Below are 71,641 nucleotides of genomic sequence, written 5' to 3' on the forward strand. Positions count from 1 at the left end.
AGACAACCCTGGGAAGCTCAGAAAGAATGTTTGAAGTAGGTAGATTAGGATAACTTCTATCTCTCTTTTCTAAAAAACTGAAGCTGTCTAGAGGTAGCCACTTAGATAAAATTTGCTTAGCATGAGTAGCTAAATTTGCTGAAGCCTTAGGCCGCACACTTGCTTAGCATGAGTAGCTAAATTTGCTGAAGCCTTAGGCCGTACTCCTAGTTCAGTAAGAAAGGGCCCCACAGCTGGCGCAGGCTGGAAAGATAAGGGAGTTACAAGCAGTCTGCATTCCTGTGCCCTACTCTCCGAAAGGGAGGATGTCAAGGCTTTGAAATAAGGCCTGCTTGGGCGCCAGGACCTTGGGAAGCAAAGCCTCCTCTCACTGTTGAAACAATGTTAATTAAGGGGTCTGGATTATATCCTCTTCGTCAGGACCTTGGGAGATAACACCTACTGACCCTGCTGGGGCAGTGTCAGTTGCTGAAATTACTATCTCCCCTCATCAGGACCTTGAGAGGCAGGGGTGGGAGCCAGGGAATGAAGAAATCACTAACCAATCAGTGCAAAAGGGAAAGCTGCAAACCTGCCAATGTGTTTGTCTTGATGCTACTTGAAAAGTTGGAGGGGGGTGCTTGATTTGTGGGAAACCACCGAGCACCCAGGCTTGCGCAACTCTGAACTAAATAAGCCAATGTCTCTGCTGAGTGTGTAATTATTGGCTTATTGCACACCAGGCAACGAATCCGCTTTTCGGACAACAAAAGTGGACCTATATTTGTTGATTAGCAAAGAGAGAATGACCTTACAAAGCTGGAGCTTTGGAAGCAAAGGGCACTGTGTCAACACAGGCTGCTTGCCCTGAGCAGCATTAAGAACAGCAAGAGAGCATAAAGTAATACTTAAACTCCAGTTAACTGAATGTGTAGTTTGCTTCCAGCAGCATCTTGAACTGTCTTTGTTGTCCCGTTCCTTAACCATCTGTGCTGTGCTATTTTTGTTCCAATCACATAGTATCAGTCTTCAAGGATTATGGAGGGTCCTGTATGGTTCCTGTAAGGTGAGAAATAAGCATTTAAAAAATGAAATCAGTTTCAGAGGTCATGGATAAACTGTAAACCAAATGTGATTGTTAAAGCCCCCATTCTTATAACAGTTTGTTAAAAAAAAAACCCAAACACCACCAGCTTCAGGCTACTGTTCACTGGAAAACTACTATTACAGTAAGCACTGACACTATTGATTTGAGTTAGAATGAAATAGAAAAGAAATAGGGCATGTTGCACCTTGCCTAGAATAAGGGCCCAGGAGGGCCCTCATCTTCTGAGGGACAGAAGATTTTACAAAATTAATCAAAATGAAAAATATTCATTTTGCTTAATACATTATTTGAAGTTTCCCAGGTACTTTGTGATGAAAATCTCAACGACCTTTGCACTTCTTTTGTTATTTACTCTTTTTAAAGAGGTATTACAGGAAAGAATTGTCATACTTCTGTAGTGTGTTCATCCTAGAAGTGGCAAACCTGACCTTAAAGCTAACTTTAGTGGGACGGGGTTCAAACTCACCTCTCCCACCTCTCACTCTAATGCAGTTGTCATCAGACTATAAAGTTAGTTCTACTGGTTGGACTTGCTATCATCCTGGCTGCTAGAAAAAGCATGACTCTATAGGCTGATGGTTAGGGTTATTAGCAGTGAGACAGACAGTCGACAGGCAGACGGAGTCCTATTTTTTTCTCTTGGGTTTGTTTGTGTACTCTACATATAGCAGTCATCACTCCCTCTACTGGCCTGAATTAAAAAGAAGAGACTGGCTGCGTTTTATAAAGATCCTGATCTTCTCTGAGTATATAGGGAGTATTTTGAAAATACAATAAATATGACATGGGTTTATCATGGTAGATTGTGCCCAACTAATATCTTTTTTGATAGGGTGAATGATTCCATTGAAAAGAAAGATCAACTATCTCTAATCGCACTGGAATTCAGTAAAAGAGTTGGTGCACTGCAATGGAAAAAAATCTTCTGGTTAAAGTGGAGCTTTCTAAAAAACTGTAAGCGATGGGTATGGGGAGGGCACGAGGAGCTAAAAAAATGAAAGCAACAAATATCCATGCTGAAAAAAGTGCTGTATAGTTGAATACAGGTGACTAGTGGACTCCCTTGAGGATCAAGTGTCAGACTGATTTTAGTTAACATTTTCATTTCTGGTCTTGACACAAAAAGAGTACGTGACTGTTTGTTGATGACAAAAAGCTGAGAGGCACTACTAAGTCAGGTGACACCGGCCAACATAGTGGAAGGAAATGGAATGATTGGTACAAAACACAGTGCTAACAAGTGACAATTTGGTTATGTGGGGGCAAAGAAGAACTCTTACAGCTGGAGATATCAGAGATCACCTCCAAGGAAAAGGTGTTAGCTAACCATTGGATGCTTAGGAGCCACAAGACAGCTTCAGGAATAAAACATAAGCAGAAACCATCCTACGGTGTAGCAGATGAAAAAATAGGGAAATGTAAACATAGAGGGGAGGTTGGCTCATGACTGCCTGCAAACTCTTGCGCGAGCGTATTCCAGCCGTCCGGATTTGAGAGATATTCCATTGCAGAATCCAGATTGGGAATTATTTACTGATGGGAGCAGTTTTATAATAAAGGGAGAAAGAAGGGCTGGAGATGCTGTTGTCACTTTGGAAGAAGAAATCGAAGCAAGATCGCTGCCAGCAAATACATCTGCCCAGAAAGCAGAACTGATTGCTTTAAGCCAGGCTCTGGAAGTATCGGAAGGAAAACGGACCAATGTGTTTACAGAGTCAGAATACGCCTTTGGGGTTATACATGCCCATGGCGCAATTTGGAAGGAAAGAGGATTGCTATCTTCTCAAGGGAATCCTATAAAATAGAGTAAGGAGATTATGGAGCTACTGGAAGCAGCTAATAACCCCAAAGAAATAGCAGTAATGCATTGCAAAGCGCACCAGTCCAGACAGACTGTCATAGTTAAAGGGAACAAAAGGGCCGATGAGGCTGCAAAAAGGGCAGCACTATTCGTGTCGGTGGCAGCCTTAGTTCCAGAGAGAACGCTAAGAATGGAAATTCCGGTAGACACTGAAAAAGAAAATAAATTAGCAGAAATACTGAAATGCATCAAGACTTCCGAAGGATGGTGGGTAGCATCTCCTGGACAATGTGTGGTAACTTTGCTGATAATGAAGAAGCTGATGGAGCAAATACATGATAGTAGCCACATGGGAGCCGAGGCATCGGTTGAAACAGGTAAAAGAGTTGCTGTGGGAGTTAGTATGTTAATAATTGCAAAGGGTATTACACAAAAATGTGAAATCTGTCTTAGAAATAATCCCAAGATTCAGAAGAAGCCCCCCCCCTCCCCAGGGGAAGTAAAAAGGGGCATCATGCCTGAGGATTACTGGCAAATTGATTTTTCTGAATTACCAAGCTGTAATGGATATAAATACTTGTTGGTAATTGTTGACAGCTTTTCAGGATGGCCTGAGGCTTTCCTGTGTCGCACCAATAAAGCAAGGGAGGTAGTGAAAATGTTATTAAAAGAAATCAAAGCAAGATTTGGGGTACCAGAAGGATTTTCTTTGGATAGGGCACCTCATTTTATAGCAGAAATAGTACAGGAAATCTCAAAAATAGCACAAATTAAATGGGATTTACATACCCCCTGGAGGCCACAGTGCAGTGGAAAAGTGGAAAGAATGACTCAAACAATGAAGAGAGAGAGAGGAAAATTGTGTCAGGAGACTCAGATGAAATGGACTGATGTTTTACCTCTGGCATTATTAAGAATCAGAATAACCCCCAGGGTTAGGGAGAAAGTTGGTCCATTTGAGATTCTGTATGGTAAACCTTACACTGTCAATTTAACTGGAAATGACATTCAGATGCACGTTAAGGGCGATCAAATTTTAAGGGATTCTCTCTTGTCTATGGCAGAGGTTCTTACTTCTCTCCGTAGGTACATCCAGTTAAGATCTCCCGTACTTTTAGATTCACCTGTACATTCATTCCAGCCGGGAGATCAAGTACATCTTTGGACCTGGAAGGATGAGCCGTTGACAGAAAAATGGAGAGGACCATATCTTGTACTACTAACAACAAATACTGCTGTGAAACTGCAGGGAATTGGTTCCTGGATCCACTACACCCGAGTGAAAGCAGTGCCTCGAGAGATGTGGAAAGCTGAACAAGTTCAGCCTTTAATGTTACGAGTTGTATTAGAAGCGAATCGGTTTCAAATTTAGATTGTCTTCAGGGAAGAATTGCTTTAATCTGTTTGTTAGGAATAGGGTTAATATCGTTGTTATGGTATCTGTGTAAAAATGATGTTCTCCTTAACAACCAGGGGAGAAATGTGGTGGTTAGTTTTTCTAGGTTCCCTGAGCCAAGCAATTAAAGGGAATCAGGAAGGATTTTGGAGTCACAATCTCCATTTGGAAGTAATTACGAAATCTATGAAGCTAGTTAACCGGAGGGATTGCTGGGTGCGTACCCACTTCCCTGGCCATTCCAACAAGGGCTTCCTGCTAATTGGAGTGCCTCTTAATTTTTCCTTTATGGAATTTATACAACAGATAAGAAATGACAGTGATCAAAGGAAATATGATGAAACAACCGAACAGGAATGGGAATTTCAGAGTGTGACAGGAGATTATTATCAATGTATCCGAAGATGTAATAATAGTAATAAATGGTGGGAGAAAACTGTACTTTATGGAAAACAACCGATCAACTGTACTGGAGCCATTAAGGTAGGAGGTTATAAAAATTGCTATGTTATTGGCATCTCAGGGAGGAGTATGTACAGTAATAAACACTGGTTGCTGTGTATATGTGGATCAAAGCAGGAGAATTTCTGCCGATCTAAATGAAATCTGGAAGCAGACTGAAATCTTACGTGGGGTTCAGAAAGATGATACTTCTTTCGGATTTGAAGAAACATGGAAATGGTTGACTTCCTGGTTCCCTGATGTAAGCTCATGGGTTAAAAACTGTTTAACAATTTTGGGAATGGTGTTAGTAGTTTTTGTATGCATTTATGTAGTGATTCAATGCATTTACAAAAGTAATATGGGAAAGATTTTAAAAGAGTGAGACTAATATGATCATCTAAGTCTCAAAAGGGGGAATTGTTACAAGACAACCCTGGGAAGCTCAGAAAGAATGTTTGAAGTAGGTAGATTAGGATAACTTCTATCTCTCTTTTCTAAAAAACTGAAGCTGTCTAGAGGTAGCCACTTAGATAAAATTTGCTTAGCATGAGTAGCTAAATTTGCTGAAGCCTTAGGCCGCACACTTGCTTAGCATGAGTAGCTAAATTTGCTGAAGCCTTAGGCCGTACTCCTAGTTCAGTAAGAAAGGGCCCCACAGCTGGCGCAGGCTGGAAAGATAAGGGAGTTACAAGCAGTCTGCATTCCTGTGCCCTACTCTCCGAAAGGGAGGATGTCAAGGCTTTGAAATAAGGCCTGCTTGGGCGCCAGGACCTTGGGAAGCAAAGCCTCCTCTCACTGTTGAAACAATGTTAATTAAGGGGTCTGGATTATATCCTCTTCGTCAGGACCTTGGGAGATAACACCTACTGACCCTGCTGGGGCAGTGTCAGTTGCTGAAATTACTATCTCCCCTCATCAGGACCTTGAGAGGCAGGGGTGGGAGCCAGGGAATGAAGAAATCACTAACCAATCAGTGCAAAAGGGAAAGCTGCAAACCTGCCAATGTGTTTGTCTTGATGCTACTTGAAAAGTTGGAGGGGGGTGCTTGATTTGTGGGAAACCACCGAGCACCCAGGCTTGCGCAACTCTGAACTAAATAAGCCAATGTCTCTGCTGAGTGTGTAATTATTGGCTTATTGCACACCAGGCAACGAATCCGCTTTTCGGACAACAAAAGTGGACCTATATTTGTTGATTAGCAAAGAGAGAATGACCTTACAAAGCTGGAGCTTTGGAAGCAAAGGGCACTGTGTCAACACAGGCTGCTTGCCCTGAGCAGCATTAAGAACAGCAAGAGAGCATAAAGTAATACTTAAACTCCAGTTAACTGAATGTGTAGTTTGCTTCCAGCAGCATCTTGAACTGTCTTTGTTGTCCCGTTCCTTAACCATCTGTGCTGTGCTATTTTTGTTCCAATCACATAGTATCAGTCTTCAAGGATTATGGAGGGTCCTGTATGGTTCCTGTAAGGTGAGAAATAAGCATTTAAAAAATGAAATCAGTTTCAGAGGTCATGGATAAACTGTAAACCAAATGTGATTGTTAAAGCCCCCATTCTTATAACAGTTTGTTAAAAAAAAAACCCAAACACCACCAGCTTCAGGCTACTGTTCACTGGAAAACTACTATTACAGTAAGCACTGACACTATTGATTTGAGTTAGAATGAAATAGAAAAGAAATAGGGCATGTTGCACCTTGCCTAGAATAAGGGCCCAGGAGGGCCCTCATCTTCTGAGGGACAGAAGATTTTACAAAATTAATCAAAATGAAAAATATTCATTTTGCTTAATACATTATTTGAAGTTTCCCAGGTACTTTGTGATGAAAATCTCAACGACCTTTGCACTTCTTTTGTTATTTACTCTTTTTAAAGAGGTATTACAGGAAAGAATTGTCATACTTCTGTAGTGTGTTCATCCTAGAAGTGGCAAACCTGACCTTAAAGCTAACTTTAGTGGGACGGGGTTCAAACTCACCTCTCCCACCTCTCACTCTAATGCAGTTGTCATCAGACTATAAAGTTAGTTCTACTGGTTGGACTTGCTATCATCCTGGCTGCTAGAAAAAGCATGACTCTATAGGCTGATGGTTAGGGTTATTAGCAGTGAGACAGACAGTCGACAGGCAGACGGAGTCCTATTTTTTTCTCTTGGGTTTGTTTGTGTACTCTACATATAGCAGTCATCACTCCCTCTACTGGCCTGAATTAAAAAGAAGAGACTGGCTGCGTTTTATAAAGATCCTGATCTTCTCTGAGTATATAGGGAGTATTTTGAAAATACAATAAATATGACATGGGTTTATCATGGTAGATTGTGCCCAACTAATATCTTTTTTGATAGGGTGAATGATTCCATTGAAAAGAAAGATCAACTATCTCTAATCGCACTGGAATTCAGTAAAAGAGTTGGTGCACTGCAATGGAAAAAAATCTTCTGGTTAAAGTGGAGCTTTCTAAAAAACTGTAAGCGATGGGTATGGGGAGGGCACGAGGAGCTAAAAAAATGAAAGCAACAAATATCCATGCTGAAAAAAGTGCTGTATAGTTGAATACAGGTGACTAGTGGACTCCCTTGAGGATCAAGTGTCAGACTGATTTTAGTTAACATTTTCATTTCTGGTCTTGACACAAAAAGAGTACGTGACTGTTTGTTGATGACAAAAAGCTGAGAGGCACTACTAAGTCAGGTGACACCGGCCAACATAGTGGAAGGAAATGGAATGATTGGTACAAAACACAGTGCTAACAAGTGACAATTTGGTTATGTGGGGGCAAAGAAGAACTCTTACAGCTGGAGATATCAGAGATCACCTCCAAGGAAAAGGTGTTAGCTAACCATTGGATGCTTAGGAGCCACAAGACAGCTTCAGGAATAAAACATAAGCAGAAACCATCCTACGGTGTAGCAGATGAAAAAATAGGGAAATGTAAACATAGAGGGGAGGTTGGCTCATGACTGCCTGCAAACTCTTGCGCGAGCGTATTCCAGCCGTCCGGATTTGAGAGATATTCCATTGCAGAATCCAGATTGGGAATTATTTACTGATGGGAGCAGTTTTATAATAAAGGGAGAAAGAAGGGCTGGAGATGCTGTTGTCACTTTGGAAGAAGAAATCGAAGCAAGATCGCTGCCAGCAAATACATCTGCCCAGAAAGCAGAACTGATTGCTTTAAGCCAGGCTCTGGAAGTATCGGAAGGAAAACGGACCAATGTGTTTACAGAGTCAGAATACGCCTTTGGGGTTATACATGCCCATGGCGCAATTTGGAAGGAAAGAGGATTGCTATCTTCTCAAGGGAATCCTATAAAATAGAGTAAGGAGATTATGGAGCTACTGGAAGCAGCTAATAACCCCAAAGAAATAGCAGTAATGCATTGCAAAGCGCACCAGTCCAGACAGACTGTCATAGTTAAAGGGAACAAAAGGGCCGATGAGGCTGCAAAAAGGGCAGCACTATTCGTGTCGGTGGCAGCCTTAGTTCCAGAGAGAACGCTAAGAATGGAAATTCCGGTAGACACTGAAAAAGAAAATAAATTAGCAGAAATACTGAAATGCATCAAGACTTCCGAAGGATGGTGGGTAGCATCTCCTGGACAATGTGTGGTAACTTTGCTGATAATGAAGAAGCTGATGGAGCAAATACATGATAGTAGCCACATGGGAGCCGAGGCATCGGTTGAAACAGGTAAAAGAGTTGCTGTGGGAGTTAGTATGTTAATAATTGCAAAGGGTATTACACAAAAATGTGAAATCTGTCTTAGAAATAATCCCAAGATTCAGAAGAAGCCCCCCCCCTCCCCAGGGGAAGTAAAAAGGGGCATCATGCCTGAGGATTACTGGCAAATTGATTTTTCTGAATTACCAAGCTGTAATGGATATAAATACTTGTTGGTAATTGTTGACAGCTTTTCAGGATGGCCTGAGGCTTTCCTGTGTCGCACCAATAAAGCAAGGGAGGTAGTGAAAATGTTATTAAAAGAAATCAAAGCAAGATTTGGGGTACCAGAAGGATTTTCTTTGGATAGGGCACCTCATTTTATAGCAGAAATAGTACAGGAAATCTCAAAAATAGCACAAATTAAATGGGATTTACATACCCCCTGGAGGCCACAGTGCAGTGGAAAAGTGGAAAGAATGACTCAAACAATGAAGAGAGAGAGAGGAAAATTGTGTCAGGAGACTCAGATGAAATGGACTGATGTTTTACCTCTGGCATTATTAAGAATCAGAATAACCCCCAGGGTTAGGGAGAAAGTTGGTCCATTTGAGATTCTGTATGGTAAACCTTACACTGTCAATTTAACTGGAAATGACATTCAGATGCACGTTAAGGGCGATCAAATTTTAAGGGATTCTCTCTTGTCTATGGCAGAGGTTCTTACTTCTCTCCGTAGGTACATCCAGTTAAGATCTCCCGTACTTTTAGATTCACCTGTACATTCATTCCAGCCGGGAGATCAAGTACATCTTTGGACCTGGAAGGATGAGCCGTTGACAGAAAAATGGAGAGGACCATATCTTGTACTACTAACAACAAATACTGCTGTGAAACTGCAGGGAATTGGTTCCTGGATCCACTACACCCGAGTGAAAGCAGTGCCTCGAGAGATGTGGAAAGCTGAACAAGTTCAGCCTTTAATGTTACGAGTTGTATTAGAAGCGAATCGGTTTCAAATTTAGATTGTCTTCAGGGAAGAATTGCTTTAATCTGTTTGTTAGGAATAGGGTTAATATCGTTGTTATGGTATCTGTGTAAAAATGATGTTCTCCTTAACAACCAGGGGAGAAATGTGGTGGTTAGTTTTTCTAGGTTCCCTGAGCCAAGCAATTAAAGGGAATCAGGAAGGATTTTGGAGTCACAATCTCCATTTGGAAGTAATTACGAAATCTATGAAGCTAGTTAACCGGAGGGATTGCTGGGTGCGTACCCACTTCCCTGGCCATTCCAACAAGGGCTTCCTGCTAATTGGAGTGCCTCTTAATTTTTCCTTTATGGAATTTATACAACAGATAAGAAATGACAGTGATCAAAGGAAATATGATGAAACAACCGAACAGGAATGGGAATTTCAGAGTGTGACAGGAGATTATTATCAATGTATCCGAAGATGTAATAATAGTAATAAATGGTGGGAGAAAACTGTACTTTATGGAAAACAACCGATCAACTGTACTGGAGCCATTAAGGTAGGAGGTTATAAAAATTGCTATGTTATTGGCATCTCAGGGAGGAGTATGTACAGTAATAAACACTGGTTGCTGTGTATATGTGGATCAAAGCAGGAGAATTTCTGCCGATCTAAATGAAATCTGGAAGCAGACTGAAATCTTACGTGGGGTTCAGAAAGATGATACTTCTTTCGGATTTGAAGAAACATGGAAATGGTTGACTTCCTGGTTCCCTGATGTAAGCTCATGGGTTAAAAACTGTTTAACAATTTTGGGAATGGTGTTAGTAGTTTTTGTATGCATTTATGTAGTGATTCAATGCATTTACAAAAGTAATATGGGAAAGATTTTAAAAGAGTGAGACTAATATGATCATCTAAGTCTCAAAAGGGGGAATTGTTACAAGACAACCCTGGGAAGCTCAGAAAGAATGTTTGAAGTAGGTAGATTAGGATAACTTCTATCTCTCTTTTCTAAAAAACTGAAGCTGTCTAGAGGTAGCCACTTAGATAAAATTTGCTTAGCATGAGTAGCTAAATTTGCTGAAGCCTTAGGCCGCACACTTGCTTAGCATGAGTAGCTAAATTTGCTGAAGCCTTAGGCCGTACTCCTAGTTCAGTAAGAAAGGGCCCCACAGCTGGCGCAGGCTGGAAAGATAAGGGAGTTACAAGCAGTCTGCATTCCTGTGCCCTACTCTCCGAAAGGGAGGATGTCAAGGCTTTGAAATAAGGCCTGCTTGGGCGCCAGGACCTTGGGAAGCAAAGCCTCCTCTCACTGTTGAAACAATGTTAATTAAGGGGTCTGGATTATATCCTCTTCGTCAGGACCTTGGGAGATAACACCTACTGACCCTGCTGGGGCAGTGTCAGTTGCTGAAATTACTATCTCCCCTCATCAGGACCTTGAGAGGCAGGGGTGGGAGCCAGGGAATGAAGAAATCACTAACCAATCAGTGCAAAAGGGAAAGCTGCAAACCTGCCAATGTGTTTGTCTTGATGCTACTTGAAAAGTTGGAGGGGGGTGCTTGATTTGTGGGAAACCACCGAGCACCCAGGCTTGCGCAACTCTGAACTAAATAAGCCAATGTCTCTGCTGAGTGTGTAATTATTGGCTTATTGCACACCAGGCAACGAATCCGCTTTTCGGACAACAAAAGTGGACCTATATTTGTTGATTAGCAAAGAGAGAATGACCTTACAAAGCTGGAGCTTTGGAAGCAAAGGGCACTGTGTCAACACAGGCTGCTTGCCCTGAGCAGCATTAAGAACAGCAAGAGAGCATAAAGTAATACTTAAACTCCAGTTAACTGAATGTGTAGTTTGCTTCCAGCAGCATCTTGAACTGTCTTTGTTGTCCCGTTCCTTAACCATCTGTGCTGTGCTATTTTTGTTCCAATCACATAGTATCAGTCTTCAAGGATTATGGAGGGTCCTGTATGGTTCCTGTAAGGTGAGAAATAAGCATTTAAAAAATGAAATCAGTTTCAGAGGTCATGGATAAACTGTAAACCAAATGTGATTGTTAAAGCCCCCATTCTTATAACAGTTTGTTAAAAAAAAAACCCAAACACCACCAGCTTCAGGCTACTGTTCACTGGAAAACTACTATTACAGTAAGCACTGACACTATTGATTTGAGTTAGAATGAAATAGAAAAGAAATAGGGCATGTTGCACCTTGCCTAGAATAAGGGCCCAGGAGGGCCCTCATCTTCTGAGGGACAGAAGATTTTACAAAATTAATCAAAATGAAAAATATTCATTTTGCTTAATACATTATTTGAAGTTTCCCAGGTACTTTGTGATGAAAATCTCAACGACCTTTGCACTTCTTTTGTTATTTACTCTTTTTAAAGAGGTATTACAGGAAAGAATTGTCATACTTCTGTAGTGTGTTCATCCTAGAAGTGGCAAACCTGACCTTAAAGCTAACTTTAGTGGGACGGGGTTCAAACTCACCTCTCCCACCTCTCACTCTAATGCAGTTGTCATCAGACTATAAAGTTAGTTCTACTGGTTGGACTTGCTATCATCCTGGCTGCTAGAAAAAGCATGACTCTATAGGCTGATGGTTAGGGTTATTAGCAGTGAGACAGACAGTCGACAGGCAGACGGAGTCCTATTTTTTTCTCTTGGGTTTGTTTGTGTACTCTACATATAGCAGTCATCACTCCCTCTACTGGCCTGAATTAAAAAGAAGAGACTGGCTGCGTTTTATAAAGATCCTGATCTTCTCTGAGTATATAGGGAGTATTTTGAAAATACAATAAATATGACATGGGTTTATCATGGTAGATTGTGCCCAACTAATATCTTTTTTGATAGGGTGAATGATTCCATTGAAAAGAAAGATCAACTATCTCTAATCGCACTGGAATTCAGTAAAAGAGTTGGTGCACTGCAATGGAAAAAAAGTCTTCTGGTTAAAGTGGAGCTTTCTAAAAAACTGTAAGCGATGGGTATGGGGAGGGCACGAGGAGCTAAAAAAATGAAAGCAACAAATATCCATGCTGAAAAAAGTGCTGTATAGTTGAATACAGGTGACTAGTGGACTCCCTTGAGGATCAAGTGTCAGACTGATTTTAGTTAACATTTTCATTTCTGGTCTTGACACAAAAAGAGTACGTGACTGTTTGTTGATGACAAAAAGCTGAGAGGCACTACTAAGTCAGGTGACACCGGCCAACATAGTGGAAGGAAATGGAATGATTGGTACAAAACACAGTGCTAACAAGTGACAATTTGGTTATGTGGGGGCAAAGAAGAACTCTTACAGCTGGAGATATCAGAGATCACCTCCAAGGAAAAGGTGTTAGCTAACCATTGGATGCTTAGGAGCCACAAGACAGCTCCAGGAATAAAACATAAGCAGGAACCATCCTACGGTGTAGCAGATGAAAAAATAGGGAAATGTAAACATAGAAGGCACTTCACCCAGAACTGTGTGTGGTATTTTGGCCAGGCAAGAGGAATTCAAAGTGGAAGAGATGTTAGCAGAAGGAAAAAGGATATACAAACCATTTATAATTCAGGCTGGGCTGTGACATTACTACTTTTTAAACAGGAATAATGGGGCAAAGGACCTAGTTTTATGATGCAGCATGAACAGCATAGTTAAAAGAAAAAATGATAGGATGCAATTCCAAAAGGTCTCTTCCAGTCCTGTATTTTTTCTGCAAATAGTATCTTATCCATAATTTACTCCTAATAAACGATAACCTCCCATCACAACTTACAATAGAAACTACTCCACATTTCTCACAGGGATATATGAGAGCTGTGTGACCTAAGATTCACACCTGACGGCCTGCTCAGCAGAATTTACCAGCTATTTAGAGAGTACATTTCCACTTAAAAACATCTGAAGTACACTTACTGTACGGGATGTTTCATACCCTGGTATTACATGTCCAGTCTATTGTTTTCAGATTACAATGCACTGGTTTCTATTCCTTATTGATTCAACATTCTGTATTTCTGTCACGGAGATTATGGCTTCAGTAATTCTGGCAGGTACAGCCTAAGAGGAATCCTGGAAATTAAACCAGAGACTGGTAAGTTTTTCACAAACAATAAATAAAAATGCAGATCAAAAGTTTTTAAAGCTCAAATGATTTTTAAATAACAGTTCTTTCATGGGCTGTAGTGCTTAGCCGAGACTTAAGGAAAAGTTCCCCATTTGTCTTACTATAAATTGACTTACTAGCTTCAGACTGACAGTGCTTTCTTCATAAAGAAAGGGAGGTTTAAACTGATTAGCTGGCTCTTTTTATAATGCTGGAAAATCTGGCATTTGTGAGGATTTTTTTAAACACTAAACCAACCCATGATAAGCTCTCCTGGTACGGAGCCCTGCAACCAAGTTATCTGGAGATGTTACTGTCAATATTTTCTAGCATGCCAGGGCATCTAATTATACCACCTATTGGTTCAAGAAAAAAGCCTCTTTAAGAGTAGGCAGAGGGTTTTCTTTCTCTGCTTGTTCTTTGTCAAGAGGAAAAGATATTCCACCTCCCATTTTTTTTATGTCTCTTGCCCACAGATCTCAGCTTAGAATCACCATGGCTTTACCTGAAATGCCACCCCTCTTTAGGGGATAAGAAAGGATGTGACCACCCTCCTGGCTTCTGGGTGTAGACAAAGCATTATGAATTTAAACTGTACGACATGGGCATTAGAATAACCCCAAAGAAGACAAGGAAGTGTAAACTACCCAAATTTGCTACGCTAGGCTGCTTTCAACTGCTTCAAAGCGTCTGGGTAGCAACGATGGAAAAAAGAGCACTGGTGCCACCAAAACCTGCCCAGCAGCGGCTGAATTCTGGCGGGTTAGAAGAGTAATGCAACAGGCTGTGCTGAGTAGGTGCAGGGTGGGAGTCGCTGCTGTGCTCGTGGCGAACAAGTCTTTTAGGAGGCCGAGAGGTCTCAGAGCCGTGGCTCTGAAGCGGTCACTGCTCTGGCCATGTGGTAACTTAGACCGATGTAGACTTGGTGCATTTCGGCGACAGCTGGTCGTGCTAAAGTAACGATGAAGCTCTGCTCTTGCTGTTATTCACCGTGCAAGCGTGGAGCTCACCAACCACTTGCGAAGCGGTGCTGGCGGTGTAACGCTGGTGTGCATGAGGTCGAGCGAGCTCGCCAGGAGTGTTTGAGGGTCGGCCTGGGAGATGGGCCTGGCTCCAGCCGCGGCGGGCAGGCGGGGGCTGGCTGTCGAGGGACGGGCTGCTCCAGGAAGAGTTTGCCATACGCCAACTGTAGGGACTCCTTCCACCTCACCCGTGACGCTCCGTGCTTCTTCTCTGCTGGGCTGCGTTGCGCCAATTCCCCTCTCATCTCTCCCCTGCAGAACGTAAGGGGTTGTGCGATGCAGTATATTTGAACGATGCCTTTCCCAGAAATTGCTCCTCAGGAGCTAGCCACGGCAGGGTGACGGCGAGCGCGCGCAGGCCTCAGCGGGGAGAGCCGCTGGCCCTGCAGGAGCCGTGCGGGAGGTGGGGGCAGCCCCAGCAAACGCCGCGCCCCGGCTCCTGCGGAGCAGCTTCGGCCCCCTGCAGACTGTAAGCGAGGAGAAGGCACCCCAGGCTGCACGAAGCGAGGACTCTCCGGGCCTTTCCTCCTCAGGCCTTCGCTGCAGACGCTCCGGGGCCTCCGGGCCGCTGCGGAGGCGCTGCCGGGGCCCGGCGGCGGCCCCGCCTCCCTCGCCCCGCTACCGTCTCCACGGCAACGCGGGCGCCGCCGAGGCGGAGCGCGGCCGCTGCGGAGCCGTCGGCGGGGGCCGCCGCCATGGAGGCCGGTGCCGAGCGAGTTTCCAGTCAGGCGGCGGCCGAGGGCGGCGCAGAGGAGGCGGCAGCGCCCGGCGACGGCAGCGGGCCTGGGGGCGGCGAGGTGCGCGGGCCGCGGGGAGCCGCCGTCGGGGAGCGCCCTGCCTGGCGCAACCGGCTGCAAGCGGGGCCCCCCGCCGCCGCCCCCCGGCCTGGGCCGGGCCGGGGAGCCGGGCCAGGCGGTGGGAGCGCGCCGTGCAGGGCTTTCTGCCTTCGTGTTCCCCACCGGTCCATTTGGCAAGGAGATGGGTCTCTGAAATGCAGGTTTTTCCTAGGCTTGCATCTCTCCTCTCGCCTCTGGTTTTGGGGCAAACTAGGCGGTTTCGCCTTATTTCTTAGTAAAGCGAGCGCTTTCCCAGCTCCCCTGCAACATCCGAGCACCTGCTCGGCCAGCGCGCTGGCCCTTGCTGCCCTTTGGGGGCATTCTGTTGCTCTGTGTTCAGGTTAATAATATATTTGCTGCTAAAATGCAAATCGGGACACAAGTTCCCAGATAACGTGCTTTTGCCCCCTGCTTCGAAGGACTTGGTCTGCCCTCACGCTCAGGGTAAGCAGATGGCTGCCGTGATGCCGTTGCCGAGTCCTGGGTCGCTGTCGATGGCTGAACGTGGCCTCAGACCCCAGTGGGGAGAGCGGGAGGCCGGCAGGGGAGGAGGGGATGCTGCCGTGAGCTTTTGGTACAAAGTTTAACCTCTGAAGTGTGAGTGCATCTTCCTGTATGGTGAAAATACCATGAGGAGTGACTAATGTTTCCGGTTCCCTTGTGAGGTTCTTCTCTTCTGCGCCACCTGTGAGTACTGAGCTGCCGTTTTGATTGTCAGGGAAAGCTGCCACGGCAACGTAACTCGAAATCATCCGTTAGGGATCGGTTGTCTGCACGGTGGGACATCTCTTTTTCCGCTTATGAGTTATACCATTGCGCAGATAGAAAATTTAAAATTAGCTCTTTTTCTCTTCCTCTGGAACTCCATTTGCCTATCAATGCTCCCAAGAATCAGTCTAGCAGAGAAACACAGCCTTAATTCTGGCAATATAAAGACCTCGGCATTGCTCCTCACTGTTGTCTTTTGGGGGCAAACTCCGCGTTCTAAGCAAAAGTCCTAACACGCATCAGGCAGAAGCAGTAGCAGCAGCTGCCTGTCTTCGGTGATGATTATTGTGGCAACTCACTTGATAGAGGGTAGTAGTTTTCAGGTTTTGTTGATTGGGCTGAATTTGCATTGGTGACCTAGAAATGAAAGTCTCCACGGCACCATCCTCTGACGAGGCCTTAGGGAAGTTACTTAGCACTTTTCACCTTTTTTCTTTCAAACTAAGAATAGTCATAGTTTATTCAAACTAAGAATAGTCATAGTTTATGCTACAGAATACCAGGGCTACTTTGTTCTCCATAGGGTTCATCCTATCCCTTCAGTTATGCTTTTATTAAAGACAAGCTATATGATTGATTAGGATATTTAGGTGATTTAATTTGAAGAGAAATAACACTGAAGACACATAAATGCCTTTAATAAAGCATTTAAGGAATTGAGGTTTTGATTTAAATGGGAATTTTTTTCAATTACAAAATTTTGATTAATTTCTATAAAACGTCCCCCAAATGTCTGTCTTTTTGCTTAAAAATAATGGATACCTTAAAGTGTTTGTGGCTACAATCAATCACGATTGATCAAATTTCAATCAAAATCCATCAGATGAGTGGGCTGATAGTTAAGGATTTCTTCACTGAAGACAAAAGGCATTATGGACAAGCTTTTGACTTAGCGTCTGTCACCTTGATACAGTTCAGCACTATGTTTACGTACGATACGATGTTTTTTCAGAACTTTCTACTGAGGGTCAGAAGTGCCAGTTTTAGAGTAGCAATCGAATTTATCTTTTTAGCAAGTAGTGCACAAAGGTGTAATCTCCAGGGACTTCACCTGCAGCTGGAAATTAAAGACCTTATGGCAGGGCTGAAGACACATGAGATCAGCAATAAACATATATCGTTTTATTTAAATATTATAATTATTTTATTTATTATACATCTTTAGTTATATTTTATTTATAGTATATTGTTAATTGTATTTTATTTATTATATTTTATTAATTATATTTTAAATAAATATAATTGTATTTAATACAAAATTATGTTGACTACTCACTGCAGACTGCATTTTATTGTACTTTAAGAGTATGGGTTGTTAGGTTGAGGGTGAGTAAAATTCATCAGAAGGTAGGGGTTGGGCATTTATTTGAGTGATAGCTCTTTCTCCAAGCAGAGTTTTGTCATTTGGAAGTAGGAATATTCTCTATGTGTGGAGGTTCTTTCCTTCTGTAATGAAAAAATTGATTTATAAGCATGTTAGCTAGGTGTTTTTTGTTTGGTTTTACTGGGTTTTATGTATTCGGCTGCTTGTTTTTTAGCAAAATACGTGTTTTCATGGCTATGCTGAATGCCCTGTTTTGTCGGATGCAAAATTTCCCAACCAAATGTGTATTGGGATACAGGTCTTTGTGAGAGGTGTTGAACACTTTGATAGGTCTTGGTTTAGCCTGCATCATTTGGCAACATATCAATGATATAAACACTGCTAAAATAGTATGATCTTCCATCATGACTGCTACATGATGGAAGAGCTGCTGTGGCAACTGGTAAAATCTTGGTGGAGTTTTGAAGACAGTGACTACAGTGAAGTTGAGATTTTGCCTAGTCTTTCTTAACTGTATAACAGTTTCATCCTCAGTTTCCTGCACCATGTTAGTGCTGCTCTGTTACATTAAGGAGGCAATTAAAAATTCATTTCTGTCCTCTGAACGGTATCATTCTTACTGTCCCTTCTCTTTGTGGTGGATTACAGAGATACACGGGACAGTTGTACATGGACCATCGCCATGGGAAAGGGATATGCTACTGGCCTGATGGTTCCAAATTCATTGGAGCATTTTATCTCAGCCACGTAGAAGGCTATGGGACTTGGGAATGGAAGGACGGCAGAAAATTTCAGGTAACTGGAAAAATGTTGTGCTGTTACCATGATTTCCCTGCCTTTCAAAGTCAGCATGAGTACAGGAAAATTTGAGTGGTTTTTTTTTCCAGGCAGCTCCATTAGTGTTTGGGTTGTTTAGAGCAAAAGTGTCATGCTTCAGTCTCCAGTAAGCTAGATTGCTCTCTTGAACTACTCAACTTCTACTGTACACAACTTTTGCTTAGGGAAATATTGAAGGAGATAATGTGATACTGCCTGTCTAGAACTGAAAATCTGGTGCCTGGAAGAGTGTCTTTTTCCAGTTTCTAATGTAGAAGTCTTCGGTATTTACTCCCCTTGCTAGATGAAGAACTCATTAGCTAGTCAGTACTCTCAACAGGCATATTAAGAAGCCAGCAATATGAAACTGAAAAATACTGCATTTGAAGAGACTGTGGAGACAAAGAGCATTCTGGAGTATCGAGATAGCTAGTTGTCTCTTTTGTATCATTTCCAGGCCTGCTGCTACTAGTAGAAGCTAGAAAACTTGTTTTCTAAGAGTTTATAATTCTTTGTTTTCAAAGAAGAAGAAGGTGTATCTGAAAAGTGCCCAGCGTAGGGCAGCCCTCCCCTCATACTGATACATGGGTATCTCTGCAACAGGAAACAGTGCTTCATCAGATAATCCAAAAGATATAACAAAACAACATACAGCCTTTGCATTAAGTTGGCCAACAAGAACATAACATTCTTGCTGAATGTTGATAATGTGGCACTAATTATGGATTTCGGAGAACTTTAATTTGAATAGATCATGTATAATCTGAAACTAAGGGAAAAATAGAACACCCTCAGGTTATAATCAAACTTGAAATTTTATTCTTGCCAGTCATAGTGCTTTTTCCTGGTTCTTTATCTCCATAGCTAAACAGTTCAATGAGTGAAGCAGTTAATTTGTGTTCCAAATAGCTGTTTTGAGGTTGTGATAGCCTTGTGTGAATATGCCTTGAATCAGAATCCTGCTCAGGCTAAAATCTACGTGAAATTTCATCTAAACATAACATCCCAATGTAGTTAAATTTAGGGCCTTCCACTGTTCTTGTACTGGAAAAGTTAATGTGTTTGTCATTAAATGAATCAAACTGACTGTGAAGGCTTTGTAGTACAGAATGGCTTCAGCAGTTATTACTCTGCCAATAAGAAATGGACCAATAAGATGCAGGCAGAACAGTTGAGATAGAAACCAGACTTTAATTGTATAACTTGTTTGATCTCTGATTGATACTAACGAGCTTACTCGTTTCTTAAGGGGCTGTACAAATCTGATGAGCGATTTGGACCGGGAATTGAGAGCTATCCAGATGGCTGTCAGGATGTTGGCTTGTGGCTGAGGAATCATCTAATTAAACTGTGTACTGAAGTACCTGGTTATTTTTCTGTCTCGGATCATCCAGAACACTTCAGATATGTTGATGCCAGTTCTCAAAGGAAGTATATTTCTGTTGAGGGGGACCCATTTCTCCGTAGCTATAAACGTCTCCCCTTTGATGACAAGAATATTTTGCCTGAAGGAGTTTTTGCCTATTCCCATAACACAGATCATCTTACTTTGACTTGCACCTTTCTGAAAGAGTGTGATGCTTCATATTTTCAGAATACCTCCAAGCTGCCTGAGGAAGAACCTTGGCCTGTTGCAAATGTAACCCCCTTACTGGTCAGAATGCAGATGCATGTTTATAAGCACAGGTAGCTGTTGATCATTTGTTTTTTATGTATGGATTTTTATAAATCATATCTATTATTTTCAAATATAAGTTGCATGATTGCAGCTGCTCTCCAAAAGTTTTTTTTATAGTCTTGAGATGACAGGTTGCCAATGAGGAATTTTTTAAATGAAACAAACAATTTATGATACCAGTGGTACCTTTCTGTGGTTGTCTTAACTCTTATTCTACTTCAAGGCTATAGAAAACATGCTGCAGCAAGTCTGCAGCTACTTGTAACTGCCCACTGAGCCTTAGGTTTATGTGTAGCTTGATACTTGTACATGGAGATGTTCTTTGGGCAGGCAGAGTATGTTTTGGTTTGCTTTGTTGCTGGGAACACGTGCCACATGTGTGTATTTTATAGCCATAGCTAAAGCTGGTTATATAAATCAAATACTAAACAGATATGAATGTGCATGCTAAATATTCTGTTTGTAGAAACACTTGGCAGTTAGATTTTGCTTTCTAATTTTATAGGTGTTGGATGGCTGGATATTTATGGACTCTTCTGTAGCCAAAATCTGTGTGCTGCTGCCAGCAGCCCCTAGACTAGTTTGCCTTTCTGCCTGTAATTTAAGCAAACTTATACTATCTGAAATAGTTCTTAAAATGATAGCTGTTCATATTTTTGCATCTTACCCAGCAGCATGTTTTGCTCTTGATGTGTTTTTTCTTTAATTGCATTAGCGGCCTAAGAGTACCTAGCTGCTTAAATGCATCAGTGTTTTTTTCTCCTTTGCTAGGTTCTGTGAAGCAGAGTTTACTTCAGACGTCAACTTCATTCTCAGTGGAGTCCGCAGTACTTATGGGCCTCCAGGCCCCAAAGAACTTGCCTCAGAGCAGTTAATTCAGAAAGCGGCAAAAGGAGACTTTGATGGGGTCTATACGATTCTGAGGGATGAGCTTGCTCATCCGGACGTAGCAGACAAACATGGATACACAGCACTTGCTGCTGCCGCTGTAAGACTCTGAGAATGACTCTTTACCATATGATGAGAAATTCCTGGTGTAGTAGCCTGGATTAGATTTTTCTCTTGTTCCATTACATAGTAAGTGTGAAGGGAATGTTCAGTAAACAACAAAAGAGCAGGTGTGGCATGAGGAATATCTGTAATGAATGGTATCATGCCAAACCCCACAGTAAATAATAATCTACAAAAAGAAGCACTTCAGTAAACATTAGAGATTATTTTAGCTGTCAAGTTTGTTTTCCGTTTGTGATTATGCAGTGGACTAGATCTGCGTTCTTGGGTATGACCCTGTCCTTATTACTGTTTTTTTCTTGTCCAGTCGTAATCACATTCAGACAGGGTTATTTTGTTTTTGCTGGCAAGGGGTGGTGGTTAGAAACTGTGCATGCATGACTTGCTGTAGGGGAGGATGACCTCCCCTTTTCTTTGTGCCCTTTTCAGCTACCTGAATAGCTGGCATTCATTGTAAAGTCCAGCAAAATTTAGATAATAATTTAGGGCGCTATATTTCCCCTACAGTCATCTCAATCACTTTTAGCCTCTTTCTGTGTGTGAATCCTCACTGAGTTCCTGTGAAATCTGGTAGAAATTGTTATAAAAAAGAGAGGAAGGTCAGGGATATACTTGAGGATGCTCCAAGGTACACATTCTGAACCCCGTAAGACATGGTTCAGTATCGCGTTTTTATTGTGTGGCAAATATAAACCTGAATTAGTTCAACAGTGTTGGCTCTCACTACTTTCAAACTGTGCTGCCTATTCTTTCCATGTAGAAATCTGCAAGTGCGTGAGTGTATGTGCAAGTACAGATGTTTACAAAATAAAATAACATCCTGAAGCATTTTCTCCTCTACAGGTGTTAATTCCCACAACGATATTGTCAATCTTCTTCTCGATAGTGGAGCTGATGTGAATAAGTGTAGTGATGAAGGATTATCTGCTCTCTCCATGTGCTTTATTCTGTATTATCCAGCAGAATCTTTTAAGGGTAATATTGCTGAGAGGAACTTGCACAGCTGCAAGGTTGGTTTATTTCTAATCTAAATCAGAATCTAATCTAATCAGAATCTAATCTAATCAGAATCATGATATATTCTCGTCTCAAGCTGTAAGTTTACTTTTCGGAATTACTTTACTGTGTTGACTCCCTAGGAAAAAGCCAGAACTTTTGTGCATCTTGCACTCTGAGGATGCAGAGTATTCTCTGCTCTCACTACTAAGTCCTACTTCAAATGACCAAGCTCCAGTGCAGAAACAAGCTTACTCTGCAGTTGAAATAGGGCACTGTATTAATAGCACAGATGTGAGGCCACGTCTGCTAGGTATTTAAGACAGTGAAGATGCAGCGGGCAACTGGTGGGAATTACGAAAGCATCCCAGCAGGACAAGAGGATTTAGGTGGTTCCGATAGCACAGAGTCCTGCTGGCATGGTTGAAGTGTCAAGCAAGAAGCAATTCAACTGTCAGAGGAGTCTCTTGACCCTTAGGGAGTGTTTACAAAGGAAGACTCATGACCCTAGGCTTCCTCCTGCCGAAAAGAGAAGTACCTGCTTTAAATTGTCCTGTGGAGGAGCATGATACATATTTTGTAAGAGTACAAACCATGCAGTGGGGAAGGAGATGATAACAAGGGTGAAGCAGAGGGTCAGGAATCTCCAAACAGTCTGAGAAGATAGAAGGAATCAAAGAGGGGCCTAGGCAGGTAGGGACTGTGTGGTAGAAATGTAAGGATGTTGCTGAGGCTTTCAGAAGAGGCTACACAGGTCTAAATGCCCTCAAGAAACTTGTTGGAAATGAACTACAGAATAGTTTTTGGTTGCTGTAAAATACCTGTTCAAGTTCCAAGAGTATGTTTAAGTGGTGGCCCGTTACCAAAGTTGCAAGACTTCTGTGGGAAGGAAAGAAAGAGAGAGAGAGAGATGTATATAAAGCAGATGCTCAGAGATTCACAGAAAATCAGTGTGAAACTATTACTTCTCATTTTGGAGTGAGAAAAGGAAATTAGGAATAAACAGGATTTGTTTCTGTCACGGTCTCTAAGATTCAGAAAGGAAAATGTGCTTTGCTTTCTCTTTTCCTCTGAGTTGAATACAAATCCAGAAGATTTGGAAACAGTGGTCTTGGAGGTCCTAGTTCTACATTCTCGTGCAAAATAATGCAGGTTGAAAATCTGTAAGAGTCTTGTAAGCATGTTTTACTCACAAAGGAAATTGAGCAAGAAAATGTTCAGTTATTTGGTTTATTTAAAAAAAAACTTAGTTACAAATTACTTCTAAATGATTTCCCTATCTGTTGTTAACTGAATTCCATTATTATTACATGCTCTTGTATTACTGTTATTACTTGTATTATTGTTCTGATGACTGAATATGCTGACTCACCCATTGAAAGTGTGGTTTTTCATTTTTGTAACTACTTTCTTTTATTTTTTTAATCTTCAAGCAGAACGAACAATCAGAACCGTCAGAAACAGCTAATGTGTCTGAAGGCGTAATCGCAGAGTAAGTCTCACTTATGCCCTATGAATGGGAGACAGAGTCTCCTAAGTCTCTTTGAACATAGAAGGCAACAATTAGTATTTCACATATTTCACAGAAGGGTGCAGCTATTGCAGGAAAAGCTAGTCAGATGTCAGTATAATTTTGTTTGCTTAACTATAGAAATCTTGTGTTCATATCAGTAGAAGCCACTCGTTTATATGCTCTGTTATAATTCAGGTTGGCAGAGTGTGAAGAGTGAAGCTGGAAAGTGTAGTTCAAGCTAAGGACCTCATGCTTGAACAAGACAAGCTTTCCTGATTGCATACTTTGCAGCTTGTCACAGTCTGCTATGCACACCTGCAGTGTAGTGTGGATATGAGGAAAGATAAGAATATATTCAGCTTACTCTTTGAAGTTTTGACTACATTTGACCGTGCTGGTTGTTTTCTACAGGTGTCTGTTTAGCCGCGTGGCCTGAAATGTAGTCTTTTTGTCTTGCTTTTATGGATCCCCCAAAGGGCCACATCTTGCCTTTTGTTTTGCCTCCAGAGCAGTCCCCAAAGATGATGAAATTTTTGTCTTGGGTTTTATGCCAGCGTAGGTCACTTTGACGTCTTAGAATTCCCACAATGAAAATTCCCTGTTGGCCTTCTTGCCCTTCATCCCTTGCATTTGGCTTTTGTGGCACATCTTGCCACCTCCCTTGCTTCTCTCATGAATATTGTGTGTGCGTTGCATGTTTTTCATTGGAATATAAAGATGCACTGAATGTAGGGCTTGTGAGTAAAAATGAGTTAATGCCATGTGAGAAAAGAGGAGCCTCTGCCCAGATCACTATGTGGTAGAGTTTCTGGGTGATATCCAAGGACTGTTTGCTTTTTTTGATGGTGTTAGGTTTCTTTTTTAGGGGTGTGCATGTGTATTTTGCCTCCATGGAAATACAGATGGAATCATCAGCCTGCTGAAATACACTGTCCTAGTCCAGCATAGCTCTTGTTCCAGCTTTGGTTAAGGGAAACACAGAAAAAGTATCTCTGTTTTCTTGGGATGGATGAATGAAGTACGATAGAGGAAAGAACCTTCCAAACAGTCTTAGATGACAGGAAGGAGGAGTCAGTCTGTTTCTGTCATTAAACAAGTCTCACACTAAACGTTTAGAAGTGACACATGAGTGAATAGTGGAGATGCAGGGAACCTTACTTTGCCTATCCATTCCCATGCAACCCGAAGGAACTGCTTTTAAGTGCTGCCTTTTTAGTTTGGAGGGGTGAGATGTCCTCTTCAGGTAATAATATTGTTGCCTGGGTGGAGCACGGCAGTTGTTGTGACACTGCTCTAAAGAATGAAGTCTTGTCTCTGCCAAATGCCATTTTTAATGTCTGCACCTGGGAGTCATCTTAGTTCACCATCATTTAGAGGTTTTTTGCAAGATGCTAATGAGTGATTCTGGTATTTTCCATGTCAACTTTAGACAGCAGAAGAGATGGGCAACAATCCAGCTGCTGCTTCACCGAGGTGCAGATCCCAATGCATGCTGGATACCAGCACCCCTTCTCTTCCTTGCCGTTAAAGCTGCAGATGCAGAAGCAGTGAAACTCCTCTTAGAAAGGGGAGCCAGGACTGATGTGCGGCTTCCATCCAAGGTTTTATTGCATTATAATTGATAATGATGTAGGATTCTAGATGAGTGCAGCAGCTTCTGTGTCCTGCTGTAAAATCTGCAAGTAAGAACCAGGTTTAGAACGGACAAAAAGCTGTTTAAAGTGATTATCCTGTTCAAAGAACTATTTTATAGAAAGAACTCAAAGCTCCTTATTCCCTGAGTTTTCCTTCCTCATTATGTTTTCTTGTTGCCAAGCCCATGCATGACTGGGGAATGCTTGTGAAGCTGCTCCTCAAGTTGGTAACAGCTGTTGTGATTTTGGTACGTTGTGTATCTGGTACCTTGAGCTTTCCACTGTCCCGTAACTCAGTTTGTAGGTTCATGGTGGCTGAAAGTGAGACACAGTATGTGGGAAGAAGAAGCTGGGATTATTCTGTTGAAAATATTTGGTACTGTTTTAAGTTGCGATAAACAGGAGTCTTAATGCTATGTTTCTTTTTTCAGTTTGGGGGTTTAACCCCTCTCCACATAGCTGTATCTATTCCTGGGGAGGAAGGAGTCCAGATAACACAGTACCTCCTGCATTCTGCACCAGATCTTGATGCAAGGGCAGAAGATGGAAATGAGGTATATGGTCCAGACCAGGTATGTTGCTTTGTGAGCTCAGCTTCTTGCAGCTCTTGAAGGCTGCACAATACATAAGCAGGGAGTTGAGCTTCCTGCCTGCTTGATTTCCGTGAAATTTTTGCATCCTATTGGAATAACTATGGTCCTTTAAAAAAAAAAAAAAGCCACTGGAGGTTTGTATTATTGGGTTACAGTAAACACATCCATGTGTTTTGATGCCCCAGAACATTTTTGCTGTCATGCCTCGTTTAAGGCAGAGGTTAAAAGTCTCTTGTGGGCAGTCTAGTATAAATGCCTGAAGGTATAATGAGAGCAGTGAACATAGGACCACTGTCAGAAACAGACACATGATGGGACCTGCTTGTTTCATCTCCATGGAGCCTGCCTACTTGTTTTTGTTTTGTTTTGTTTTCCTTGAACACAGACTCTTTCTGCTGGATTCCTGCAGCATTCACTGTGCCCCCAGAGTTACAGAAAGATAGCTCTGCAGTAAACTTTTTTGGTAGTACAGAACTTTTTGGTTAGGGTTGCCATTTTTTATGATAATTGTCTACTTGTGATGGAGTTATACCAGCGAAAAGTGCTCTTTTTGGCATTTGTTAGCTGAGGAATTACTTTACGTTATAGTACTTAAATCATTTCACAGAATTACAAAACAGTTGAGAGTTTGGAAGGGACCTCTGAAGATCGTCTGGTCCAAAACCCCAGCTCAAAGGAGGGTCAATGAGAGCAAGTTGCTCAGGACCTTGTCCAGTTGGGCTTTGAATATCTCCAGGAATGGAGACTCCATGGCCTCTCTGGGCAACCTCTTCCCGTGTTTGATCACCCTCACAGGGAAAAAAGATTTTTATTATGTTCAAGTGGAATTTCCTGTCTTTCAATTCCTGCCCATTGCTTCTTGTCCTGCCACTGGGTGCCACTGAGAAGAGTAAGGCTCCAGCTTGTTTACTCCCTCCCATCAGGTATTTATACACATTGATAAGATCCCCCGAGCCTTCTCTTCTCAAGGCTAAACAATCCCAGATCTCTCAGCCTCTCCTTGCACGAGAGATGCTCCAGTTCCTTAATCCTCTTTGTGGTCCTTTGCTGGACTTGCTCCAGGGGAGTCCAGAACTAGACACACAGATGTGGTCTGACCTGGGCTGAACAGAGGGGAAGGATCACCTCCATTGGCCTGCTGGCAATGCTCTTTCTAATGCTGCCCACGATGCTGTTGGCCTGCTTTGCTGCAAAGGCACGTTACTGGTCATGTTCAGCTTGTCCACCAGGACCCCCAGGTCCTTTTCTGCAGAGCTACTTTCCAGTAGGTCAGCCCCCAGCATATACTGGTGCCTGGGGTTATTCCTTCCCAGGGGCAGGACTCTGCACTTCCCTTTGTTGAACTTCATGAGGTTCCCCTCTGCCCATCTGTCCAGTCTCTCGAGGTCCCTCTGAATGGCAGTGCAGCCCTCTGGTGTATCAGCCACTCCTCCCAGTTTGGGATCATCAGCAAACTTGCTGAGGGTGCACTCTATCCCTTCATCCAGGTCAATTAGTAAACAGTAGTAAACAACTTAACCAGTATTGTCCTTGTATTGACCCCTGTAGGTGCACCACTGGTGACTGGCCCTCGGCTGAACTTCATGCCACTGATCATAACCCTTTGAATCCGGTAGTTCAGCTAGTTTTCAGTCCTCACTGTCCATTTATGTAAGCCATACTTTAGGAGCTTGTCTATGCAGACGTTGTGGGAAAAAGTTTTGACAGCCTTACTGACATCAAGGTAAATGACATCCACTGCTCTCCCATCTTTCACCAAACTGGTCATCTCCTTGTAGAAGGCTATCAAGTTGTTCAGGCTCGATTTCCCCTTTGTAAATCCAAGCTGACGACTCCCATTCACTTTCTTTTCCTTAGTATTTTTGGAAATGGCTTCTCAGAGGATGTGCTTCATCACCTTCCCAGGGATTGAAATGAGGCTGACGTACTTGTAATTCTGCAGATCCTCCTTCTTGCCCTTCCCGAATATAGGAGTGACATTTGCTTTCTTCCAGTCCTCAGGAACCTCACCTGGTTGCCATGACATTTCAAAGATAATTGAGTGACCTTGCAATGACATTGATGGGCTCCCTGACATCCCATCAGGTCCTAGTCACTTGAAAAATGAGTTGGCTTGTGTAACAGGAAAGATAAGATTTGTCTTGTCATGACAGTGGCTAAGGTGAATGTCTGTTTGCAGTCCAGGGAGGTTTAGATAGCTTCTTCAGTTTGTATTGCAGTACTTTCTCCTTTAGTAGCAATCAGGATGACTTGGTACCTATTTGCAAACAGTATGCAGTTATAAAATGCCCAGATGCAGTGCAGGCTATATTACTTTCTGACATACCATTTTTTATTTTTTTATATTGGTCTGGTAAGCCTATATTCATGCACCTTAAATGAATGACATGTGAATGAACTTGAGTGAAGACCCTTTTTGCCTGATAGCTTGCTTCTTTCTTCCCACCCCTCACTGTATCATTTGGCCCAGTAAAAGTTATTAAATTCTGTCTGTAAAATTTTCCTTCCCTGGATTCCTCCAGTGGAATCAAATTTCTTAATGTGCAGTGCTGAAGATGATTTAGGCAGATGGAATCTGAATGTAAAGAAGGAAGTAGAAAAAGGGTGGCCATTGCTTTGGTGAGGCTGAACAAGTCTCGTCCATGATTGACATCCAGAGCAATGGGTGACCAAGCAGTTTATTTTCTTCTGTATGTCTCTGAGCTATGTTACAAATGTTCACATAATTTCACTTAGGTTCCTCTGCCTCAAACCAGAGAAACCCAGTTGTCCCGTGGTGTCACTGTGCACCTGAAGAATGAAACAGGACCACCAAAAGGGTACTTCTCCTCCTATTTTGGTCCTGTTCCAGAAGAAGGTGGAAGGAGTGCATTGCATATTGCATGCGAAAGAGAGGATAACTGTGAGGTAAGAGCATGGCATCCGAGGTTCTGCTCATAGAGAGTACTTATAAGCTAAACTCCCCAAATGACATATCTGGGGAATGAATACTTTTCATCCCTCTGTAAGGAGCTGATTGAATTCCCAGGATAAACTCCTTACCTTGTGAATTATTAGTGTTGTACTGATTAAAAACCCATTAGCACTTGAGAAAAAAATATTTCTTAAGTCTTTAGAATTCTGTTTAACACAGGAAATTCCTCTGCTTAAGTTTCCATTAGTGACTTGGCCATTAAGTTTTACTGTTCACGAGGCCAATTTGAAGCTGGACAGTCTGAGTTTTCTCATGTGCTAACCTTTGAGCATTTGGGTTTTTACCGTAGTAACATTCTTCTAGCAGATTTACGAGGTGTGCACTTGGAGGAAGGAGAGGTTTTTGAGAGAGGAGATGTACTTCTTCAGAGGCAAGCTTACGTATACCCTTTGGCAGCAGGGTTAATGAGATTTGGTAATCTGATGGAGAGGTTTATGCATAACACTACCATGCTTGGGGTTCTTAGCCATGAGAAAATGGAGGTATATTTTTGCTATAGGATCATAGCTTAGGTGAAAGGCTTGGACGTGTTTTATGCTGCTCATTTTGTTCATTATTGTTACATATATATTATATTTAAAAGTTCACATTATTATGATCTAATTCCACCTTTTTCTGCACCTGCCTACACAGCATGCCAGAGATGTTATCCGCCTCCTTTTAATGCATAAGGCAAATCCAAACACACTGTGGAGTGGCCATTCACCACTTTCCTTAGCAATCGCCAGTGGGAATGATTTGGTGAGCATCTTTGAGTTCCTCTTTACGCGTGTTGTACTCCTCCATTTGTCTCTGCCTTCTCTGATGACAGGCAGACTTGGGTAACTAGTTATGTTTGCCATAATTCATTCCCAGTGAAAGTACTAAATTTGCTTTTCTTTCAAACCTGTGGATGTTGCATGAGCTGAACTAGAGGAGCCCTGTAGTATGACAGTGATAGCTAGAAATATTTGGTAAGATTCAGAAGGGTATAGCATTCAGAGAAGAGTATCCATTTTTATGAATCACAAGAACATGCAGTTCTCTTACAGGCTACCTCCCCACTCAAATCATCCCAGCCAAATGTTAAAACACTTTGCTTCTGGATATAAGAAAAAAAATGTAGCTCTTTGAGGGTAAGGAGTATGCTTTTCTAGGAAAAGATCAGTGATCACACTTGGAAAGGATCTGGGCATTACGGGGCTCAGCACTCCACAGAGGAGGCTTACAGCTCACACAGTAGAGTGCAGTATGTGAAGTCAGCACCTACCTTCCCTGAGCAGGGAATGGCCTGCCTTCTGCTCAGACAAGGCCCTTAAGAGTGGGTCCACAGCAGCCAGCATGCTGCGAGAGAAAGTGTACCAGCAAAACAGGTAATGGTGACAAAGTGGTGTGTCTGCAGTGCTCTGCTCCTCTTGGAATACAGCTCCAGGCTCCTGGTTCATCTTCTTTGTGGAAAACAAGGGAGGAGAGTGAGGGGGTAAGAGTTGCACCCAGGCTGCCCACTAAGCTCAGCCGTTGTGCAGGCAACCAGCCAGCACAAGGCCAGGGGAAGAACAATTGGAAGGGAGCAAGCGTGACTGTGTAGCCTAGTGGTTCAGGTAATAAGCTGATAGGGGCAGGGTTTGGGTCTAATTTCTGTTTCTCGGGTTACTTTCTCCTGTGTAAAAGCACGCTAATAATTCAGTCAGGCATTGTCTTGGAAATGCAGATGTGAACAAAGCAAGGGGAAGCCACTTTCAGTGTTACTGATGAAATCAAAATTTTACCTCTTGTTCTGTCACTGCAAGTTTTATACTGTGTGTTAGGATTAATGGTAGATCATAATGGAAAAGATCTACTGTGTATTGTTACTTTCTAGCTATATTTATTTCAGTAGAAAGTTATCAGTCATCTGGATACAATATAATAGGGAGCTACAGGATGGACTGCGGAAGTAGATACAGTAGAAATGGATGCAGCCAAATACAGTAGAAAATAGATTCTGTATCAAATGTTTGAACCAGAACATTTTTCCTTATGTTATCTTTGTTTCTTTTAAAAGACAATTTAGGTATTTTTCTGGAAAAAGGAGTTTACTGCATCTTTGATTTGTTTGTACAGAAAAGATGAAATTTCAGGACTTCCCACGGAATGGAAAGTCCCATATCCAACACATTCTACTGCTTCTCCTGCCCCTCTCAGAGGCTAACATTCAATGGAGTGATGATCTAATAGACCATAAATGTTCAACCTCTCTAATCCTTATCTTTATGGTAAAACATAGGTGGTTTTAGTATATTTTATGAAACCTACCCTATAGCATCTTGGTCTGGCTGGGGTATCGCTTTTCTGCTGTGGAACTGTCAAAATGCATCTCCAGCAATTATCTGTTGCATTTGCAGGCAGTGGTCGAACTCCTCAAACATGGGGCTGATCCAAATCTGCCATTAAGCAGAGCAGTAAGAAGTGCCCTCTGTACAGCTGTCAGTACCACATATGAACAGAAGAGAACAAAAGCACAGAGGATTGCTTTGGTGAGAGAAATGTGGGGTTTTTTTTGTTGTTTTTAACTTCAGGAAAAGCAGTAATTTTTATCAGGTGTGTTGAGTTCCATTTCTCTTTAATGGGCAAGCTGATTTTTTTTTTTTTTTTTTTTTGCAGAACAATTCATTTGTGTCTCTTCCCAATGCTATTTGTTTGTCTCCTAAGGAATAGAGGTTTTGTAAGGAAATTCGTTTTCATGTTTGAGTGAAGGTGATGGCAACCTCCTTGTGTAGAAGAGGAAACACTGCATTTAAAGCAGATGGGGGTTTGCCCATGGCCCTGTCAGATCTGACTGTTACCTTGTTTGTAAACACAGCTGGCATCCACATGAAGAAAGATGCATTGCATTTGATTGTGCTATATAAAGTAGTTGATAAAGTGCACTTTCTCACCTATGATGAGCTCAATGGAAGCATTTGGCCTTGTGAAAACTGGACATTTTTCCCTCGTCCCATAAAGCACAGAGCTGACCTCATTGAGAATGGAGGGGAGGAAAACTGCAGTTGAGGAGCACTAGGAGAGGAGGTGATTTCTCCAGCCGGGTTCTGTTCTACCCCGCGTCACTAGTTGTCCGTGCTTCATCTGTTGCTGCAAGATTAGGTTGTGAGATATCCAGAAACAAATAGCAAATGCCTCCAAGGAGGTTTTATTTACAAAACACATGTAGATTTAACAGTCCATCAACGGCTCTCCAGTGGCAGAAGAAATGCACAATTTGGTACACAGAGTAGCCACACAAATCGAGGTTAAGCTCTGATATTCAGCCCTGTCTCTAACTGTGGCATGGACACAGTATAGTTAGAAAGCTGGATGTCAAATGTTTTGCTTTCTTTTTTCAGGTTGATAAGCTGCTTGAAGCTGGCGCGGATATCCTTGCACCAGTTACTCTTAGGGAAGGACAGCAAAAAGCAGTGGGAACAGCTGTCGACTATGCCTATTTTGAATATTTTCAGGTATGACTTCAGTTCCCATAACTGAAGATACCGTGTTCTTTGCATTCATCAGAACAAACAGCCTTTTGTGTCCTTAGGATTTGTCTAGGGCCTTCTTCAGAAGCTTTCACTGAAAATTTACTTTTCCCTTCATTTGTCTTGAGACTCATTTCATTTGCTGCCAAACTTATAACCACCCGAAGACTGAATACCTCTAGTAGTTTTGCCTGTGAAGGCAATCCTTGTTGTCACATTTTATAGTAAGATTCTGTTCATAATTGGTTTGTAAAGAGTTAGCTGTAATTCTACATCCAGCCATTAAAAACGGAAGTAACGTGCGTTTCCATGAGGCTACAATCAAAACAGGAAAAGCTGTTATGAGATATATATATGTATAGTAGATAATAAATTTAGGTATGTTATAAGCTATGATAATAAATTACTGATCAGTCAAACTTCAAAATAAAGGGTTAACCACTTATTAAAGTCATCCTTAATCATTATTTAACCCCTTATAAAAAGAATCTTCCTATGAAGTATAACTAAGAATTTTCTGCCCAGTTTTTTTTTTTGGGGGGGGGGCGGGGGATGTATTTGTTTAAAAAAAATTTTGAAATGGTCTGCGATGCTGTAACAGTTTCTAATTAGAAATGAATCTGCCTTTGGGTCATATAAGTAACTTTTTTTGGTAGCTTTATTGTGAATAAGAAAGTTTACATGACAAAGAATCTTTGTTTCTTAGCAGCGTCAGAGATTAAGTGGTTTGGTTCTTGAGAGAATCATTTGTTGAATAATGCAAAAAATAGATAGAGAATTACTTAATATATTAAACTAGGAAACTGCAGGGATGGGAAGGAAAGCCAAGTTATACTGCAGATTGCTTGCCTCTGGGACATAAACAGTAGATGTTCTGAAAAGAACAAAAGTAATGGTGAGTCTTGGGCACCTTGCAGTAGAGCAGCCACATTCAAGCTACTTGAGAAAGTGCAACATGGTACCTCCATTCCTAAGGTGGGGTACAGCTCATTGCTACTACAGTCCTGTGACTGTGGGATCCATCACTGCATCTCACTGGCAGAGCAGCCTACTTGGAGCTAATGTGGTTTTCTGCATCCCGCTGCAGTGTTCCGTGTAGATAGTAAAATTGTTATTCTTTGGCTTGCAATCGCAACTGATCCTCAAATAGGAAATGCAATTTAAACAATTAGCAGTTGTAATCACTGGCCAGCCTTGGTCAGCATACTCCAGGTATCTTACTTCTTTCCTGTCTTGCTCTGGTCTGCCTTAGGCTTTTGCATCTTGGGTTTAATATGCTCCTTGCTGGCACTAATAGGGAGCAGTGTGGGAAACAGAGAAACTTAATAGTGGCCAAACAGTGCCCTCTAGCAGTCTTTCCATTTTCAGGAAGCTTTCCTGTGTTGCCAGAAGTGCTGGGAGAGGAGGAGAGCCCTGCAAAATGACGGCAGCTTCTCCCTTGAAGAAAAATTGTTTTAGTTAACTTGTTGAGCACTCACTGAACAGATAATCGGAACAACTAGACTGTTTAATATGGACATCTCCTGTGCCAGGATTAAGCAGGGATGATACTGTGCTTTTAGACTGGTTTGACTTGAAACACTTACTTGTTAGATTTGTTCTCCCATACATTAGCGTATTAACTCCTGGTGTGTTGCAGGATAGGAGAATTGCTCACACACCATACCATGTACTGACAGCATCTGAGCGGGAGATTTTTCAAAAACGCCAATCACTGATGGAACACATTACTGGGAAGCTCCGTGAGCGTGTCATCCTGAAAGAGAAAGAATGGAATCAGGAAGAGCTGCGAAGATCCAAGAAATGTTAGTTCAAGCTTAAGGGTGGCACTGCCTGGTGTGGAGAGGAAATTTACTGTTATTAGTTCCAGTATTGTTGTCTGAAAGGATAGCTCTTTCTCAAAACCAGTCCTACATAAGCAGTGAGGAGATGTAGGGGTTCTACAAACGTTAAAGAGAATGAACAAGTCACTGTGAAGGAAATTTTGAATATAGGCTTAGTGCCTATGCACTGCTTCCTCGTGAATTCCTATACAAGATCTGTTACCACGTGTTATGGAGTAATTGAGTGAGCTTGTTCCTCTTTCACAGATGGACCTTTGAATTGCTTTGTATTTGGTGCAGGTAGCAGTGTGCATTCAATGGTGACTGTGGACAGCTAGCATATGTCCATTCCCCGTGGTAACTTGCTCCCAGGTCCTTTCCTGGGATTCCCACTGTATTAATGCTCTTCTACTCCTAGAGTGGTGACAATAAATATGTAAATTAAGGTCATTTGAATGACTTCCTGAGTAGTGCTCAAATACGTGGTGAAGCCAGGCTTAGACTCTAGATCTCCCAATACCACTATAATCTGAAAAATGTTTCATATATTCACTGTGAAAAATATCCAAATGAGGAGTAGAAGGCAATGTTACCTAGAACTATTATGTCTCACATTTTTCATAATCTTACTTTCAAGAAGGATGTTGTTTTAGTGTGTCTGATACACATCATCATATTGATTATGTTTGCCCAGTTGATCAACAACTGTCCTGTGGCTAAGCAGAGTTTTAAGGAAAGGTGTCTTGTGACTAGTATTCTAATTCTCAGATCCTAAGTAGGAATGCTGATTTTTTTTCCCCCCTTCTTTATGTTGGTGTAGTGGATTCAAATATTCGTACATCTGCTTCAAAGAAGAAATCGGGGAGCCATCATGCGAAAGAAGTGAGGTAGGTGGAAGACACTGCATGCAAGTGTTGACTGTTCTTAGCCAAAAATATTATGTCCTGTTTTTTCCTCACCAGGCTTAATGTCACCCTACCATGTTTTTTCTTTTCTAATTGTTTCCTCTTTAGTGTGTCCAGTCTTGTCAGCTACAGACAGCTTCTTCCTCTGTTCTGATCACATCATTCCTTTTCAGCTTCAGACTCTGCCAGGAGAGTCTGCATAATATTCAGTCTTCTCGTGATAAGCAGTGTGGCCTGGTATCTTAAGCTAATTCATGACATCAGTGGCTTAGGGTAGCTTACAAATACTAAGAAATGGACACAGACAAGTTTTGTGGCTTGCATTTCTGGTCTCTAAATCAGGAAAGACTTCTAGAGTTTGAACATTAGTCTTGGAATTGTAGCATTCTCAGCGGTTTGAGTTACGGAGGAAATAGTTGGCTCAAGGATACTGTACTCTGTCATCAGTTTCTTCTGAGCAAGGCACTCTCATCATCCTGAACTTTGTCTCAGTATTTGAATCAAGTGAGAATTTGAATCATGGTCAGGAACTGAGGCACTTTTCGCGGGCATAAGTTGTGAGGTAGTATTTCTGCTGAACCAAAATGGATCAACAGTAGCATAAGATGCAGAAATAGCCGGAAGAATGTAAACCAAGAACTAAAATGAAATCTGGAAGGTTAAAGCAGCACACAAACGTTTTACAAATAGATGTTAGGGATGACTTGCAGGCAGAGATGAGATCTCAGTGAAAATTGCTAGCCATTTCCTTTGCCAGAATTGTGCAAGTTTTGTTTTCTCAATTAGTTTCAACAGCTGCCTGTCTGGTCACTATAGCCCAAGAATGGGAATTTCCCATAAACTTCCAAGTGCAAGACTTGTATCATGTTCTCAACATACAGCCCTAGGCAAATATGCAAGGTTATGATTTGTAATTGGACAGGCCTTTAAATTTACAGCCAAAGGAGACAGCAACTGGTAGACAACTTATTATTTCAGGGATCCTGCCACTCTCTCCTGAAACTCTTTCCCTGCAAAGGCCTGATTCTACCCAAGCTCCTTGTTTGCCACCCTCTGTTCTTGGCTCCATGGAAGGATGGGAACAATTTACCAGCTTATCTGTACAGTAACTGGAGTTCCTTGATATCATTGTTCCTATTTAGCTGTGGCTTATCCTCTGCTGACTACCACTGTGCCCACACTGTAGCTATCCTCTCATAGAACATTTGTTACTCTCAGGGAACTGATCCTTGGTCTTTTTCTCTTCTGGGGACTCTGCAGAAAAGTTGCTGCAGTTTCCAATTCAAGTTGGATGAATTGTTTTTGTAAAGACCTCTGTTGGACTGTGGCTGTGCTTTGACTGGATACTGACAGGAGTTGTCTGGGTCATTGCCTGCTACCTCCCTTAGCAAGGCATTTAATGGAATCCATGTCACATGACTAGAATGCTACAAAATCTGATTTGGTGTTAAGTGTAATGCATCCAGTGTTGCCTCTGATGCCTCTTAGCTCTTTAAAATTATACTAACACATGAATGAATCTATTGCATGAAATCACCTTTGGCTTTATGTTGTGGTCAAATTTCATAAGTGCAGAACAATTTGGCTCAGACCACATTAGGGAAATCGGTGCTGTAAGGGATTCTTAAATGCTCTGAAAAGGATATAGGTACATAGGCCAATTTGCACTTAGTAACATTCTACTTCCCAGTCCCACTGAAAATCTTTGCCTAAGCACTCTTTGCTGCTTCTTCCAGCTTTGCTGTGTTGCAGGGACCTGGCTGTAGCCCTGTTTGCCTCTGCAATATTCCAGTAGGTTCTGTCAGTTTTTTTAAGTCTGCCTGCTTGGCTTTATTTCTGGCCGCATATTGTCTGCCCTGCCTGCCAGTTTGAAAGTGAATACCTCCAGACTCGGTTGTTACGAGCAAACTGAAGCACACCATGCACTAGGATGCAGATGTTGATTTGGTAAAGGCTTGGGAGTGTTCCTCACTAGGACGTTTGACTTTTCTAGGGGCTGGTGTGCAGCCCGGTCCCCAAATACTCCTAGGATAAGCTGCAGGGTCTCCTGTTTCTTTATCCGTGAATATTACGACATTTATATTTCTATATTGTGAGCCATTTTGATATAATTTTACTGTGATGAACAAACGTTGTCAGACTAAGAAAAAACTTCAAACAAACAATATTGTGCTTTTTTTTTATAACTGCCTTTGTTCTAGGACGCCGTTTTTTAAATACTGCTATCAGTGCGGACGTTCTGTTGGTGTTCAGCTGACATCTTGCATTCATTGCCATGAAATCTTCACTTGCAGTGAAGCTTGCAGAAGGAAATCCTGGAAGGAGCGGCATAGGCATGAGTGTTCGGGATTGCTGGGTAGGTCTGACAGTCACTAGTATGTGTGTACAGTTGTTTGTGCATGTTTTACTGAGCTGGAATGTCTTCCTTGTAATGGCTCAGTAAAATGTGTTTTGGTTACAATTTAAACAAAAAAAATTCAGTTATTCCCTTGAATAGCTGTGTCTGTAAAACCATCAGCTTTAAGAGAGCTACTAATGTGTCATTACAGTCAGTTTCAAGAGAGAAGAATCTTTCAGGTGAGCACAGAACAAAAGGAAGATGCTCCTGAAGACTAATGTTCATTACTGAAATCATAAATATACAACTTTCCAAGCTGAAGAACCTCAATACATCTAACAAGCTAGGAGGAACGGGGCTTTCAGTACAAACTTTACCTCTATCTGCATATTAGAATAGAAATCTATGAGATTTCTGACCTTTGTGCATTGAATCATTGATACCACCCTACTGTGGTTCAGGTAAACTGCAGCATTTGTCATTGACAAAAAAAAGGACATTATACACGTTATACACATGCACACACTACACAGCAGTAGAAGACTGGCATAGTGGATTTATACAAGAAATTAAAGTGCTGTCACCATATGAGATGCTCGCATATGAGCCACAATGAGGAATCTGAAATGTGAAGATAAATAAGGAACTGCTGCCATTCTGAGGCTGATCTGTCTTTTAGTGGCTGTCCAGCCACTAAAAAGTCGGTCCAGGATGGGTCTTTTAAATCTGGGTACTTGTAAAACCTGTGAAGGGAGTGAGGCCTGTCCAACTGGAGATGATTTATATGAAGCATACATGCTTATCAGTATGGGTTCTAAACATCTTCTAGCGGTTTTCCCAAGATAAGATATCAGTGGTGTACTTCCCAGATTATATGGGAATAAATGAAACTGTTCTTAATAACGGGAGATTTCCCTTGCACCTTAATCAAGTGCTTTTTCTTCTTCCTGTTCCTTTCATAAAGTTTTGTTACACTCCTGCATATAATTAAAGCTTTTGAGTTTCACTCTTTTCTGGAAGCTACCTTTCACCCACTTACACACTTCTGCTTTTACAGCATTTGATGTATGAGAACTGCAACACGTGTATACAGAACACTCTGTTTTTACTACTATTTTTTCATATGTTTGGGATGGAAATGGGAACAGACTTAGAAAGGGAAGTCCTGAAGACTGTGAATCGGAACCACTAGAAAACAATAAAAATGATCTGGGGGAATGGTAGAGGCTTCTGGAAAAACGGCACGGTGCATGCCACAGAAGGGTAACCAACCAGCTTGAGTTCGGTCAGACTCTGTCTTTAAGCACACAGTGTGTTGCTGACTGTCCTGCACCCTGACAGGCATGCTGACTTCTCTAAGCAACCATCATGGGCCAGTCAAAGCAGGACACTGGAATGGAGACAAAGTAGCAGCTACTCCACTCAGCTTAATTTTTGCATCATCCTCAAAGTGATAGAGAAGAATAATGAAGTGATAATAAAAAAACATGTTCGGAGCAGAATGTGCCTTGATAGATGCTGCAGAAGCAGCAAATAAAGCTGAAGGGCACAGGTCGGATCTGATAAATTATAGCCCAACCCACAAACAGCAGAGATTTTACCACTTTAATGGCAATATATTGCTTATTTATGTTAAAAGATTTGACTTGAGAAAAGATTAGGAATTTTCCTAAAATATGAAAGGATCAGATATCTGATAAAACTCCTAGACCAATGAGGCATTTGAGCTTGTTTGACTAATGAAATCAATATATACATACCTTCCAGTGAAAATGTCTTTGCTCACAAGGTGTTCCTTAGTCAAATTGTTTTCAATGGTTAATCCATTCTGGAACTACTGACAGATGAAAGAATCCTTGATGTGTGTATTTCAAGTCATGCTATTTATTTTCTTGAAACCAAAATGAAAGACTGAGCTTCTAAAGATAGAGCCTGGCAGAAGCACTTACTGCTTAAATGGCATTGTCCTTCCCTTTTGCTTTTGAACATCTGAGCAACTCAGTAGTTAGAGCTTGGGTGAGTGAGGTGTTGAGTCTTCACTGCTGAATTGTGACTGTTAACAGCTGCCATCCATATCTTCCTCTTCAAAACTCTTCCTGTTTTCTGGAGTTCTAGTTCCTCACTTTTGTTTACATGAACAAAAAAAAAAAAAAAAAAAAAGAAAAAGAAAAAAGAAAAAAGAAAACTGACATTGAAGAAAATGATTATTTAAAATTAATGGAAAGCTTTTGTTCTTAAAAAATGTTATGATGGACTGTTTGAACTGTTTTGTTGGAGCAGCTTCTCTTGGACACCATCTCCAAGCATATGAACCCTGCCAGACCATCTGGTGACCAGTTATGCAAAACAGGGGCGTCCTTGGCTGCAAGGGATGCACCAAAATAACACAGTTAAAAGTTCACTGGCTAATGATAACTATACAGCCCATGTGCACATTCTTGCTACAGATGGAAGGCAATGGTGGAGAATACGTGGGAAGAGAAGGAAATAATGGGAAATAGAGAATGATAGGGAATATACTGGGAATAGATGGGAATGATGGGGGAAATTAGGGAGTAGAAATGATGGGGAACAGATGGAATAATAGGAAATTGCAGGGAATAGATGCAGAATAGAAGGGGGTATAGTAAGGAATAGCTAGGAATAGAAAGAAATTATGAGGAATAGTTCTGAATAGATGGGAATGACGGGGAGTAGAAGAGAATGATACACAATGCAGGGACTAGAAAGAAATTGAACACCTAAGGGAGCAGAAAGACAGAAAAGCATACAGAAAGGCGATAGAAGGAATGGAAGGAGATAGAAAGGACAGGCCCAGTTTAGACATGTTGTATCTGTGAAGTGCGAATGGTCATTATCATATCACAGAGTAACAGATTGATAGTTTTGGCCTTCTGTCAGCCTGGGGACACTTGAAATGGTGACCTAGATGCTACACACTGGAACCATCTCTGTCAGCAGACTTAATATGTTTTTGAAAGTATTTTGAAGGAGATGTAGAAAAACAGTCCTGAATATACTGTGAAGTATAGCAGCTACACACTACACACTGGTTTGGTAGATAGACTTTAGTGGTGGATAGACCACTTCCAGTCCATCAGTTAAAAAAGACTTTTCCAGAGAGCAGGGACTGCAAGAACTTGCTAGTGTACTCTTTACCTCTACTTTTCCCATCAAAAATAACATCCAGAAGATCCTTCCAACACTGTTTAAATGCCCTATAATGTTTTGGTTGTGGGTTTTTTCCTAAGTGTCAAAGCTCAGAAAGCTGGTCAAGTCATTCCAGCTAAACAGTGCTAACAACAGAGCCCTGAAATGCTGTCAGGCTCCTTTGTTGAAGAAAAAATGATCAAACAAACCTGAAAACCCACAGAATAGTTTATAAAGATCAGATTCTTATTTTTACTCTTTTAATATATAAGTATTAAATCTTTGTAAATTTCTGACCTGTATAAAGTATTCTCCAACTACTGGGGTTTTTTGGTAAATATGTTAAGTAATTCCCCCGCCTCTTCAGCAGCTTTCTCACACTAATGCATGTATTTCTGTAGAAGTGTATAATCCCTTTTAATTGTTCATAATATCTTGTCTACTGTGTATTCCACAGTGTCTTTCCATATTGTTTTATTGCTGCTCAAGATGATCTAGTATCTAAATCTATGGCCAAGACAGTCTGAGCTTGAGGGAAGGTCAATTAATATGTTTCATTTGGTGTGGGGATGACAGATTAGATTTCTGATCTGTTATCTGTCCAAAAGCTGTGTTAAGTTTCTGCAATGATTACAGCTGGCAGAATACTCAAGCTTATTTAGACTAGGGATTTATATCATGACTAGTAAAGGCACATGGTTATTCCTGTATTAACCAAATGTTTACTTGATTAAAAAAAAAATCTGTGTGGAGGGCCTTTAATAGAGGTCCAGTTTCTTGGGAACTTCCACTGCAGCTCCTGTAAAGCTGTTGGAGATAAATGGAGTGAGAAACAACTGTTTCTAGAGCTGCTTCTAAACAAAAACAGAGCTCTAAAAGCTCTTTTTTTAATTAACCCCAAGGTATGTATTATATAAGTACCATCAGAAGGTTATCCAGATAATCTGTGAAACATTTTTTTAAACTGCTGAATCTGTTCTTGGCATCTTTTATGCCCTGTATCTATTCAGAAGGCATAGCAGTAAATTTAAGAGGCCTTACTGTCTCTCTTCAGTCTTCTCACTGCTCCTCCTTAGTTCCTGGTTTTTGGCAGTTCTGGGTGACACCCTTTCAAGCACAGTTGTGTCGTCCTCTTGAAGCTGTGCATATGCCTGTTGTGTTGCATTCAGTGGAGCAGTACAGAAGCTCTGTGACCGAACCGTCAGGGCACTGTTATGTAATGTACAATTTAAGTCCGTTTTTCAGCATAAAGTCAGCAGTACAGCTAGGAAACATTTTTCAGAATTCGTGGAACAAGTGTGAGTGTGTTCATGTACCAAGATTTTTTCTTGGTAATAAACTTTTCTTTTTAACCAGTGTCTTCCTTCTTTTTTAATTTTAAGGTGCCAGGGATTTTTAGGGGAGGTGTGGGGGTTGTTTTATTTCTTTTTCCTCTCCCATGGTTGTCTTTCATCGAAGATGACCTGAAATTCCCCAACTCAGATCAGTTTGAGCAGTTCAGTCTGTTACTCTGAGAACCTCTGAACTTCCCCTCACCCCACCTTTTCAGGACCTTTCCTTTTCAGTTCCTTTCTCTTTTCTCTTTACTTTTTCTCCCTCTTCCTCTTCCTTTTGACTTGATGGCAGTGTAATTAGCATTTATTTTGTGCCCTAGGAGAAAAACTCTCAATGGTTAATTGAGTCCTGAAGTAACTAATAGTCAGCTTTAACCACAGTATTAAGACACTCTTAAATGTATTTACAAGAAGAAACAAGTATCCCTTACACTCCTGTATGTGGTCATTGTTGTCTAGGAAGTTATAGGTAGGTAAGTAGGTAGCCACTGCTGTCCAAGATAGAGTTGGTCTGTCTGTTGACATCACACTTGATAAACTGAGCCACAATAGGAACATTTTAAGTCTTGTACCTATATCTAGTTTATTGTTCCTAGGAAAACAAAGGTCACCTACACAAATATGGTGGTTTATTTTGCAGAGAAGAGTAGAGGTCAAGCACCTCTGGATGCAAGCAGTGCGGCATGCAAAAAGGATGCCATTGGCAAAAAGGGGGAAAAAAGAAGAGAAAGATGAAAGGCGAAAGAGAAGAAAAAGTAAAGTTAGGAAGGGTGGAAGACAGCATCACAGGAAGGATGACTAACTTGTTTCAAGTCACACCTACTATTGTATGGGCAACATTTTTATAGGATTGTATACATTCTGCCTTGTACTCCACTTCTAGTGAGGTTAAAAATGACCTAATCTGACAAGTTTTGAGAAACTAAAGCCAAAGTCTTTCCAAGATGCTACATATGAGCTAAAGGACAGGTAATTCTACTAGATTCATTGAAACCAACCTGGGAATGGGGGGTACATACAAGTTAGGTATTAAGTAGATATATTTACTATTAAAAATGTATCAAACTCCCCATTGGTTTTACTGGTCTAATGCAATGTATATTTATTTTTAAACCAGTATGGCCCATAATTGAACTTCATTACATATATTCCCTCCCGTGGGGGACGGAGGGCCCATCTGCAAAACAGACTTGCTGTCTAGGGAGGTTCGCTGCTTGCTGGGGGCTCAGATCTGGGATGCTGTAGAGAGGTTGCTGAGGCTTGTCCAGTCCTTGGACTATTACCCCTTTCTGCTCATTCACATGCAAACTGATGATCCTATCAGGAGTCTTTGAATGTACCAAGAGTGACTACATGGCTCTGGGGGGGGGAGGAGTGAGGTCATGGGGGGCTAGGTGGTTTTCTCCTTGATACTACTAGTGAAGGGAAGAGGCTTAAGGAAGAGTGGATGGATCCTGACATTCAGCACCTGGTTATGCAGCTGTGTTGATGACAGGGATTTGGCTTTGAAACCACAGGACCCTTTTTGAGAATTGAGGACTGATAAGACGAGATGGAATCCACCTGCAAAGATGTTTTTCATTTTTGCCAACAGACTGACCAACCTGGTGAGAAAACTAGGAAAGATGGGGGAGGGAGATGACAACCCACAGTCAAGTGGGAAAGTGCTGGACTGGGTTGGCAAGCAAAAGCTGCAGGGTGGTGTAGATGAGAATCCTCAAAATTAACAGAACAGGGCAGAATGAGGTTCACCCCAAGTGCACACACATAAGTAAGAAAGTACAAAAAGGACAGCATTGCGGGGGAAGCTCTTATCCTTTTCCTGGGAAGTAGGTTGAACTGAGTGCCTCTCAGAAGGAACTTTACACTAATGCATGCAGCATAAGGAACAAACAGGAGGAATTAGGTGTGCATGCAGTTACAGGGCTATGTTCTCATTGGGATCATCAGGACGTGGTGGGATAGCTCATACAACTAGAGCGCTACAATGGATGAATACAGGCTGTTTAGGAAGGACAGGCTGGGAAAGTGAGGGGAGGGAGTTGCCCTCTATGTGAGACGACAACTGGAATGCATGAAGCCCTGCCTACAGAAGGGAGATGAGCCAGCTGAGAGCTTATGGGTCAGGATTAATGGGCAGACCAATATAGGCAATGTTGTTGTGAGTGTCTGCTACAGACCACCTGATCAGGAAGAAGCAGAGAGAAGGCAAAGATACTGAATGTATTTCTTGCTTCAGTCTTCACTGCTAAGACCAGCCCTGAGGAATCCCAGACCCTGGAGACAAGGGAGAAAGTCTGGAGAAAGGAAGACTTGGTTAAGGAGGCTCAGGTTAGAGATCATTTAACCAAACTTGACATCCACAGGTCCATGGGCCTTGATGGGATTCACCCATGAGTGCTGAGGGAGCTGGCCAATGTCATTGCAAGGCCACTCTCAACCATCTTTGAAAGGACATGGAGAGCAAGAGAGGTACCTGAGGACTGGAAGAAAGCAAATGTCACTCCAGTCTTCAAAAAGGGCAAGAAGGAGGGCCCAGGGACCCAACACGATCCCTGGGAAGGTGATGGAGCAGCTCATTGTGGATACCATCTCCAAGCATATGAAGGACAAGAAGGTGATTGGGAGATGTCAGCACAAGGGGATGCCAGTTCACAAGGGGAAAGCATGCTTAGCCAATCTGATGGCCTTCTGTGATGGAATGACTGGCTGGGGAGATGAGGGCAGAGCAGGGGATGTCGTCTCCCTTGACTTCAGGAAGGCTTTGGATACTGTCTCTCGTAACATCCTCTAGGCAAGCTGATGCAGTAGGGGTGAGATGAGCACAGTGAGGTGGACTGAAAGCTGGCTGAAAGGCAGAGCTCAGAGGGTTGTGATGAGTGTCGCAAAGTCTAGCTGGAGCCCTGTAGCTAGTGGTGTTCCCCCAGGGGTCAATACTGGCTCCAATCCTGTTCAACTTAGTCATCAGAGACCTGGATGAAGGGACAGAGGGCACCCTCAGCAAGTTTGCTGATGATGGAGAGGAGAGGATGATACACCAGAGGGCTGCGCTGCCATTCAGAGGGACCTCGAGAGGCTGGACAGATGGGCAGAGGGGAACCTCATGACGTTCAACAAAGGGAAATGCAGAGTCCTGCCCCTGGGGAGGAATAACCCCAGGCACCAGTAGAGGCTGGGGCCTGATGTGCTGCAAAGCAGCTCTGCAGAGAAGGACCTGGCAGTTCCTGGTGGACAGCAAGTGGAACAAGAGCCAGCAGTGTGCCTTTGCAGAAAAAGAGGCCAACAGCATCATGGTCTGCATTAGGAAGAGCATTGCCTGCAGGTGGAGGGAGGTAACCCTCCCCCTCTACTCAGTGCTGGTGAGGCTGCATCTGGAGTACCGTATCCAGTTCTGGGCTCTCCAATATGAGACATGGAGCTACGGGAGCAAGCGCAACGAAGGGCTACTAAGATGGTGAAGGGACTAGAGCGTGTCTTATAGGAAGAAAGGCTGAGAGAGCTGTGCCTGTTGAGCCTGGAGAAGAGAAGACAGAGGGGGAATCTTATGAATGTGTTTAAATATCTGAAGGGAGGGTGTCAGGAGGGTGGGACCAGACTCTTTTCAGTGGTGTCCAGTGATAGGACAAGAGTCAACAGGCACAAATGGAAACACAGGAAGTTCCGTCAGGACATAAGGAGAAACTTCTTTCCTGTGAGGGTGACTGAGCACTGGAACAGGTAGCCCAGAAAGGCTGTGAATTCCCCATCCTTGGAGATGTTCAAAAGCTGTGTGGACAGGGTCCTGGGTAACGTGCTGTAGGTGACCCTGCTTGAGCGGGCGAGGGGGGGGTGTTGGACTAGATGATCTCCAGAGGTGCCTTCCAACCTCTATCATTCTGTGATTCTGTGGAGCAGATGAAGCCTTCTTCAGAAAACTGGAAGAAGCCTCATGTTCACCGGCCCTGGTCCTCATGGGGGACTTTAACTACCCTGATATCTGCCGCAGGAACAACACAGCAGGGCACAAGCAAGCCAAGAGGTTCCTGGAGTGCATCAGTGACAACTTCCTGACTCAGGTGATTGAGGAGCCAGCGAGGAGAGGCAGTCTGCTAGACCTTGTACTTACAAACAAGGCAGGACTGGTCAGAGATGTGGAAGCTGTGGGCAGCCTTGGCAACAGCAACCACAGGATGATGGAGTTCAGGATCCTGCAAGGAAGGAGCAAGGCAAAAAGCAGGATCACAACCCTGGGCTTCAGGAGTGCAGACTCTGGCCTGTTCAGGGCCCTGCTTGGAAGAAACCCATGGGATGCAGCCCTGGAGAGAAGAGGAGTCCAGAAGTCCAGTACATGCTGGGGGCCAACCTGCTGAAGAGCAACTTTGCAGAAAATGACTTGAGGGTCCTGGTGGACAACAAGCTGAACATGACCAGCAATGTGCCTTTGCAGCAAAGCAGGCCAACAGCATCGTGGGCAGCATTAGAAAGAGCGTTGCCAGCAGGTCAATGGAGGTGATCCTTCCCCTCTATTCAGCACAGGTCAGACCACATCTGAAGTGCTGTGTCCAGTTCTGGGCTCCACAGTACAAGACAGACATGGAGCTACTGGAGCAAGCCCAGCGAAGGACCACAAAGAGGATTAAGGAACTGGAGCATCTCTCGTGCAAGGAGAGGCTGAGAGATCTGGGATTGTTTAGCTCTGAGAAGGCCCAGGGGGATCTTATCAATGTGTATAAATACCTGATGGGAGGGAGTAAACAAGCTGGAGCCTCACTCTTCTCCGTGGCACCCAGTGGCAGGACAAGAAGCAATGGGCAGGAATTGAAAGACAGGAAATTCCACTTGAACATAATAAAAATCTTTTTTTCCTGTGAGGGTGATCAAACATGGGAAGAGGTTGCCCAGAGAGGCCATGGAGTCTCCATTCCTGGAGATATTCAAAGCCCAACTGGACAAGGTCCTGAGCTCTCGCTGACCCTGCTTTGAGTCAGGGGGATGGACTACAGACTCCTAGAGGGTCCTTCCAACCTCAACAATTCTGTGATTCTGTGGTTATATGATTACCACAACCAGCTCCACAGAAACCTTGCATGCAAAAGCAAAACAGAGAGGAGCGTTAAAGCTCTTCTTGGGGGGAGGGTGGGGAACGGAGATTTGGAGTTAGAAAAAAGTTACTCAGGTCAATATTTTGCTATAGAAAAGATTCAAACAGATTCATACAGAAAGATTCAGAAATAATGTCCTTGTCATTGCCTTCTCGTGCAGAGAGTTTGCTATTAACCTACTTGAGAACTTTCCATGATAAACAGTTCCTGCCCCACAGAAATCTCTTATTGAGTGCCATGTGCCGTATCAAGGGATTCTCGCTTGCTTTGGATTTGTTGCTTTGAAGGGAAGTTATAGGGAACAGGAGTGGGTAGGGAAGGAGCAGTTGCTTCAGGATGGTGATTCTTGGTATTTTGATTTTAAAATTCTTATTTCTTTAAAGGGTTTTTTGTTGGGGCTTAATAATCTAGAGAAGAAAATGAACAAACATGTGCCATCTCTGTAGAGTGAGAACCAGAAAGACAGAGTAGTGGATTTAGAATTGTCTTTCTTTCAGCCTGCTCTTTTGTGCCATAGTTTTTTATGTTTTAAGTAAGACTGAGGGTCATTAAACACTTTGAGAGCACATCTATTTATTGTTTATAGATGTTGAACAGCCTGTTGGTGGGGGGCATGGAATAGCAAAATAAAGTCTATCTTTGCTTTAAGCAGATGCACTTCTGTCTCTATTCCCCATCTATTCACTGCCATTCCCTATTATGCCATCTGTTCCCTATCATTGCCTTCTTTTCCCCATAATTTCTACTCTCTGATTTCTCCATCATTCCTGCCTATTCCCAGTATATTCCCTATCATTCTTTTCCCATCATTTTCTTCTGTTCCTATGTATTCTCCATCATTGCCTACCATTTCATCTGTAGCAAGAACGTGCACACGGCCACACGGGTACTGTTACCAGGTGAACTTTTAAGCCTATTAAATGTTGATGCTTACATCAAAGCATGGGGAGAAACATGTGAGGACCCTGCTTACCTCTCTGTCTTCAGTTCTGCATGGCTGAGAGATGGAGTGTGACAGGACTTTTCTGGTTGTTGCTCAGAAATCAGCCGCTCAAGTCTGCCTGTAGTGCACTCCTACCCCTTGGGAGTTCTACTAAGCTCACTTGCCACCTGGAAATCCATATTGCTCCTGATGTTAGTGCTGACAAGTTAGCTGATCTTTCACTGCATGATTTGATGGTGAAAGGTATATCCGGTTTGGTAATGTCCATCTCTACCTCTAGATTGTTGTTCTGACTGTCTAGACCATCTCCCGGCACGCTGGGCAGGTGATGAATGAAAACAGCAGGTTTATTGGCCTTGCATGAATCTTAAGTTTACCTCTTTCTAGGATGAATACCAGTGATGCTCCGTCATCTTTCAAACACAGAGAAGTTGCAGATCAGTGGTGTCAGTAACACACCTGCTGATTTAGTTAAGCAGCTTCCCTATGGTAGTGGTATGTTTGTGTTCCTCAGCACTCCATGGTGTTAGTCTGAGGCACCCTCAGTTCCTCTGTTTCGCTCCCAAGGCAGTGAGGCATTGCGGCAAGCAGAGGAGGCTCCACAGCTGGCTGTCCAGAAAAGGGAACCCATAAGGCTGTGGAAAGCTATGTCCACACTTTGCCATGTGATGCTACACGAGGACTGCCATGTTAGGGACAAAGTAGATGCTGCAGTCAAACAAGACATGCTATTTGAGGCCAGAGCCTTTCCAAGCCTGGGTTATCTTCCTGAAGCTGGACTTTAGCCCCCGAGCAGGGCAATCTGTATTGCCTTGACTCCCATTAGAAGCTCATGTTTCTTCTAGCTCTCTCCTGGGGCACAGAACAGGCCATGAGGAGAGACCCTTTTCATTGGGTCTGAAAGCCCCATCCTGCACAAGCTCGAGTGACACCGCTCCGCCTTGAGCTCAGTTGCTGAGGAAGGTATGGGGAGAAGAAACCTCCACGCACACACTCTTCATGCCAGCCTCACAGTCCCTCCTGCACTACTGCAGTTGCAGCTCTCGACTCCTCCCCTCTCTGGGGCAAAGGAGCAGGAAAGAGAGGGAGTTTCCCTAAACCACGAAGAATGTGGCTCCAGCAGAAGAATTATGTAACGACCCTTTAAACTGCCCCCAGAGCAGGGACTGAAACACATTCCCTGTCTCTGAGCTGTCCTTTTCCTGACCCTGCAAAGCTCGCATATTGCTCAGTGCAGAGCAATGCACACCTTGCCAAGGACAGATGCACAACAATTTGGAGATTTGGTTTTATTCAACACAAGAACGCTTTGGCAGCACAGCTGGCAGTTGCTGGTTCACATTGTGCTGGACTGGCTCTCTAGCCCTGAGAAGTGAAAAGAAGTTCAGTTTTAGGTACAGAAAGAAAGCAAGGAAATACAGCAGGCCTAATGCAGGCCAGGTATTAATGGAGCCGCTTTGAGCAGCATTTCAGTGGTCTCTGTGATACGGCACAGGCACTCCTGCCCAAGCCAGTGAGAAGTCCCCAGTGCAACTAATCAGTCGGGGGCTGAGTCAAGTGGGAACTGAGTCAGGCAGTACCTGCGATGGAGTGAATAGGTATCAACTCCCAGGGCAGAGGGTCTTGGTGTCTGTACTCTGAGAGGGTAGGACAGGCTTGCCAGTCTGAAAATGGAGAGCCGAACGTTGGGCAAATCCTTATGTCTTCAGCCACCTATGTCCAAAGCGGAAATCTTATTCTGAGTCATCAGCAACTTCCCCTTCAGTTAAGGACTGTCTGACCAAGGCCACAGACTCAGAAGTGTGCTGCTGTCCCTCCCACGGGAGGTGCCAGGAGAAGTCCCTCTAGGTGCTGCTGGAAGTGGAAGGAGAGAGGGACACCCCATTGCAGCAGATAGCTCTTTACTCACTTGAGCCTCCTCTTCATGATCCCTCTGTCTACTGATCTCTCTTGTCTGTCCCTGCGTGACCTTCTCCACCAGAGATGTCACTGCTGCGAGCAATGCCTGCGTTTTCCTAGGAGAAATGTGCCTGCAAAAGCAGGGAGAAACCCTCTCTCATGCTCTGGTTGAAACCTTCCTGCCTCTCACCTTCCCCAGGCCCTGCACACAGAGTCTCACTGGTGCCCACAGCATGAGGTTTAGGCATTTGCTTTGGGCTGCAGAAAGGCACCTGGAGTTGGGGGCTCCTGACCCCAGGTCTCCCCATGGCTTGACAGCTCAGAGGAGAGCCACGGATCAGGGATTTGGATCCTTGACCCTGCAGATGGGTCAGTGCTACTCAGCTGCACCAGGCCTTGGCACGACTTGCTCCATACTTACCTTTTTGGGGGTATCTCCAGTGAGTTGTCACCCTCCTTCTCTGAGGATGATTCGCCATCCTCTTTCCAGTTCCCCATCATTCCCTCTATGAGATCTGGGCTGGTCACCTTCCTCCTCATGCTGGCAGAAGGGATTTGCGTGGTGCCCCAAGAAACAGTGGGTTTCTGCAAAGGAAGGGAGAATCTCAGACAAGCATGCTGCAAAGACACAGGGCTGTTTGCCAGCGTACAGATCCCAGGGGTGAATTCTGGCCGGGATACTGTGGCAGTAGAGGGGGAACCAGAAGAAGGACCTCCGCCTGCCCCAGGAGTTGGGATTTTGTTTTTTGTTGGTGGTGGTTTTGTGGTTTTTAAAGGAATTTCTAATCAAAAGCCCTCACAGTTTTTCAGAACTCTTTTTTACTTTCCATTTCATCCAGCACCTAGCCATAATATCTCAACAGATACAGTTTCTACCACTATGCAGGGGCAAAAAGTAGCATGCAGTTTAGATGGAAGTGTGGGCAGAGGCCATACCACTGATCAGCGCTGAAGGCCTGTAGTGCTGCAAAGGCATGTTTACAACACTCCTTCTCAAATCTTTTTGTCCAATGAAGTTAAAGACTTCATCCCTTGTGCATTGAGACAAGCAGAACTTTTTTTAATGTCAGCATGCTTGGAAGGAAATCCTAGTGCTTCGGTTAAAAACTAAACTTCCAGAAAATGTGCCTTCCTATTACGAATAATGTTCCTGATCATTCCAATGCAGTGAAGACTAAATAAAAGAACTAGCTGCCTTATAGGTAGTCTAGGTATGGCTCAGGTCATTGGACTGTGAACAGATGTGTCCAAATGCAAGTGCAGATACCTGAAACAGAGCTTGTCTGAGTTCGGGGGAGGGATGATCAGTGTATGTGCTCACCATGGCAGATTGCTGGCTTTGCCCTTTGGCTTTTTCTAACTACATCTCCCTTACAGTAATAAGCAGGCAAGCATGACAGATAGGAGTCACCTGCCCTGCAATTTTGCAGCAATGATGCCATGCTGACTTGGAGACCTTCAAAGCTCAGCTCTTCTGGAGGAGAGAAATGCTATTTTACTGAGTGTTTCACAAGGTTTCTGGTACCTGGGCCTTCCACAGATGTTCCCTTTCCCTTCTTGCTGTTGATGAAGGCGACCTTGTCCTTGCTGTCTTCAGGTACTTCTTACGTAAGGCTTCCCAGTGTTTACTTTGATCTTTCCTCACAGGGAGAGAGTAGAATTCCTGAAGGGTCACAGAAATGCAACAGTAGCAGTGGGAGTCTCATCTGTGCTTTGTGGGATTTTTTTAGTTCTCACCCTCTCTTCTGCCCCTTGTCTTTAGCCTTTCTATCAGCCATGTCTGCTCCTCAGTTATAACAGGCACAACCAAAGCACAAACTGAACAATGATCTGAATAGAAATTATTTCCTACCCTAGAAAAGCCTGGCATTTTTATTTGCATTATGAACAGTGCCTTTTTATCTCCATGAAGAATGGTGCCAAGGAAGATGGTCTGATATGTTGCATAAGATGACGGGAGCAAAGAACACACTCCAAAAAGACAAACAACTGAAGATACGTGGTTTAAAGGAAGCTCCAGAAGAAATCACTTAATGTTCAAATGAGTACAGATTAGCTATTTCAGACTCTGTAGCCATATAACGGTGCTTTTCTACAATGAATTATGAGACAAGAATTACATCACTGTCTATCATGTACCTGTCCTGCTCTCTCAGGACTGTCACAAATAGTTTGTGCAGGTTGGGGTCCAGCCACAGGAGTGTCATTGCCTTGGCTCTTCTTTTTCCTGCACATTCTCCACTTCAAAACAGCCAGCTCACTGCAGACACACAGCAAGAGGAGTTAGTGGGAGCACAGGGAAGATTTCCATCCTTTGCTCCCAGGCTGGGCACCCCGCTCTGCAGCAGAAGATGGCTCTACTGGGGAAGTGTGTGTTGGGAACAGCCCTTCTTTCCCCTGCTGCTGCTGGGGGTGGAAGCAAGGGCGTTGCCTGAGGGGAAACACCACCCATATCTGGATATATTTACCACTGCAGCTTATCTTCCCGATCCCTCTCTTCATGCTTGTGTCCCCTCCGACTTCGGTCAACCTGTCCCAGGATGCACGTCACTATCTCGAGCAGGGCCTGGCTTGTCCCTGGGGAAATTGGCCTAGAACAACAGGAAGAAACCCTCACTCACGCTCTGGCTGAAACCTTCCTGCCTCTCACCTTCCCCAGGCCCTGCACACAGAGTCTCACTGGTGCCCACAGCATGAGGTTTAGGCATTTGCTTTGGGCTGCAGAAAGGCACCTGGAGTTGGGGGCTCCTGACCCCAGGTCTCCCCATGGCTTGACAGCTCAGAGGAGAGCCACGGATCAGGGATTTGGATCCTTGACCCTGCAGATGGGTCAGTGCTACTCAGCTGCCCCAGGCCTTGGCACGACTTGCTCCATACTTACCTTTTTGGGGGTATCTCCAGTGAGTTGTCACCCTCCTTCTCTGAGGATGATTCGCCATCCTCTTTCCAGTTCCCCATCATTCCCTCTATGAGATCTGGGCTGGTCACCTTCCTCCTCATGCTGGCAGAAGGGATTTGCGTGGTGCCCCAAGAAACAGTGGGTTTCTGCAAAGGAAGGGAGAATCTCAGACAAGCATGCTGCAAAGACACAGGGCTGTTTGCCAGCGTACAGATCCCAGGGGTGAATTCTGGCCGGGATGCTGTGGCAGTAGAGGGGGAACCAGAAGAAGGACCTCCGCCTGCCCCAGGAGTTGGATGCTGGAGTCTGACCAGGGTTTCACTGCATCGCCCAATTGACCCTTTCTCATGAGACTCCTGCCATTTTGCAGTAACAGTTCCATGAATACTTGAAATAGCCTGAAATCTCAAGCTCCTCTGTAGGAGAGAGATGTTTTCTTCCTGTCTAGTTTAAAATGCTGCCTGTACCGTGGCCCTCTGTAGATTATCCTTTCCTCTCCCAGGGATTGGTGGTGCCAATTTTTCCTTTTCTTTCCTTCTGTCTTTCTCTTTCTTCTGCCATTCTTTCTTCTCCTGTCTTTCTACAGCTTGAAGTTCACAGAGACCTCTTTGGTGTCGTTTCTTAACCTGGAGGATTCTTCTCTGGAGGGCCACAGAAATGTAACAGCAGCAATGTCAGTCTCATCTGCTTTTGTTTTTATATTCATTATTATTATTGATTTCTCACTCTCTTTTCTGCCCCTTTTTGTCAGCTGTGTTTTGCTCCTGAATTATCGTGGGCTCAACCAAGGTGTGAACTAACCAATGATCTAAAAAACTCCTATTTCCTATCCCAGAAAAGCCTGGCATTTTGATTTTGAACTCCATTATGAATAGTGGCAAGGAAGGTGTTCTAATGTGTTTCATGAGACAACAGAAGTGAAGAGCAGATTCTAAACATACAGTAACCCCCATCTTTTAAAGTAGACTCCAGGAGAAGTCACTTAATGTACAAATGAGCACACACTGCGACATCTTTTCAGAGTCAATGGCTGTACAACCGTGCTTTTCTACAATAAACTACTACGCAAACATTGCATCACTCCCTATTATATACCTGCTCTTTTGTCTTAATAGCTTCAGCAATAAAGTTTACAAGTTTTGGTCCAGCACGAGGGATTTCTTTCTTTTTGGCTTCCACTTTCTTCACTGAGCTCCACTGGATTGGTGGTGGTGGACTAAAAAGGTAGAATAGAAGGCATCTGTATGAGTAGAGGACGAGTTTGTTTTCCAGTTTGGTCTCCCAAGGTGTGCCCCTGCCCCTGCAGCAGAAGGCAGCTAGCTCTGCAGGAAGATTGGTTGCATTCGACCAAGTACTTTCAAATACAGAGAAAGAGATAACCCCAAGCTGCAACATCAGGTGTGGCACAACACTCCCTAGGAAAGCTCAGGATGCCCAGGTTTAGGCCTTCTCTTGGTAGATCAAGAAGAAGGCCAGAGTCATGGGAATGGAGGCTCCTGTCTGTTATTTCAAGGCTCTAATACCACAGATCCCTCCTGGCAGTTGCATTAATGCTCTGATTACCCAACAAGGAAACTTTAGCATCTGTACCACATGGTAATAGCCTGCCAGACTTAGCCCAGACATTGTGTCTGAAGGAAACTTCTTATTCCTAAAAAGAATAAGAGCACAGGGTCCCCCACATCCATTTTCCCCCAAGTCTGACCTGTCAGGAAGCCCTTTTCCCCTGGTTTTGTGCATCTTGTCTTCCTCCTTATGGATAGAAGTCTTTTTGGGTGGAGCATGCCTCTCTCTGGAGAGAAGGCGATTGTCAGGAAGAGCCCCTGCAAGCAAGAAAGCAGAGAACTCTTCAAACAGCATCTTTGTGCCCATTCTAACAGGAATGATGGGCAGGTGTGCATACATGTGATGAAACTGCACCAAGCCATCCCCCTGGAGCCATGTTTCCCATGAGGTTTTAGGCCTTTCCTGACACTGGATGTTGTCCAACTCTTAATTTCTAAAGGGTAATGTTATTCCCTGGGGAATTCTGGTGCTACTGGCTTCTCTTGTCTATATTGTGAAAAGCAGGGGGAGGCCTTGCTGAGAAATGCTGGTGACTAAATGGAGCCTTGCGGGGAAGGAGGGAGAAATTCCCATGAAGGGCACAGACTTTGGGATCTCTCTACAGATCTCGTGTGTGCAAGTTCACTCTTTTGGTGTGTTCAGCCCAAAGATACTTGTATGTTTGTGAACAATTAAGAAAGCAGGATTGGAATTCCCAACTTTCAAAATGAAATGAAGTTGCCTATGCCTTGCATTGTAGCCTTGGCTATAATGTCCCATTAGTGAGGAGAATGTCCAAACACCACCCAGGTGTCAACCCTTCCACTACCTTTTTTGTTGCCATTATCATCCTTCTCCTCCTCCTGTTCTTCGGTGAGCTCTGCGGGTCCTTTGATGGCAGGCTGCACAATCTGGAGTTCATACCTGGAAACCAGAAGACTCCAGTTTGAATAAGAGCTCCATATTTGCTTTGCACCTTGTGTTAATAATCTGGTCACAAAGATATTAGGGAGCTAATGTAAAATTTCTGGTAAGAGAGCAGAATATGCAGCATTACTCTAGACTATATCCAGAAACTGTGTGATGCATCATAGAGGTCCACTGCTGATTAGTTCTGAATAACTTCCGGAGAGGACTTCACAAGCCCTGGCAAGACAGCACAACCAGACGCAAGCTGAGAAGGTCCTGGCTTGGTCAGCCAGGGGCTGCTGAACCCAACATACTCACTGTGGGAAGACAATGACACTGCCAGAGCGGATCTGGGAAGCCACAGTCTCAGTGCCTGACAGGACTGAATCCCTCATCTCTGGCATCTGCAATAGAGACAGAGACATGTGAGATGATGCCAAGGAAATTGTCTTCTTGCTCACAGAGGCAGCAAGCCACTCTCCTGCTCCTGTCCCTCTGAAACCCTGTCACCAAGTGCTCCTTCATTAACAATAATAACAGTAATAGCAAAGAGAAGCTGTTAAATAGATAATTTGGAATGGGTAGTAGCATCACCAGGCTTTTTTCTGAGGGCAAGAATCATGAGATTCAGTCAGGAGGCCCATTCTTTTCTAATGGAGAAGTCCAAGAAGGCAAGCAGATTTGATTAGCTGGGGTTTCTGGGTGTTGGCTTTTGTCTTTTGGCTTGTTGTGACTGTTCCTGAATGGAGAACAAAGGACTCAGATATGGGCTTAACCCCAAGTCTCTCCTAGGATGCAAATGACTGCATCTGCAGCTTGGAGTTACAGAGAGGCATAGTCCTTCCTTTTCCTTTGCACAGTTGTTAAGACCTGGGAGTGCCAAATATCTGAGGGGGTCCGGATCTTGGATGGGGACCTACTGGAGCAAAGGCCCAGAAAACATGCTGACAAGACCCCAGAGAGTGAGCCAGGTGGGAGAGACAGAGCTGGGAACCAGGGCTGTGCTGCAGCCTGGCTGCACGTCTTGGGGTAAATCATTCCTCCCTCAGAGGGAATGAGGAGCTCATGTCTGCCGGTGCCTCTGGGTCTTGCCCAAGGCAAGAAGCAGCTGTGAAAGACGTGCTGGACAGGGAGAAGGTGAGGGGGGCATGATGAGTTCTCCTGACACAAGAACTCAGGGCTGTCCCATGAAATGATTAGGCATGCATTTTCTAACAGGGGCTCAGAAATGTTTGTGTGTAGCAGATGGTGAAATTGCCAAACTCACTACCTCAGAATCCCAAACATGGCCAAAGCAGAAACTCATTAATAAGCAGCAAGGTCACCTGATGCTGTTAACTCAGAGTGGCACCAGCCCAAATAGCTTTTCTGCTTTTGAAAAGCCCACCAGCTTTTCTGCTGGTGCCCAAAGAGCTTTTTCTTAGGCTCTTTCCCTTAGGCTTTTTCTTGGGGATGGGAGTGGGCTCACGGGGTCTTTGATTGGACCCAGTACAGCTTTTCTTACATCCTGCTGCTGCCAAGACCTCTGAATGTGAGAGAAGGCCTTTACAGAGAGCTATAGTCCATGTCTAGCCCCAGAAGCTAGACCTCTTTTGGAAAGAGGAGCTATGAGTTCCCTTGTCCTTTAAGAGAAGTGCAAAAGAACTCCAAGTAGTACTAGAAAAATGGAAATCTTACTCCAAGAAGAGCTTCTAGCATCTTTTCAGTCCCATTCAGCCTTTTCAGAAAGTCTTTATAAAATCTTATTTTCACATCTTTTCCCTGGATAACAAGCATGCCGACATCATTTAAAACAAAGGCAACATTCTTGCCATTCTCTATGCAGAGAGAGAAAAGACGCATGGTCTTTTCTATGCAACCCTCCACTGTCCTCTGAGAAACGGAGATGTCTGAGGCAATCCGAGCATACTGCAGTTGCTCAATGTGGTTATGATCTGGAAAATAGTGCAAGAGGAAGAAAGCGTTACTGAAATGCTAAACAGAATAAACTGAAGAGTCAGCATCTGCTAGGACTAGAGGTGATACAGAGTATAGGTTGGTTGGTACCTCTGGTAATTTCCCTGAAAGTAAGTGCTGTAATCCCTTCCTGGAGGAAGTTCAAAGCTCTCTTACAATTGAGATGCCAAGGGGACAGCAATGATTTCTTCAACACAGAAATAGGAAGAAAGCCTCTCAGCCCTGTGGTACGAACAGTACACAGGACAGCACGACTAGCAGGGAGGATGGAGACAGTCCCCATGGCAAGGGGGAGGATGCTTGCCCATTGCATCTCTTCTCTCAGGCCATATACTCTGGGTTTGAAGAAGATTAGCCATGCCATGTCAAATGGCTGGAATGAAGAAGGAAAACAGCAGGACTTCACAACAGCCCTTAGAATTCCTCTCCCCTCTCCCCTCCCCACCCCCCCAAGTTTATCTGCAAATGTCTCCACTGTTTGTGTCAGTGTCCTCTCCCCAGGGGACACCAGGCTGATGGTCACAGCAGAGAGAAGGTGAGGTGCTTTGAAAGGAGAGGATCGCTCCAGACACAGCTGCAAGAGTGAGCAAAGGGGTTTTTCTTCTTACCAGGAATATCTTTGTTGTCATACGGGAGATCATAAGCCTTTGCAATAGCCCTCGAAAGACGAAACACTGGTCTCTCAACAACCACCAGGTCATTCTTTCTGTTCTGTACTCGCTCTCTAACAACAGCAAATGTCCCCAGTCCAGCAATTCTGACAGGCTGAAAAGAAAGAGAAAGTCTAATACGAAGCATTCTTGTGATGGAAAAACTGACTGAGGTTGTACCTGACCTGGGCACTTTGGAGAGCTTTGGCAAAGGCCTACAGAGTCTGGAGTTCTTCCTCTTCCTCTTCTTCACCCTCTAAGAACTGTTTGGTGTAGTAAAAGCTGAGCAATTATCCATTGACTAGAGGAGACCTAAGGGCCTTTCCGCTCTCTCTGCAGGGACTAGAGAAGCTCCAGAAAGTGTCCATCACTTTCTGAAACTGCGCTTGGACTTCCACTTTTATCTCAATTGACAGGGAAGCTGGTCTGTGGCACATTAGTCAACCACAGTGTCCTTCTGGGGCATTTTCTGGCTTCCAAAGGACAGAAAGAATCATGGCACTGCATGACATGGGGATATTAAGAGGACTGAAGCCATCCGGGTATGAGGGGAGGAACAGGAGGCAAGTCCCACCTGGTACAGCATGAGCTGTAGACTAAGGTAGTAGGATGTACAAGTCCAGATGTTATTGAACTCTGCAAAGCAAATGATAGATATGTCAAGCTCTGAGTCAGCAAGCTCATAACCACTCAGTGCACCTCCAACCAAGAAAGGCAGCAGACGCAAGTGTAGCCAAGCACCCCCCACCAACCCCAAAGAAATGCCTCTTTGACAGGAACTTCACAGCTGAGGTCTTGACTGACTTCAGACTAAAATCTTGATTATGACCACAGGAAAGGTCTGGAGCTGAAAGGGAGACCTCAGAAGTGTTTTCACCCAGGGGATCCTGTCTTCTCACATCCGCAGTGGGAAGGCATCTCTGAGTCCAAAGCCTGCTCTGCCAATTTGGAGGTGCAAGGAGAGCCGGTGTGGAGAAACCAGAGGCAGTGGCTAGCGGACAAGAAGCCAAGCTGAGTTGATGAAAAGTCAAAGGCTTCATTTCTAAAACGTGCAGTGTGGCATTCGACGACATGGACCACAAGAAGAATGGTGCAAAAAAGCCTGTATTGAAAACACAATGGCTGGTTACATAGCCACCAGCTCAGCCACTCCTCCAAGTATCTTCTTGGCATTGTGGCATCTTGTGATAGGTGGGTAAGGTGTCTTCTGATGCCTAGCAGGCGGGCAGGACAGGCCAGCAGGACAGGCCCACCGCAGCTGCTGACACGTAGGCAGGAAGGCACACCGTGACTGCTGACACAGGCAGGAAGACACATGATCACTGGCAACTTCATAGTCACCAGATCATTACTTTCTGCCTTAGAGATCCTCTGCTGTCCTACACAGCATCACTCAATCTTGGTCCCCAACACATCCCCTCTTTTTATTTATTAAACTTAAAGCTTGTCAGGTAGGGGAGACAGATAACAAGGATTAGAGATCTTACCAAGATTACCAATTCACACGTCAGTGCCTTCTTAACTTATGCCCCAAGCCTAACGTCCAATCCTATCCCTTAAAAGGCTTCCACTCTAATTCTATCTAATCCACAACTTATCAGTGCACTTATAGTCTATCCATAACTTATCAGTGCAGTTATATTCTATCTATAACTTATCCTATATTCTATCTATATCTTATCAGCCTATATTCTATCTATATCTCATCAATGCAATAAGCCTCTGCAAATCAACAGTGATCCTGCACAAGGCAGACAAACACCGCCGAAAATACCCCAAGATGGGTTCATCTCAACTGGCTCCCAGCCCTCACCCGGCATCCCGAGGAACACACCAACAGGTCGAATCAGTCGTACAGGTATCCAGTGAAGTCCGTTACCTGTGGAAACACAAGCGTAACCTTTCCCCCACGTTATTAGATCTACCGGTTCACTCCACTGACCTGTCTCCAGGTCCCTGTAGCGAACTCGAGGTTGTTCTCGCCCTGTAGGACATGAGAGATGCTTATTAACTGCACTCTGGTCCGTATATCGGTTTAAGAAGTTAAGAACATACAGAGCCTTCCAGAGTTGCTCTTGTGGGGAAGCGCCAGGGCTATTTCCCCTTTTTTGTTTCTCAAGCTTTTCTTTCAGGGTACGATGGGTACGTTCCACTATTGCCTGGCCAGTTGGGGAATGGGGAATTCCGGTCACATGAGTGACCCCCCAAGCTTGAAGAAATGCCCGTGTTCGTTGTGCCGTGTATGCGGGACCATTGTCAGTCTTAATTTGAGCAGGAACCCCCATTACGGCGAAACAGGCAAGCCAGTGATGACAAACATCACGGCTCTTCTCCCCAACATGGGCAGTAGCGACAGCGTAATGGGAAAAGGTAACTACAGAGACGTGAACATACTTCAATCTTCCAAACGAGGGATAATGGGTAACACTATCTGTGTAGAACCCTTGACATGCAGTTGAAGTCAGGCTTGGCCAGTGCGATAGAGATACTAGCCGGATCTTGCGCCAAAAGGCTTTGCAAACGATGGCGCCCTTTCTGAATAAGCAGCACCATCATCTCTATCCCAGTGGTCACGGTCCTCGAGAAAGCATGTGCTAGAAACACCCACTCCAGAATTCTTAAGGGATCAATGTCACCTGAAACCCATTGGCATAAGAGAGCGTAAGGTTGAAAGACATTATAAATCAGAATCAGGCGAACTGGAAACATTGGAGAGATGCGATGAATCTGTCGATTTTGAATAGCTGCGGACACCCGTTGTAGGGCGTGCAGTGCTTCAGGAGTTAATGTTCGGGATGATGCTAAGTCTGACTCTCCCTTTAGCAGAGCAAAGAGAGGGGCTAGATCCTGTGTGGTAATGCCAAGATAAGGTCGCACCCAGTTAATGGTGCCAAGTAGTTTCTGCAAGTCATTTAGGGTTTTAATATCAGATGCTAGCCGCAAAGGCTGCGGCAGAATAGCCGTGTCTGTAATTTTCCACCCTAAATACTTCCAAGGCGCTTGCACTTGGACCTTTTCCTCGGCTATACACAGACCATTAGCACTCAAAGATTTCCGCAACTCTTTGACTACCGTTTGAACAGCATCCCTCGAGGATGCGGAGATCAAAATATCATCCACATAGTGATAAATTAAAGCACTGGGATATGCTCTGCGAATAGGGAGGATAGCTCGAGCCACAAACATTTGGCATATTGTCGGACTACTTAGCATCCCCTGAGGCAATACCGTCCAGTGAAAGCAAAGTGTAGACTCCTGATTGTTGATCGCTGGAACCGTAAATGCAAATCGTGGTGCATCTGCTGGATGTAACGGTATAGTGAAAAAACAACCCCTAAGATCAATAACAACAAGAGGCCATGATTCAGGTAACATTGCTGGTGGCGGGATCCCAGGTTGGAGTGTCCCCATAGGTTAACCCTCGGCGATAGCTTGAAATCAGTTCATGGTGTAAGCTGACTGGAGGCCGTAATCCTCAACCGAGTTCCTGACTCCTTTCACCGCCTCATAAGGCAGCTGCTCCCATGCAGTGGGTTGCCCTGCCTGCTATCGCCCCGGGAGGGCGTGGAGAATGTCCGAGTCTCCGCTTCGCAGCGCCTCCTGGCGGCAAAGCTCTAGCGCACCACAGCACTGCGCTAGCGCTGGCGTCGGGCCAACAGCTCTTCCCCAGGCAGCCGGGACGGCGGAGGGGGGCTGCGGGCGGTCCGCGTTCGTGGGCAGCCCCGCCTCTTGAGGGGAGGGCGGTCCCGGGGGGCGGTGCCAGGCGGGGGGTGGTTCCGGAGGGGGGCGGTGCCAGGCGGGGGGTGGTTCCGGAGGGGCCGTGGGCTGGACACCGCAGCGCATAGTAGGGGGTGGATGAAAGTCCGCCTCCTGGTCCAGATCATTCGACCCTGAATTAAATGAGTCGTCACACTCGGAGTCCGGTCCGGGTATTATCGAGGACCTTACGGTGCTCTCACCGGCCGTTGCTGCGTAGGGCAAAAGTTCAGCCGCGTTTACTGCTTGCAAGCGGAGGAGGGCGGAAAAGACCTGTTGCCAAGTCACTAAAAGTTTCTTCGCCTTATCATCCCTCTGCCGCCGCAGCTCGTCCCCAATTTGTTCCCACACCGCAACGCTTAGCGTTCCCTCCTGCGGGAACCAGGGACAATTATCCCGAGTCCACACTAACAGAGTCATTAGCGAATGCTGGGCAACATTCTGAAACCCATGAGTCTTTAAGACTTTCTGTAATACTTCCATATAACGTCTCTGATCCCTTGTAAGAGATTGCCCCATAGTTCCCAGCTGCTCACCTGCCGTTCCGTGGTGGTGATGGGAGCGCTCAACTATCAACCGTCCTGACGTTCAGCTGGGCTATGCCACCGGATTTATTGGTTCTGTCTTTCCTGCTTCATTCTTCAGTACTTCCATTCTGAAGTTCCTTGACTCTATCTTTCAGGCTTCTGTTTTTGGAATCCCGATTCGGGCGCCATTTGTGGCATACGACGACACGGACCTCAAGAAGTGTAGTGCAAAAAGCCTTTCTTGAAAACACAGTGGCTGGTTATATAGCCATCAACTCAGCCACTCCTCCAAGTATCTGCTTGGCATTGTGGCATCTTGTGATAGGTGGGTAAGGTGTCTTCTGATGCCTAGCAGGCGGGCAGGACAGGCCAGCAGGACAGGCCCACCGCAGCTGCTGACACGTAGGCAGGAAGACACATGATCAGTGGCAACTCACGTGCACACATTCTGGGCACAAATCATAGTTACCACTTCATTACTTTCTGCCTTAGAGATCCTCTGCTGTCCTACACAGCATCATTCAATCTTGGTCCCCAACACCCTGCACCCAAGCTTTTGCAACTCGGGAATCACTCCACATCACCTTGACAGGGTCAGTGCTTCTGCTAGAAAACCCGGAGGGGCAGCTGGGCAGACTCAGCTCTGCTGCTCCACCACAGCCCACAAATCCCAAACCTACCAGAGGACAGGAAAAATGGAGGAAGCTCCCTGCCCTTCCTTTCTCTTTCCTGCCCTTCCCAAAGGTGATGTTGCCCTCATCACCAGGGCCACCAACACTCACCCCTCTCTCGGAGAGACACGTCCAGGCCAATACCTTCTTGCCAGGACTACAAGCTATCACTTAACTAAACCACAGGTGTCCCAGCTCTTCAAAGCACACAGTGCTATGGAAAATTATGCTCGCCAGCCACCATAACAGGGTCCGACCCTAGGTTCCCGCTGAGAAGTTCAGAGCCAAATCAAAGCATATTTAATACAATTTAATGATGCATGTGCAGCAATTGCAGCTGGAGCTAGGTGCCTCCCAAGAGGCACCCCAAACAAAGAAATCCCTGGGCAATTATACCCTCACAAGCTAAGCTCCCCACACCCCATGCAAAGCTTCAGACCAATCACCATATCTGGCTCTGGGGGCTTTGTGTTCTTCGGTGGCTCCCACTGCTGTCTCTAGGCAGCCTGATTTGCCTTACCTTTACTGTGGCGGCTTCTGCTGATGGACTTAGCTTCCTCGTAAGCTTCCTTATCTTTCCACCTTGCACCGGCCCTGGGGCCCTTCCTTACTGGACTAGCTGACAGTTCCTCACGTTATCTGAGTGCAGCCTAAGGCTTCAGCATATTTAGCTACTCATGCTAAGCAAGGTTTATATAAGTTGTGCTAAGCTGTTACCTCTAGACAGTTCCAGCTCAATATTCTTTAACAGTCCTCCCTTTGTTTCTGGTAAGCATCCCTGCTAATCCTTTAGACAAGAGTTCTCAAAGGCTGTCAAGGCATACCATCACTTTCCATAATCTAATGTACAATAGGATCGTAAGTAATAGGCATAACATGGTTAAACTTAACACAACTACTCCTGGGTACAACACGTGAGTATGAATCCCTGTTGCAGTTGGTGATCATCCCCGAGGAGTTTCCCAACCATGATGTGCTCCGTCCTGCTTCACCCTTTCCAAGACGTCCTGTATCTCCTCTGTATCATGATGAGTGGCGATTAGAGCTTTTTGTCCATTGTTTTGGATGCGCTCTAGCAGCTGACGCAGCTCATCACGTTGCAGTAGTTTCTCCACCAATGTAAGATTCATTCCGATGGGGGTAAGCAGTCAAGCTTGACTCAGTGTGTAATTAGATTGTAACAATGGATAAGACGTACCAGGAGCTGAAGAACTAAGTTACCAACGCAACTATTTGAGTGATTACTTGTCTTTACAGCAATGTCCACTATGAATATAAGACTACAAAGGGTTCTCATACATACACAGCCTTTCCCAATATATACAAGTACAGTCTAACTTTAACAGCAAAATTGGAACATAGTATGACAGTATATGGCCTGTCCCATTTGGGTTTTAACTTGGATTTTCATAAAAATACTTTAACTAAAACTTCATCCCCAGGCTGTGTAACAGGCACTTGTATTTCAGGTGGTGGGGACTGATACCACTGAGCATATTTTTTAAGATTTTCAAACCTTTTTTGCATACTTAGATCACACTGGCTTAGTCGTTCATTTCCGTCTAACAGGCTGCTCTTAGCTGGAATAGAAGTCCCTAAAGGTCTACCACAGAGAATTTCAGCTGGTGGTAGTCCTACGGGTTGTTCTGGAGCATTTCGTACGTCCCACAGAGCAAAGTTTAGGGCTTCTGGCCATTTTAGGCCACTGTGTGTGCATACCTTTGCGATTCTTTCGTCTAATGTCCTGTTCTTTTTGCAGCCACGTATATTCCTGCACTGGCCCAGACTTTCTGTACTTGCCTAGCTACCGCCTCTGCTCCCCCATGAGCTTTCTCGTGAAACCACCTAGCTGTAGGAACTGCATTTTGGGGAGAGGCAGAATTGGTTTTCCCCCTAATTGTCCATATTTGTTAAAGAATAGCGAACTGAAACTGTCTAGAGGTAGCCGCTTAGCACAACTTATATAAAACTTGCTTAGCATGAGTAGCTAAATTTGCTGAAGCCTTAGGCCGCACTTAGATAAAATAATGAACTTTTACTTAGTCCAGTAAGAAAAGGGCCTCAGAGCTGGTTCAAGCTAGGAAGATAAGGAAGTTACAAGCAGTCTGCATTCCTGCGTCTCACACTCCGAAAGGGAGGGTGTCTGCAGGAATGCGTCTCACACTCCGAAAGGGAGGGTGTCAAGGCTTTGAAGTAAGACCAGTGCAGGGCATTAGGACCTTGAGGGACAAAGCCTTAGCTCACTGCTGGGGCAGTGTTAATTGTTATGATTTAGAATCACCTCCTCCTCAGGACCTTGAGACACAACAGTAAGACCCCACAAAAACAGAGGTACAACCGTCAGCAGAGACTGCAAAAAACAAAAATAAGGAGAAAAACAGCTTACCTCAGAATGATGATGAGACCCAATGAGGAGCAGGAGACCCCAGACCAAAAAATTACTATTGGTCTAACTACCATGTGAGGGGTGGGAAATGTAAGTTGAAAAAACTATAATTGCCCAGGATTTGTTTATGTTAGGGTCCCTCTTCGGAGGCACCCAGCTCGAGCTGTAATTACTGCACGCGCGTCATTAATATTTAATTTGTTTTGATTTGGCTCCAAAATTTTTCTGCGGGAACCTAGGGTCGAGCCCTGTTATGGTGGCCGACAAGCCTAATTTCCATAACAATATTCCATCATCATCTTGTTCTACTTCCCTTTGTTCCCATTGTTTCTTCTCTTCCACGGAGCAGGCCTTCTCATACATGGTTCTGGGGTCTATGACATTTGGCCATTCACTTTGGTTCATCCTTGGAAGTGCCACCACACGGCCTCTCAGAGGTTCATGGGCTGCAGCCTTTGCAGCGGCGTCAGCTAAAGCATTTCCTTTACTGATTTCTGTAGTGTCTTTAGGATGGGCTGGGCAGTGTATTACAGCAATTTCTTTGGGCCTTTGGACTGCTTCCAGCCAATTACGTATTTCTTCTGCACTAGCTGTTTTCTTTCCTGATCATGTAAAAAAAAAAAAAATCCTCGTTTTTTCCATAACATCCCAGTTGCCTCACATATCCCAAAGGCATATCGAGAGGCACTGTAGATGTCAACTTGCTTCCTTTTCCTAGGTGCCCTGCACGTGTCAAGGCTACTAGTTCTGCGCCTTGCACACTCATTCATGTGGGAAGCAGTTCGGCCTCCATTACTCGTTTTTGGCTGACTACAGCACACCCAGTTTGACGTTGTCCATGTGGGTAGCAGGATGAGCTGTTTACAAATAGAACCAGATCCGGTTTTTGCAAAGGAACATCAGTTAAATGGGTTCTCGGCTTACTGGAAGTGTGCATTACCTGCTCACATTGGTGATGTTTTTCTCCATCATCAGGCAGAGGTATTAGAGTTGCTGGATTCAGGGTATTGCATCTTTTTAGGACTACATTATCTGCCATGAGGAGGATCAGTTCGTATCTGTGTGCCCGTTGTGGCCATAATGCCTGGGTCGCATATCGTTTAATAGTATCTCCACTTTGTGCGGCACATAAACTGTGACAGGGTGCCCCAGAATGAGAGGGCGGCTTCTCTCTCCCTATTGCCGCTGTTGCTGCCACCGATTTGGTGCAGGATGGCGCCCCTGCTGCAACCAAATCTAGCTGAGCAGAATATGCTACCGGTCTCTGGTGGGGTCCTACTTTTTGCCTCATTACTCTGCTGGCAATCCCCTTACGTTCATGTACCTATAAATTGAAGGGCTTTGTATATTCTGGGAGCCCGAGAGCAGGCGCGGATGCCAAAGCTCCTTTCATAGTTCTAAAAGCTTGCTCTCTTTCGAGGCCCCACGCAATGGGTTCTGCTGCTTCATTTCTAGTGGCCTCTGTCAGGGGTTTTGCTAATTCTCCCAACCCAGGAACCCATGGTCTGCAACAATCCCCCAGATCCAAGGAATCCTCCTAACTGTTTCTGTGTTACTGCACGGGGGAGTTTTATGATAGCATTTACTCTCTCTGGGTCTCTGGGAGTCGTTGCCCTTCTCTTAGAATGAACCCCAAGTACTCTACCTCTTTTTGACACAGCTGGAGTTTAGACGGAGATGCCCGGTGACCCTTTTTCTGTTAAAGTAGGACACAGATATGCAGAGTCCATTATACAGGTATCCTCATCCTTACTCGCTATCAGTAAACCATCTACATATTGCCTGAGAGTTGACCCACCCGGTAATTCTACATCTTTTAAATCATTCCTTAACACTTGTGAGGAAAGGGTGGGAGAGCCAGTGAACCCTTGTGGGAGGTGTGTCCACGTCCGCTGTTGCCCTTTCCATGTAAAGGCGAACAAGGGTTGACTACTTTCCTCAAGCGGGATCCTAAAGAAAGCAGCAGTTAGGTCAATTACAGGGAAACATTTTGCCCAACGTGGCATTTGTAAAAGCACTGTGGAAGGATCAGGCACTACTGGGGGAGGGGTCACCACACGTTGATCGATTGCTCGCAAATCTTGGACAAACTGGTATTCTGGATCGCCATCAGAATCCCGCCCGTGCTTTTTAACTGGCACAATCGGAGTGTTGTATGGGGATTCACAGACCCTAAGGAGACCCAGTTTTACATCGTGATCCGTTTGCTTTCAGATACTCTTCTTGGCTTCTTTGGGGGTAGGGTATCGTTTAACCGTGGCAGGCAATCCCCCCTTTGCTTTTATCGAGACTCAGCTAGCTGATTTCAACAGTCCACCATCCATTCCTCAAGAGCTCCATAACTTCCCAGGAACTGATTCTAAACCTATGGGAATTTGCAGATTAGTTGTCTCTGGCTCTGGTGTCTCAGCCACAACACATGAGCCCATTAGTACTAATTTTATCCCTCCCGGCTGTATATTTTATCCCTCCTGGCTGTAAGCAGATCTGAGTATCCAAGGCTTGCGGGAGATCTCTCCCTAAAAGGCAAGAGGGTGAATCTGTGGAAATCATGAAATGTCCCCACACTCCTTTACCTCCAACAGTGAGCAATAAGGGCTTAGTTAACGCTCATTTGCCTTTTCCCATCTCTCCTTGTACTATTATTTCATCTGACGATTTGCATCCTTTAGGCTCAAAACTCAAAAGGGAAAGAGTAGCTCCGGTATCCACTAGATAGGGCACTTCTAGACCTTCTAGACTTGCCACTATCTGCCCCCTGACATCCAAATCTATATCCCAGGAATTTACCCCAATTTCCACAGGATTCACTGTTCACTCCTGATGATCAAAGGCTCCCTGCGGCGGCCATCCTTCTGCCGGGTTACCCTCCTTAGTCACCAACGGCCAATCCTCCTGACATACTTGGATCAACCCTTTTTTCCTTTGATTCTTACTACCATCAGTCTTACTCCAGTTTTGCAAAATTTCAGCCAAGGGCCACCCCTTCTCTAGGCCAGAATTATTTCCCACATTGAGTTCCTGAAAAGTGCATCCTATGGTGATCAGATATGCCTTTTTTTTCTTTTTCTTTCCTCTCCCCCCCACAATACCTGCCTGCAGCTGCTGTGATCACACTTTCTCTCTCTCTCTCGGAACCGCACTCACACCACCCGAGGCTTTGACTGCTAGGACTGCAGTCCCGTCGCAGTGGGCAGCTTTAGCAGCCGACGGGTGCCCCCTTCGCTTCCCAGGTTATACGCACTCACACACTCACAGGACTGTTCACACTCACACCAGTCACAGCGACTCCAGATTTCTGTCTCTACAGTCTGGCGGTGCGCCTTACGCTGACCCGGCTGCGCACTCCCCGTTCCGGCCGGATCGAGACGGGACTCGAATCCACTCAAGGAAGCGGCAGTTAGGTCAATTACAGGGAAACATTTGGCCAATGTGGTTCATCACGTTATCTGCGTTATCGGCCTAAGATTTCAGCAAATTCAGCTACTCATGCTAAGCAAGGTTTATGTAAGTTGTGTTAAGTGGTTTACTCTAGACACCTTTGGTTCAATATTCTTTAACTACAGCACAAAGAGGAGTGTTTCGCCTGCACCAGCGTTTGCCAAAGAGCAGAAATTCCTTAACATTGGTGACCAGGAAGCGTTTGCATTCCTTCTTCAGGTTACTGATAGGAAAAGAGCAAGCTTGACTTTACTGCCTGCCATTACTCCTTTAAAGCATTACAATCCCGGGTGTTCATACGGTTTGGGAATGGGCATCAACATAAAGAGGGGAGGCTGGCAAGACACACAAGCCATGCTCACAAAGTCCAGCCTCCGGGGCCAGGATACATGTGAGGGCGTCAGCACCTCCTCCTTGCTGAGAGAGAGAGCACCCAAAGCCACCAGGAGTGTTGTCCAAAACGCGGATTCGTTGCCCGGTGTGCAATAAGCCAATAATTACACACTCAGCAGAGACATTGGCTTATTTAGCTCAGAGCTGCACAAGCCTGGGTGCTCGGTGGTTTCCCACAAATCAAGCACCCGCCTCCAGCTTTTCAAGTAGCATCAAGACAAACACATTGCCAGGTTTGCAACTTTCCCTTTTGCACTGGTTGGTCAGGGATTTCTTCATTGCCCGGGTCCCGCCCCTGTCTCTCAAGGTCCTGAGGAGGAGATGGTCATTCCAGCAACTGACACTGCCCCAGCAGGGACAGCAGGTGTTATCTCCCAAGGTCCTGACGAGGAGGAGATAGTCCAGACCTCCTAATGAACACTGCTCCCGCAGTGAGAGGAGGCTTTGTCTCCCAGGCTCCTGGCGCCCAAGCAGGCCTTATTTCAAAGCCTTGACATCCTCCCTTTCGGAGTGTGAAGCGCAGGAATGCAACCTGCTTGTAACTCCCTCATTTTTCCAGCCTCCACCAGCTCCGGGGCCCTTTCTCACTGGACTAGGAGTGCGGCCTAAGGCTCCAGCAAATTCAGCTAGTCATGCTAAGCAAGTTTTATACAAGTTGTGCGAAGCGGCTACCTCTAGACAGCTTGAGTTCAATAACTGACAGTCCAGGTCCCAAGGTCTTCAGTTAGGGATACGTGCACCGCCAGTTCTTTTGCCAAATTGGCAATACGTACCTAGAAATAAAACATTTTGATTTAATGTTTCTTTTAGGGCTTTAGCAGTTCTAGGATGCCCTTGATTAAAGAATGCTTCTTTTCAGAAAATAGAAGTTATCCTAAACTACCTAGTTTGAACATTCTTTCTGAGCTTCCCAGGGTTGTCTTGTAACAGTTTCCCACAAATCAAGCACACTCCCCCGCCTTTTCAAGTAGCATTTTTACAAACACATTGCAAGGTTTGCAACTTTCCCTTTTACACTGATTGGAGAGTAATGTACAGACAATTATACTACTGCTTACACACCAATTTACTACTACACATGCTCGGGGAGGGGTCTTCACCCGGGCGTGGGGCTTTTTGACCTGTGGGAGTGATTTTTTGTGTTTTATGGAGGACAGTTCAGTTAGGGATAGATGCACCTCCAATTCTTTTGCCAAACTGGCAACACGTACAGAGAAATACAGCATTTTGATGTAGTGTTTCTTTAGGGCTTTAGCAGGCAGAGTCCCAGCGGGGCGGGGGAGGAGAGCTGGGGCACAGGCTTGGCCCTGGAGCCCCCCCGCCTGTCAGCAGCTGCCCCCGGGCCAGCTCCAGAAGCGCAGAGCTGGCGCCGGCGCTGGGGCAGAGCGGCGGCAGCGGGGCGCGAAGGAGAGCAGCGAGCGAGGCCGGAGCAGGCGCTGGCGCGGAGCTGCCGAGCAGCGAGGCGAGCGCAGGGGCGCGAGCGTGTGGGCAGAGAGCCGGGCTGCCCCCGAGGGGCTCCTCGAGGGCGGCAGCAGCACCCCCGGCCGCCAGCATGCCCGGGCTGCCCGCACAGGGCGGCGCCGGCGCCGGCGCGCGGAGGGAGCGCGGGCCGCGGCGGGGGTGCGCGGCCCCCTGCGCCTCCCGCGCGGAGGGCGCCCCTGAGCTCACAGAGGGGCCCCGCGCTGCGCCGCGCCGCGCCCTGAGCTCACAGAGGGGCCCCGCGCTGCGCGGTGTTGCGCTGCGCTGCGCTGCGCTGCGCTGCGCTGCGCTGCGCTGCGCTGCGGTGCAGTGCGGGGCTCTGCGCTGCGTCGTGCTGCGGGGCGGTGCAGGGCGGGGTGCTGCAGGGCGGGGTTTTGCGCGGGGCTGTGCCGCGCCGCGCCCCGCAGACGCCGCTCCGCGCGCGCGTTGCTCGAGGGCGCCGGCGGGGGGCGGCTGCTGGCGCCGGGCAGCATGGTGCGAGCGCGGGGGGCGTCCGGCGCCGGGCGGCGCCTGCTGCTGCTGCTCGGGCTCCTGGCGGCGCTGCGTGCCCGGGACAGCCGGGCTGCTCCGCGGGCAGCGCCGGGCCCAGGTAGGGCGGGCGGGCGGGCGGCGCCGGAGGCGGAGGCGGAGGCGGAGGCGGCGCGGCAGGCTGGGGGCGGCGGGGCCGGCTGGCGAGCGGCCGGGGCGGCGGGAGGCGGCGTCGGGGGCCGGGAGCGGCTGGGCGAGGCTCGTGGGGCCGCGGGGAGGGGGGTGCGCTGGGGGGCGGCGGGGGCCGGGGGCGAGAGCTGTGCCTGGAGCGGCGCCTGGCGCTGGCTGACGGGAGCTGTTGTCCCCGCGGGCGGTTGCAGCGGTGCCCGGCGGCGATGGCGATCCAGCTGTGTGGCCGGACGCCGGCGCCGAGCCTCGCGGACAGGCTGGAGGTGAGTCCTCGGGGGACCTGAGCTTCCCTGGCAAGAGCAGAAGCGTGCCTTTCCTGGCGCCGCTTTGGCCTGGCGCTGGCCGGGGAGCTCTCGTGCCCCCGCAGCGCGAATGCTGCTTCGTGTCCTCCGGCGCTGAGGGTTGCCCCTTTGCAGAGCGCTGGCTTCCTTGGTGGAGGTTAGAGAGCTCCGCGGAAGAAGGGGCCGAGGGGCCGCGTGTTTGTTTGTCTTGGGGGTGCTTGGGGGCTGTCTGTGGCAATACATGATGAGAACTGCTCCCATCGGTGGTTGCTTACAGATGTGGCTGAAGCTGAGGATTATCCAGCTTCTCAGCTGCATCCCGTTGCCGAGCCTCCAGGTCTTCCCAGGGGTACGTAGTCAGTTTTTACTTCCCTGAAAGAACAAGAACTTTCCTTGTGCTATTTTGCTCCCATGAAATTGTGCTTCATACTTCCTCTGGGGTCCAAGGGCTTTACAGCCGCAGGGGAGTCCCAGGGGTAAGTTGTGAGCATTTCTTTCCTTTGAGAGCTGCCAG

General features: G+C 44.9%; 1 protein-coding gene across 1 annotated transcript; it reads left to right on the forward strand.

Moving 5' to 3' along the window:
- The first annotated feature begins 14,911 nt into the window (after positions 1-14,911).
- On the forward strand, positions 14,912-43,381 carry LOC135330409 (ankyrin repeat and MYND domain-containing protein 1-like). The gene is made up of 15 exons (XM_064524047.1): positions 14,912-15,285; positions 18,065-18,211; positions 19,482-19,918; positions 20,682-20,897; positions 21,766-21,931; positions 23,351-23,409; positions 24,860-25,031; positions 25,496-25,636; positions 28,394-28,564; positions 29,265-29,372; positions 30,995-31,126; positions 31,976-32,089; positions 33,744-33,909; positions 34,748-34,814; positions 43,249-43,381. The coding sequence occupies exons 1-15, from the start codon at positions 15,184-15,186 to the stop codon at positions 43,379-43,381; spliced, it is 2,331 nt and encodes a 776-aa protein (XP_064380117.1). The 5' UTR covers positions 14,912-15,183.
- The last annotated feature ends 28,260 nt before the right edge of the window (positions 43,382-71,641 follow it).

Source organism: Dromaius novaehollandiae, chromosome 20, assembly GCF_036370855.1.
Source record: "Dromaius novaehollandiae isolate bDroNov1 chromosome 20, bDroNov1.hap1, whole genome shotgun sequence".
In the NCBI taxonomy this organism is placed as follows: Eukaryota; Metazoa; Chordata; class Aves; order Casuariiformes; family Dromaiidae; genus Dromaius; species Dromaius novaehollandiae.

Coding starts and splice junctions, on each gene's coding strand:
- LOC135330409 (XM_064524047.1), top strand. CDS start 15,184: ATGGAGGCCGGTGCCGAGCGAGTTTCCAGTCAGGCGGCGGCCGAGGGC. Junction 18,212..19,481: donor AGGACGGCAGAAAATTTCAG/GTAACTGGAAAA, acceptor TCGTTTCTTAAG/GGGCTGTACAAATCTGATGA. Junction 21,932..23,350: donor GGAACTTGCACAGCTGCAAG/GTTGGTTTATTT, acceptor TTAATCTTCAAG/CAGAACGAACAATCAGAACC.